Below are 72,089 nucleotides of genomic sequence, written 5' to 3'. Positions count from 1 at the left end.
GCAATCAACCCTCGCTAGCAGGACCCGAGGCTCCTGAATCTGCACACAGGGTGCAGGGAGTAATGTGAGTACGCCAACTCAGTAAGTAATAAAAGTAAAGGTAGCTGAGCGATAAGAAAACACGCAAAACACAACAAAATGCTACAAAGAGGCAGTGTAAAACCAATACAATGGAATAAAACAGTGAAAACTTATAAAAACACCTTAGTTCAGTATAAGATTCTTCGAAACATCTTTTAAAAGTTAAACGAGTGAGTGAAAAGCAGTGAGAAAAGATAAACACATAAAACCAGCCCCTCGGGCTATCTCACAATCACTCATACCAGCCCTTCGGGGAAATAACATGAAACAACATCAGCCCCTCGGGCTATATCACATCACAAACTGGGTACCCGCTCTCACTAGGGGTGTACAGACTTCGGGAGGGGCCCCTTACGGCCCAAGCACAATATCAAGCTATCTCGTAGTATAATCAAATAGGCTCTCGGCGTCATATCAAGCCACCTTGTGGCGTACAACTCAGGCCCTCGGCCTCATAATCATGAATCAGCTCAATACCGATATGGCGAGCAGCCTGATCCCATAATAACCTCACAATACAGGCCCTCGGACCTACTCAGTCAGAAATCTCTAAAAGCCACTCGAGCACAGTAAAATATGATGCTCAGCTCAAAATATCATTTAAGATGTCAAAATAGAGTAAAAATGGCTGAGTTATGAAAACAGTGGAATATAGCATGACTGAGTACAAATATAAAGTCAAAAAAGTGAGGAATAGTAGTAAAAATCACCTAAGGGTCCAAAACAGTTGGCACGAGGGCGGAATATGGCATTCAGCCCAAAACATGATGATAACAAATGGTTGTCAAACAAATACACAGTTAAACAGTCATACGGGATGGACTAAGTCATAATCTCCAACGGTGCACGACCCCACGCTTATCATCTAAGATGTGCATCACCTCAATACAGCATAACGATGTGAAATCCGGGGTTTCATACCCTCAGGACAACATTTACAATCATTACTCACCTCTATCCGGTCCAAACTCTAGCCTGCGATGCCTTTGCCTCTCGAATTGGCCTCGATGCTCCAAATATAACCAAAATCAGTGCACAACCATCAAAATATGCCTAAGGAACAAAGCTCACTCAAAAGTAATCAAATTACAAGACAATTCCCGAAATTGACCAAACCCGACCCCCGGGCCCACGTCTTGAAATCCGATAAAAATTACATCAATAGATTCCTTATTACTCCCCGAGTTCATTCATATCAAAAGCACCAAAATCCAACCACAAATGACACCTCAAATCTCCAATTTTAGGTCTCCAATTACAAGCCCTAGTTCTTCAATATTTAGGCTTAAATTCTACCAATTTCATGATTAATTAGGTAGAAAACACATTAGAATTGAGTATTAAGTCCATAAATCTTACCTCCAAGTGTTCCCCCTTGATTCCCTCTTCAATCATCTTCAAAAAGCTCTAAAATTGCCAAAAATGGAGGAACTTAGACCCAAAATCGCGGAATTGGTCTTTTAAAACATTATGCCCAACATTTAAAAATCCTTCATCGCGAACGCGGTCAACGCCTCGCATTCGTGAAGCACAAATTTGAGTTGACAACTTTTCCTTCATCGCGGACGCGACGCGCTTCACGCGAACGGGAAGACTTAGCCTCACAAACCATCGTGAACGCGTCTGCCCTCTCGCGAATGCGAAGCTCACTGACCCCACCCCTTCGCGAATGCAGGACTCCCATCGCAAATGCGAAGGCCAAACCTCCTGCCTCTCATCCTGACCCTTCGCGAACGCGAGGGCCCACTCGCGAATGCGAAGGCCAAAAGTCTGCAACACTCACAACAGAATTTCTTCAATCTTTTTCAACCTGAAATGATCCGTTCAACCACCCAAAACTCACCCGAGGCCCTTGGGACCTCCACCAAACATGACAACATATCCCATAACATCATTCAAACTTGTTCCAACCTTCAGAACACTCAAAACAACCTCAAAATACCAAATTTGCATCGGATTCAAGCCTAAGAATTTCAAAAACTTTCAAACCATGTTCGAATGACCTGAAATTTTGCACACACATCTCAAATGACACAACGGACCTACTGCAACTCCCAGAATTCTATTCCGACCCCTAAATCAAAATCTCACCTATCAACCGAAAAACGACAAAATTCCAATTTCGCCAATTCAAGCCTAAATCTACTCCGGACTTCCAAAACACATTCCGATCATGCTTCTAAATCCCAAATCACTTCCCGAAGCTATCCGAACCATCAGAACTTACATCCGAGCCCTTTTTCACATAGGGCAACATCCGGTTGACTTTTCCACTTTAAGCTCACTCAAAAGAGATTAAGTGTCTCAAACCTTACCAAAACCTCTCCGAACCCGAGCCAACCAACCCAATAACACATAATACCGCTGAACAAGGCAATAAGAAGCAGAAATGGGGGAAACAGAGCGGTAACTCATGAAACGACCGGCCGAGTCATTCCATCCTCCCCCTCTTAAACAAACGTTCGTCCTCGAACAGGTTAAAAAGCATACCTAAAGCCTCAAACAGGTATCTGCTCTGCATCTCTCGCTTGGTCTCCCAGGTAGCCTCCTCCACGGGCCGACCTGTCCACTGCACTTTCACTGAAGCTATATCCTTTGACCTCAACTTTCAAACCTAACGCTCCAAAATAGCCACTAGCTCCACATCATAAGTCAAATCATCATCTAACTGAACCGTGCTGAATTCCAAAACATGAGACAGATCACCAATATACTTTCGGATAATAGAAACATGAAATACCGGATGCACACTAGACAAGCTGGGTGGCAAAACAAGCTCATAAGCCACCTTCCAATCCTCTAAAGCACCTCAAAAGGCCCAATGAACCGATGACTCAATTTACCTTTCTTCCCAAATCTCATAACACCCTTCATGGGTGAAACCTTCAACAAAACCTTCTCACCAACCATGTAGGACACATCCCGAACCTTCCGGTCCGTATATCTCTTTTGTCTTGACTGCGTTGTACGAAGCCTCTCCTGAATCACCTTTACCTTGTCTAAAGCATCCTGCACCAAGTCTGCACCCAATAGCCTAGCCTCACCCGGCTAACCAACCAACTGGAGATCTACACTGCCTCCCATACAAAGCCTCATATGGAGCCATCTGAATACTCAACTGGTAATTGTTGTTATAAGCAAAATCCGCGAGTGGTAAAAACTGATCCCATGACCCTCCAAAATCAATGACACAAGTGCACAACATGTCCTCCAGTATCTGAATAGTGCGCTCGGACTACCCGTCCATCTTAGGGTGAAAAGTTTTGCTCAACTAAACCTGAGTACCCAACTCTCACTGCATAGACCTCCAAAACTGCAAAGTAAACTGAGTGCCCCTATCTGATATAATAGAAACTGGGACACCGTGCAAACGAACAATCTCCCGAATATAGATCCCTACCAACCGCTCTGAAGAATAGGTAGTACATACAGGAATAAAGTGCGCGGACTTGGTCAGCCGATGCACAATCACCCAAATAACATCAAACTTCTCCAAAGTCCGTGGGAGCCTAAGTACAAAGTCCATGGTGATCCGCTCCCACTTCCACTCTAGAATATCCATCTGCTGAAACAAGCCACCCGGTCTCTGATGCTCATATTTCACCTGCTGACAATTGAGACACCGAGCTACAAATCCTACAATGTCCTTCTTTATTCTTCTCCACCAATAATGTTGTCTCAGATCCTGATACATCTTCGCGGCACCTGGATGAATGGAATACCGTGAGCTATAGGCCTTCTCCAGAATCAACTCCCGAAGCCCATCTATATTGGGCGTACATATCCGGCCCTGCATCCTCAACACCCCATCATCACCCATGGTCATATCTCTGGCATCATCGTGTTAAACTCTATCCTTAAGGACAAGCAAATGAGGATCATCATGCTGGTGCTCCCTGATGCGATCAAACAAAGAAGACCGAGAAATTACACAAGTCAATACCCGAGTAGGCTCCGAAATATCTAACCTCACGAATCGATTGGTCAAGACCTGAACATCAACTGCAAGAGGTCTCTCCCCAACTGGAATATATGCCAAACTCCCCACACTCACCGCATTTTGGCTCAAAGCATCGGCCACCATATTGGCCTTCCCCAGATGGTACAAAATAGTGATATCATAATCCTTTAGCAACTCCAACCATCTCCGCTGCCTCAAATTGAGATCCTTCTGCTTGAACAAGTGCTAGAGGCTATGATGATCAGTAAACACCTCACAAGACACACCATACAAATAATGCCTCCAAATCTTCAACACGTGAACAATGGCAGCCAACTCCAAATCATGAACAGGGTAGTTCTTCTCATGGGGCTTCAACTAACGAGAAGCATAAACAATAACTCTACCCTCCTGCATCAATACACACCCAATACCAACTCTCAAAGCATCACAATACACGGTATATGAACCTGAAGCTGATGGCAAAACTAACATTGGAGCTGTGGTCAAGGCAGTCTTGAGCTTCTAAAAGCTCTCCTCACACTCATCCGACCACCTGAATGGAGCACCCTTTTGAGTTAACTTGGTCAAGGGCGATGCGATAGATGATAATCCCTGGACAAACTGGTGGTAATAACCCATTAAACCAAGAAAGTTGCAAATCTCTGTGGTTGAGGACGGCCTAGGACAACTCTGAATTGCCTTTATCTTCTTCGGATCAACCTGAATACCCTCACTAGACACCACTTGCCCCAAGAAAGCTACTAAATTAAGCCAAAACTCACACTTGGAGAACTTTGCATAAAGCTTCTCCTCCCTCAATCTCTGCAACACAACTCTCAAATGCTCCGAGTGTTCCTCCTGACTATGCAAATACACCAGAATATCATCAATGAAGACCATGACAAACGAGTCGAGATAAGGTCGAAACACGATTTTCATCAAATGCATGAACGTTGCTGGGGCATTGGTCAGGCAAAAAGACATCACCAAGAACTCATAATGACCATATCGGGTCCTGAAAGTCGTCTTAAGAATATCCGAGTCCCTGATCTTCAACTGGTGATAACTTGAATGGAGATCAATCTTGGAGAACACCCTCGCTCCCTGAAGCTGGTCAAATAAATCATCGATACAAGGCAAATGATACTTGTTCTTGATTGTTACCTTGTTCAACTGCCTATAATCAATGCACATCCTCATCAATCCATCCTTCTTTTTCACAAATAGAATAGGCGCACCCCAAGGTGACACACTAGGCCGAATAAACCCCTTATCAAAAAGTTCCTGAAGCTGCTCCTTTAACTCCTTCAACTCCGCTGGTGCCATGCAATACGGTGGAATAGAAATGGGCTGAGTACCCGGCACCAGATCAATACCAAAATCAATATCCTTGTCCGGTGGCATGCCCGGCAGGTTTGCAGGAAACACATCGGGAAAGTCTCTCACAATAGGAACAAAATCAATACTAGGTGCCTCTACACCGACATCCCTCACAAAGGCTAAGTAAGAAAGACAACGCTTCCCAACCATTCGCTGGGCCTTCAAGAATAAAATTACCCTACTGGAAACATAATCAGTCGAATCTCGCCACTCAATCCGTGGCACAGCCAGCATAGCCAATGTCACTATCTTAACATGACAGTCCAAAATAGCGCGATACGGAGATAGCCAGTCCATACCTAATATCACATCAAAGTCCACCATGCATAACAACAATAGGTCCACTCGGGTTTCCAGACCCCCAATAGTCACCACACACGACCGGTACACACGGTCCACAAAAATAATATCGCCCACCGGAGTAGATACATGAACAGATGAAACAAGAGACTCATGGGGCGTATCCAGATAATGAGCAAAGTATGATGACACATAAGAATAAGTGGAATCGGGATCAAATAATACAGAGGCATCTCTGCGACAGACTGAGACAATACCTGTGATCACAACATCGGAAGCAATAACATCGGGTCTAGCTGGGAGTGCATAGAAATGGGTCTGACTGCCACCTGATTGACCTCCCCCTCTAGGGCGACCCCTACCTGACGGACCTCCACCCCTAGATGGGTAGGTAGGTGGTGGTAAAGTAACTGGCGCTGAAGCCGATGGCTGACTCCTCTGCTGAGATGAACCCCCAAGACGATGAGGACACTACCTTCATATGTGACCCAACTCTTCACACCCATAGCAACTCCCAGGTGCTGGAGACGGGGACTGAAGGGAACCCCTAGCACCAGAATAACTAGCAGATGCACCTGGCATAGAAGAGCCCTGAACTGATGGAGCACGAGACGAACTCTGAGCTGGAAGGGCACTGAGTGATAACTGGCCCTGATGAGAACTATGAGAACTATGACCTGATGATGCCCCACGATACCCGAGGCGAGCTGACTGAGCATGCCTGAATGGACGGCCTCTGCCGTGCTGAAACTGACCTCTCGAAGGAGCACCACCATAACTACCAGATCCCCGAGGCCTCTTGACCTCCCTCTCATCTTGCTCCTGGATACGAACTGACTCAATCTCGCGAGCAATGTCTACAACCTCCTCAAAAGTAGCACCAGACACCCTCTCCCTGGTTATAAGAATACAGATCTGATACGTGAGGCCATCAACGAACATCCTAATTCTCTCTCTCTCTCTCTCTCCGTAGTAACCAACCAAACAACATGACGAGCTAACTCCGAGAACCTTATATCATACTGCATCACAGTCATCTCTCCCTGACGCAACCACTTGAACTGCCTGTGCAGCTCCTCTCTATGAGACTGTGGCATATGCTTCTACAAAAAGAGAATGGAGAACTGCTGCCAGGTAAGGGGTGCTGCACCAACATGCCTACGCCTCTCATAAGCCTCCTACCAAGTGAAGGCAGCTCCATAAAACTGAAAAGTAGTGAAAGCGATCCCGCTGGACTCCAGAATTCTCGCTATACGAAGAATCCTTTGACACTTGTCCAAGAAACCCTGGGCATCCTCGCCCTCTACACCACTGAAAGTCGGAGATTGAAGTCTACCAAACCTCTCAAACCTGCATTGCTCATCCTCTCGCATAACAGGGGCTACATAGTTATGAACTACTGCAACCGACTGGGTTGGAGGTGCCCCCGGTGTCTGAAGTCCCTGCACGACCTTCTCAGGTGTGCGAGCAGCGGGAGTCTGAGTGCCTCTTCCAGCCTGAGAAGTAGCTGCGGTTGTAGTAACTGAGACTGCCTGAGCTAGGCCAATGCACACTGATAGAATCTGAGCCAAGGCCTCCTAAAGACCCGGAATCACAATGGGCACAGCTGGTGCCTGAGCTGGTGTTACTGGAGCATCCACAACTGGGACCTGATCCTGAACTTGGGCGGCTGGTAGATCTGCAGGTGCTGCCCTAAATGCTGTGCGGGATACACCCCTGCCCCTATCATGACCTCGACTGCGTCCTCAGCCTCTAGTGGTCACAACTAGTGGTATTGGTGGTCGTCCATCCTGACCGGTTGCTCGTGTCCTCACCATTTGTGAGAGAATAGAATAATATAAGTTTAGTACTCGGATCAACAGATTCGCACGACAAGAATTTCAAGAATATGAAGTTTTTCCTAAAGGTTCTACAGCCTCTCGAGGATAAATACAGACATCTCCGTACCGATCCACGAGACTCTAATAAACCTGCTCATGACTCATGAGACCTATGTAACCTAGGCTCTGATACTAACTTGTCATGACCCTAAACCCGGACACGGTCGTGATGGCGCCTATCGTGAAATAAGGCCAGCCTACATAACTCCCCAATCCATTTAAACAGTTATAATAATTCAATTTAAGTCATTAATAAGTGATAAATCCCAAAATAGAGTGTAACAGAACAAGTGCGGAAATAGATACAGCCCGACATCGGGGTGTCACCAATCATGAGCATCTAAACAATCGTCTAAAAGTAGGAAGAGTTTACATAGTCTACTACAAATCCAGTACAAATGAAAATAAAGATAGGAAGGAGAAGCACTGGGCTGCAAACGCCGAGCAACTACCTAGTGAACTCCGGACAGGCTACTGGAAACAATCAACCCTCGCTAGCAGGACCCGAGGCTCCTGAATCTGCACACAGGGTGCATGGAATAATGTGAGTATGCCAACTCAGTAAGTAATAAAAGTAAAGGCAGTTGAGCCATAAGAAAACACGTAAAATACAGCAAAATGTTACAAGGAGGTAGTGTAAAACCAATACAATGCAATAAAATAGTGAAAACTTATAAAAACACCTTTGTTTAGTATAAGCTTCTTTAAAACATCTTTTAACAGTTAAACGAGTGAATGAAAAGCAGTGAGACCTGCAGAATCAGCCCCTCGGGCTATCTCACAATCACTCGTACCATCCCCTCGGGCAATTACATAAAACAACATCAGCCTCTTGGGCTATATCACATCACAAACTAGGTACCCGCGCTCACTGAGGATGTACAAACTCCGAGAGGGGACCCTTACGGCCCAAGCGCAATATCAAGCCATCTCATGGCATAATCATATATGCTCTCGGCCTCATATCAAGCCACCTTGTGTCGTACAACTCAAGCCCTCGACCTCATAATCATGAATCTGCTCAATACCACTACGGCGCACAGCCCGATCCCATAATAACCTCACAACACAGGCCCTCAGCCCTACTCAGTCAGAAATCTCTAAAATCCACTCGGGCACAGTAAAATTTGATGCTCAGCTCAAAATATCATTAAAGATGTCAAAATAGAATAAACATAGCTGAGTGTTGAAAACAGTGGAATATAGAATGACTGAGTACAAATATAAAGTCAAAACAATGAGGAATAGTAGTAAAAAACACCTAAGGGTCCAAAACAGTTGGCACGAGGCCAAAATATGGTATTCAGCCCAAAACATGATGATAGCAAACAGTTTTCAATCAAATACGCAGTAAAACAGTCATTCGGGATGGACTAAGTCACAATCCCCAATAGTGCACGACCCCATGCTCGTCATCTAGCATGTGCGTCACCTCAATATAGCACAACGATCTGAAATCCAGGGTTACATACCCTTAGGAAAATATTTATAATCATTACTCACCTGTATCCGGTCCAAACTCTAGCTCGCGATGCCTTTGCCTCTCGAATTGGCCTCCGGATGCTCCAAATATAACCAAAATCAGTGCACAACCATCAAAATATGTCAAAGGAACAGAGCCCACTCAAAAGTAATCAAATTACATCAAAATTCCCGAAATTGACCAAACCCGACCTCCGAACCCACATCTTGAAATCCGATAAAAATTACATCAATAGACTCCTTATCACTCCCCGAGTTCATACATATCAAAAGCACCAAAATCCAACCACATATGACCCCTCAAATCTCTAATTTTAGGTCTCCAATTACAAGCCCTAGTTCTTCAATATTTAGGCTTAAATTCTACAAATTTCATGATTAATTAGGTAGAAAACACATTAGAATTGAGTATTAAGTCCATAAATCTTACCTCCAAGTGTTCCCCCTTGATTCCCTCTTCAATAATCTTCAAAAAGCTCTAAAATCACCCAAAAATGGAGGAACTTAGAACCAAAATCGCGGAATTGGTCTTTTAAAACATTCTACCCAGCACTTAAAAATCCTTCATCGCGAACGCAATCAACGCCTCGCGTTCGCGAAGCAGAAATTTGAGTTGACCACTTTTCCTTCATCGCGGACGCGACGCCCTTCATGCGAACGCGAAGACTTAGCCTCACAAACCATTGTGAACGTGTCTGCCCTCTCGCAAACGCGAAGCTCACTGACCCCACCCCTTCGCAAACGCGAAGGCCAAACCTCCTGCCTCTCATCCTGACCCTTCGCGAGTGCAAGGGCCCACTCGCGAATGTGAAGACCAAAAGTCTGCAACACTCACAGCAGAATTTCTTCAATCTTTTTCAACCTGAAATGATCCGTTCAACCACCCGAAACTCATCCGAGGCCCTCGGGACCTCAACCAAACATGCCAACATATCTCATAACATCATTCAAACTTGTTCCAACCTTAGGCACGCTCAAAAAAACATCAAAACACCAAATTTGCATCAGATTCAAGCCTATGAATTTTAAAAACTTCTAAATTCCGCTTTCGATCAAAAAGTCTATCAAACCATATCCGAATGACCTGAAATTTTGCATACACATCCCAAATGACACAACAGACCTACTGCAACTCCCAAAATTCCATTCCGACCCCTAAATCAAAATCTCACCTATCAATCGGAAAATGCCAAAATTCTAATTTTGCCAATTCAAGCCTATATCTACTCTTGACCTCCAAAACACATTTCGATCATGCTCCTAAATCCCAAATCACTTCCCAAAGCTATATGAACCATCAGTACTTTCATCCGAGCCATTTTTCACATAAGTCAACATCCGGTTAACTTTTCCACTTTAAGCTCACTCAAAAGAGACTAAGTGTCTCAAACTTTACCAAAACCTCTCCGAAACCGAGCCAACCAACCCGATAACACATAATACCGCAGAACAAGGCAATAAGAAGCAGAAATAGGGGAAACAGAGTGGTAACTCATGAAACGACTGACGGGCTCGTTACATCCTCCCCCTCTTAAACAAACGTTCGTCCTCGAACGGGTCAAGAAACATACTTGAATCCTCAAACAGGTGAGGATATCTGCTCCACATATCTCACTCGGTCTCCCAGATAGCCTCCTCCACGTGCCGACCTCTCCACTACACTTTCACTGAAGTTATATCCTTTGACCTCAACTTTCGAACCTGACGCTCCAAAATAGCCACTAGCTCCACATCATTAGTCAAATCATCATCTAACTGAACTGTGCTGAAGTCCAAAACATGAGACGGATCACCAATATACTTTCGGAGCATGAAAACATGAAATACCGGATGCACACTCGACAAGCTGTTTGGTAAAACAAGCTCACAAGCCACCTTTCCAATCCTCCGAAGCACCTCAAAAGGCCCAATGAACCGAGGACTCAATTTACCTTTCTTCCCAAATCTCATAACACCCTTCATGGGTGAAACCTTTAACAAAACTTTCTCACCAACCATATAGGACACATCCCCAACCTTCCTATCCGCATAACTCTTTTGTCTTGATTGCGCTGTACGAAGCCTCTCCTGAATCACCTTCACCTTGTCTAAAGCATCCTGCACCAAGTCTGTACCCAATAGCCTAGCTTCACCCGGCTCAAACCAACCAACTGGAGATCTATACTGCCTCCCATACAAAGCCTCATATGGAGCCATCTGAATACTCAACTGGTAACTGTTGTTATAAGAAAACTCCCACTACTAAAAAAACCAGGGTTTAGCAACGGACAAAATCTGTAGCTAAATAGAAAAATCCGTCGCTAATCTCATTTAGCGACGGATTAGCGACGGATTATCAAAAGATTCTTCTAGCAACGAGCATTTTAGCGACAGATTAGCGACGACGTTCGTAGCTAAATCCAGTTTTTTTGTAGTGTCCGCGAATGGCAAAAACTGATCCCATGACCCTCCAAAATCAATGACACAAGTGTGAAACATGTCCTCCAGTATCTGAATAGTGCGCTCGTACTGCCCGCCCGTCTGAGGGTGAAAAGCTGTGCTCAACTCAACCTGAGTATCCAACTCTCGCTGCATAGACCTCCAAAATTGCAAAGTAAACTGAGTTCCCCTATCTGATATAAGTACATAAATCTTACCTCCAAGTGTTCCCCCTTGATTCCCTCTCCAATCATCTTCAAAAAGCTCTAAAATCGCCTAAAAATGGAGGAACTTAGACCCATAATCGCGGAATTGGTCTTTTAAAACATTCTGCCCAGCATTTAAAAATCCTTCATCATGAATGCGGTCAACGTCTCGCATTCGTGAAGCACAAATTTGAGTTGACCACTTTTCCTTCATCGCGGAAGCGACGCCCTTCACACGAATGCGAAAACTTAGCCTCACAAACCATCGCGAACGCATCTGCCCTTTCGCGAATGCGAAGCTCACTGACCCCACCCCTTCACGAACGAGGGACTCCCATCGCGAACGCGAAGGCCAAACCTCCTACCTCTCATCCTGACCCTTCGCGAACGCGAGGGCCCACTCGCGAACGTGAAGGCCAAAAGTCCGTAACATTCACAACAGATTTTCTGCAATCTTTTCAACTTGAAATGATTCGTTCAACCACCCAAAACTCACCCGAGGCCCTCGGGACCTCAACCAAATATGCCAACATATTCCATAACATCATTTAAACTTGTTCCAACCTTCGAAACGCTCAAAACAACATCAAAACACCAAATTTACATCGGATTCAAGCCTAAGAATTTCAAAAACTTCCAAATTCCGCTTTCGATCAAAAAGTCTATCAAACCATGTCCGAATGACCTGAAATTTTGCACACATATCCAAAATGACAAAACGGACCTACTGAAACTCCCGGAATTCTATTCCGACCCCTAAATCAAAATCTCATCTATCAACCGGAAAAATACCAAAATTCTAAATTCGCCAATTCAAGCTTGAATCTACTCCGGGCCTCCAAAACACATTCCGATCACGCTCCTAAGTCCCAAATCACTTTCCGAAGCTATCCAAACCATCAAAACTTACATCCGAGCCCTTTTTCACATAAGTCAACATCCAGTTAACCTTTCCAACTTAAACTCACTCAAAAGAGACTAAGTGTCTCAAACCTTACCAAAACCTCTCCGAACCCGAGCCAACCAACCCGATAACACATAATACCGCTGAACAAGGCAATAAGAAGCAGAAATGGGGGAAACGAAGCGGTAACTCATGAAATGACCGGCCGAGTCGTTACAGAGAAGCAAGAAAAAGCGATTTTCAGTTTTTCTTTTTAGTTTTTACCATTTTTTCTTACTTTTTTTTCACTTTTACTTTTCCTTTTTTTTTGTCTTTTTCTTTTACTTCTTTTTTCGTTTCTTCTCTAATTCCAGCGGATATTCATTCACCGGTAACTTTGTCTAACCATTCTTCTTCCATTTATTCCATTTTTCTTTTTCTTCTTTCTATCCTATTCACACATAAATTAAACTCGTAAAAAGATCTATTCATAAGAAAAACAAAATACACTCAGATTTGGAAGGAAAATTCATCATCGAAAAACCTTCCCACGCCAGAAAAATGGAGGTATTGAAATTTTAGCTGGAAAAAGTGTTCTTCTAACCTAGCAGACATACTCATACTTCACACACATACCTAAAGCAAATAAAAGGAATATATTAACAATATATTACTTTAAAGTGAAAATTATGATTCAATTATTATCAAAGCATTGTTTTGACAGGAATTATTTTGTGCGAATCTACTACTGTCTAGGTTGGAGGAAGTTATCAGAACACTATTATTTCCCCTTACTAACAAAAATGAGTATGAAAATAGAAAACAAAAGAAAAAGAAAAGAAATGAAAGGAATAGTATAAACAAAAGAAAATAAATATAAAGCACTTGCAGAAAAAATTATCAGAGAAAGAAACGAAAAATAGTTGGTGACGGAGGGAAGAGAAATTGTCGAACGAACGACTCCAAGAATAAAATGAAGAAGAAGGGAAGGTGGAAAAGAAAGAAAATGAAAAAGAATAAAAGACAAGAATAAAAAAATTAAAAAAATTGAAATTTACACTTGGCAGGCACGTCTCTTTCATGACTTTAATACAAACCTGGTTATGATCTTTTAAGGAGAAATTTATTCCATTTAAAATAGTTCAGGGGATAATAGGACCCCCGAAAAGAAAAAGTGTATAGTTGAAACTTCGGTCATAAGCTTATAATATTTATTAAGTTAGAAAAAAAAATATAATAATAATAATAATAATAATAATAATAATAATAATAATAATAATAATAATAATAATAATAATAGACCACACAAAATTAAAAGATAACATTCATCACACTCGCAACTACTCCACTCCATCTTTTCAAAGAATTCAGCTTTGAATTGCTTCTTAAAATAAGAGTCAGTTCATCATTCATCTAGGGGGTGAGTGTAGTACCGAGAATCATAGATATAGGTAAAATATTAGAGTAGAGATTGAATTACCAGAAAAGAGATTGGATTACCTTCGTAGAGATTAGATTACCTCAGTAGAGATTGAATGACCTTAGCAGCGGTTGAATTATTTGCACAAAAGTCTTCCTACAAGGGGGTGCTGCAGGCTCACAAAAGGCATCTCTCACCGCAACTAGGCCATCAACAGCGAACTCGGAAAACTTTTGCACTCCTAATGCAATAACTTCTAAAGCAATCTTGCTCAACCACTAAAGCAATCTTCCTTAACTACTAGAGCAATCTTCTTCAACTACAAACCTGGCTCTAATACCACATGGATAGTGCAACTGTTAATGTCTCCTACTCTTTCAAAAACCCTTCCAAAGAAATATGATTACTTGTATAAAGTAGAAGTCTTAGACGAAAATTTTTAAAAATTTATCTATCTATTTGGCACTCAAAAATCCTTATTTCGCTTTTGCAAAAAAGAAATTGTCTCCGTGGTCTCAAATTCGCTCATTGGTCCAACAAAGGCTCAAATATTTTAGAGAATATGTTGTTGATTCTAAACTTTTGCACTCCTAATGCAGCAACTACTAAAACTATCTTTCTCAACTACAAAAGCAATTTTTCTCAGCTACTAGAGTAATTTTCCTCAACTACTAGAGCAATTTTCTTCAACTACTAAAGTATTTTGAGACTCTACACTCAAATATAAACCAATCATATCCCTATATTTTGAGGAAGAAACTATAAGAGACTTAGCTAGAAGAAGACATTTTATTACACAAGAGTTTTTACAAAAGAACTAGGTTAGAAATTAGATGATCTCCAACTATTACAAATGCTCCTATTTATAGCAGATGGAAAGTTAGTACATGTACTACCCTTATTCAATTATATAGTACAAGTGGCATAAAATAAGTACCACAAACATAAAAGTCTCATAATGTAAGACACTTATTTGGCTAATAGACAAAGAATAAAAGCATGATCATGAACTTAAAAATAAATTGCATGGCCTTAGGTTTTGGTATTGGTTTGGACAAGACATGGATGATGAAAAAGGGACCCATGAATGGTATTTGCATAGCATTGGATTTTAGATAAATTTATGGCTTAACATTGAAGCAACAATCAATTGGCAGTCCGAAAATTTTATTTCCCAAAATAAAATCTTGAACAACATTGATAGCACTGTTAAAAATATTGCACACACTCAGAATAAAACGCTTAACAGGGTAGAAAATATTTAGAAAAAGGTAAAACAGGTTGTAGAGAAGTCTTCTCAGCATGCAAGACTCATCAAAGCCTTGGATGCATGGACTTTGATTTCTGCTTGCGGGATCACCGTGATGTTGTGGATCTCCAAGGAAGAAGTTCAAAAGATTCAGGTTGTCAAAATTCTCAGGCGAGAAGTCCAGGTTCATAAGAAAAATAAAATACTTCAAAAGGAGAAGGTCGGGCAATGTAAGGAGAAATAGTGCCTATTTTATTTGTAATAAAATAGGAAATTTTTCGAGGAGCTGCTCGCAGTCCAAGAAGTCTATTAGACTTTTATCTGAAATTGTAGATTACACAAGCATTCATTTCAGTGAGGATGACTACTTTGAATCAGTTTTTTCACTTGAAGATGAACCAACAGAAAAGACTCCTTTTTTCCTTGGATGTTTGTGAGGAATATGGTGATGATCATTACCAAATTTCAGAACCAAAGCCAAAGGTGAAAGAAGAGATCTACAGTATGGCGATGATCCCATAAGTAGAAATCAAAGTCGATGCATCCAAGTGGGACAAACCAACACATGTCATAGCTTTCTTTGACACGAGAGCAACCTTCTCACTCATTAATCCTGCGGTCTTCCCAAATGAGTATTGATTTATTTCAAGAATTTCAGTACATCCTCAAATTGAATTCTGACTACAACTGTCATTACCAAGCACCTTATCACCATTGAATTCTTCCCAGGACTGAAGTACATGACCAAATTGATTGGGTCAGATGTCCCATGTAAGGATTTGATTATTGATTTTGACATATACAGTATTTTGCAAGACAAACTCCAGATCAATGCCAATGAGATAACATTCAAAAAGCAATTCAAGCCATATTATGCAGTCCCAGAATTGTTCCAGCGAGCAGAAGAAGATCAAGTAAGAAAAATTGAAACACAAATCACACAACACTCCTATGCAATATCTCACACTGAATTCTTAACCAAATGTAATAATCCCTTATGGAAAAATGAAGAGGTCTTCATGAAGATGCCTTTCAAGAAAAAATGAGAATATCAATCCTACATAGGCAAGTCACTTAGGTATGAATCTCAACCATTTTCAGCTTGCAAAAAATGAGTGTCACGGGCTAGTGGATTTTGGTCTCTTTGAGCTATAAAATTTACAATGGGCATGCGAAGCATTTTTTGTCAACAAAATAGCAGAGCAAATGATAAGTTGGTATTTTACCAACTTATATCTTCTTGATACTTAGGCTTTTCTATGATTTTATTGAGAAACTACGATATTTATTGAGGTTTATTAGCATATTTTAGGTATCAAGTAATTTGGAGGAGATATGGAAGAAACCAAGTCAAAATGTGCAAAATTGAAGAAAAATGATTGTTGCCAGATAATGCTCTTCGCGATCACAAACATTGACATGCGATCGCAGAAGGATAGAAAATAATACATCGCGAACATAGGGGGAAGTCTACGACTGCAAAGAGAAAGTTGGTCAACTGCCCTCCAGTTCTCTACGCGAACGCCTGGATCTGGTCCGCGATCGTAGTGATTTATAGCATTACTCTTCGCGATTGCGATTCACGTTGTTCTTGATAGAAATGGAATTTCACGTTTTTTATCCTCAAACCATTTAATACACTACTTAGCTCATTTGTAAAATATATTTGGCTTAATTTTTAGTCACAAGACTAGAAAGAACAAGTTTTGGAGCTAGGGTTCTTGCACACACACTTTGGTCTTGAAGATTTGAAGTTTTTGGTTGAGAATTTCTTACTCATTTATGCTCATTTCTTCATTTTCTTACTTTGTATTGTATATCTAAGTATGTAGTATTTATTCCAATACTTGAATCTTGTTTATGGAAATATTCATGTTTAAAGTGTGGATTAAATATCTTGTTGTGCTTATGTATTGAATGATTTTTATATTTTATGAAGTGAGTTATTGTTCTTTAATTATTCTTGTTCTTTAATGTTTCCAAAGGGATTAGCTAACCCTAGGTCGAATTAATTTTGGGAAAGATTAATTAACAAGAACTTAAGGCTTTAACCCTCATTTTATAAATTCTACCTAAGGATAGGATTGAACTACTTGTATCCATAGTCGGGTGTGCTTAATCTCTTAATTATTTTATGTGATGACCCAAAAGGTCATTACTTGTTTTGAAAGAGAATTTTGCATTCCGAGGCCTTAAAAATTCTTTCTGCATCACCTCGATTTGCGTGTGCAGTCCAGGCGCATAGCCGAAAAGTCAATATGTAAAAAATTGTGAAAAATGATGAATTTTGACTTTAAAATAAATTTAAGTTAATTTCGGTCAATTTTGGGTAAACAGATCCGGACCCATGATTTGACAGTCTCGGAAGGTCCGTAGGAAAATATAGGACTTGGGCGTATGCCCGGAATCGAATTCTGAGGTCCCAAGCCCGAGAAATGAATTTTTGAAAGAAATTGTTTTGCTGAATTAATTTTGAAGTAAGAAGAGAATTTATGTACGAAACCATTGGTACCGGGCCCGTATATTGGTTTCGGAGCTCGGTACAGGTCTTATATATGATTTGAGACGAACCTGTGAAATTTGGTAAGAAACGGACTTGAAATGATATGAATCGGACCTTATTTGAGAAAATTGGAAAATTTGATGTTAAGAAAATTTCATGATTTTGATGCTAAATTCATAGTTGTTGATGTTATTTGAGAGATTTGAATGCACGAGCAAGTCCGTATGATGTTTTTAGGTTGGTGTGCATATTTGGTTTGGAGCCCCGAGGGCTCAGGTGAGGTTTGAATAGGCCACGGAGTAGAATTGGACTTGGGAAAATGCAGGTTTCAGCTGTTCTATTGCAGGCCTGCAGGCTTTGCATTTGCGAGGGCTGAGTCGCAAATGCGAACTAGCCCAGGTCAGCCTTCCCTCGCAAATGCGAGTTTTCCATCGCAAATGTGATGTTCCCCATTTTGGCTAGTCGTAGCAAATGCGACAGAATGTTCGCAAAAGCGACTCGCAAATGCGATAACAGCAGAGTCTGGGTTCGGAATTGCGAACCCTTGTCGCAGTTGCGATACCTGCAACCTGTAAATTTACACTTAGATGAATTTTCAACCATTTTTCACATCTTCTCAAAACATAAACTCTCTTGGGCGATTTTTCAAAGAAAACTTCTTCTCCAAATCAATTGTAAGTCGTTTCTAACTAGTTTTCTTCAATCTTTAACATCTTTTCATATGATTTCAACTCAAAATCAATGATTTTCATGGGGGAAATTGGGTGTTTTGAGTAGAACCTAGGTTTTTTTAAAATTGGGGATTTGGACCTCAATTTGAGGTCCGATTTCAAAATAAATTATATATTTGGGTTCGTGGGGGAATGGGTGGTCGAGTTTTGGTTCGAACCTCGGGTTTTGACCATGTGGGCTCGGGGGCGTTTTGACTTTTTGGGTAAAACTTTGGAAAATTTATTTTCATGTATTAGAATTGATTCATTTAGCATTTACTGACGTAATTAAGTAACTTGTGGCTAGAAACGAGCGAATTGGTGGTGGAATCAATAGGTAAAGCGATAATTGAGACTTGAATTGTGTTCGTGGCATTGAGATAAGTGTTTGGTCTAACCTTATCTTGAGGGATTAGGACTCGTGTCTTATTTGCTACGTGTTAACTGTGTAGTACGGTGTATAGGAATGGTGACGAGTATCTATACGTCGATGTCAAGCATGACCGTGAGTTTTGTATTGTAATTGTTATGACTCCGTTGTGATTTATTGTGCTTCATATGAGGATTATCATTATTGTTCCCTTGCCGGGATGTTATTGTCATATTTTGTTCCCTAGCCGGGATGTGTGTTGTGATATTATTGTTCCTTTACCGGGATGTTGTTGTAATATTATTGTTCCCTTGCCGGGATGTTGTTATATTGATATTGTTCCCTTGCCGGGATTTTTTTATGATTGGTGCTGATATATGAAATGGGAGGGGATTGTACGCCTACAACAGTAATATGTGAAATTGGAGCGGGTTGCACGCCTGCAGCGGTGATATGTGAAATGGGAGTGGGTTACACGCCTGCAACGGTGATATGTGAAATGGGATTGGGTTGCACGCCTGCAACGATAATATGTGAAATGGGAGCGTGTTGCACGCCTGCAACGGTGATATGTGAAATGGGAGCGGGTTGCACGCCTGCAACAGTAATATATGAAATGGGAGCGGGATGCACGCCTGCAACGGGATTACATGTGTACCAGTTCTTCTTATTTTCTTATTTTTGCTGGTACTTGATTTATGGCATTCCTCATATTTCCCTACTGATGTACTGTTGTTACCTGCTTCTCCCCGCAGCATGTTTCCCCCGCCCAACTTTAATTGTAATTATCTGTTCCTATTTCAGCTGTATATGATTTAACTGCACAGGTTTATTTGGTAGTCTGGTCCTAGCCTCATCACTACTTCGCCGAGGTTAGGCTAGACACTTACCAGTACATAGGGTCGGTTGTGCTGATACTACACTCTGCACTATGCATATACTGATACCGGAGTGTTTGGACTGTAGTGAGGGTGATGTGTTTAGTCCACATACTGATACCCTGTAGACGTCCGCGGGCTTTGGCGTCTCCTCCTATATTTTCTCTTTCTGTTTTACTTATTCAGAGACAGACTTATGTATTTCATTCAGACCTTGTTCGTAGTATTCTTAGACAGTCCGTGACTTGTGACACCAAATTCTGGGTAGTTTTGTACTTCAAATTATGTAGTAGTGTTTGGTTGGAATATTAAGTTTCGACTTCTGCATTTTCGATTGTTTAATATTGTACCGTTGTTTAATCACTTAGTATCTTACATTGTTTAATAAGCTTAATAAAAAGGGAGATGAATTTGCAATATTCGGCTTGCCTAGCTTCCACGAGTAGGCGCCATCACGATTCTCGAGGGCAGGAAAATCTGGGTCGTGACAAGTTGGTATTAGAGCTCTAGGTTACATAGGTCTCACAAATCACGGACAAGCTTAGTAGAGTCTGATGGATCAGTACAGAGACGTCTGTATTTATCCCCTAGAGGCTACGGAGTTAGGGGAAAAAACTTCACATTTATTCATCCCTTTCGTGCGGTTTGGTTTCTCAATGCTAATTGAATTTCTACTCTGTTCTTTCGTAGATGGCGAGAACACGCGCTTCCTTATCCACTGACCAGCAGCTCGAGCCCCCAGCAACAGCTCCTACGAGGGGCAGAGGGCGAGCCGAGGCCATGCTAGAGGCCGAGGTAGGGGCAGAGCTCAGCCTAGAGCAGCAACACTAGCGGCAGAGCCTCATGTTGACTTTGATGATGAGGTTCCGGCCCATGCAGTTCCGATGGGCCCAGCTCAGGTCCCAGAGGGGTTTATTGCTACTCCAGTACTCCAGGATGCTCTAGTCCATCTAGTGGGCCTTATGGAGAGTGTTATCCGGGCATGCTTGCTTCCTGTAGCACCAACCGTCTCTTAGGCTGGAGGAGGAGCCTAGACTCCTGCTACTCGCACCTCGGAGCAGATGGCTCCCCAGTTTCAGACTCCGGCAGCTCAGCCAATTGGATTAGTTTAGCCGGGTGTGGTAGCTCAGACCGGTAATGGAGCATCTATGTTTGCCGACACTTTGTGGATATTGGACAGGTTCACCAAGTTCTTCACTACTACTTTCAGCGATGCATCTTTTGAGGATCCCCAGGATTATCTAAATAGTTGTCATGAGGCTCTCAAGAATATGGGGATAGTGGAGACCAATGTGGTCGACTTTGCTACTTTCCACTTGTCTGGATCCACTAAGACTTGGTGGACAGATTATTATTTGGCTAGGCCAACCAGATCACCAGCTTTGATTTGGGAGCACTTTAATCAGCTATTTCTGGAAAAGTTTCTCCCTATCACTCAGCAAGAGATTTTCCGGAGGCAGTTTGAGCGTCTCCAGCAGGGTTCTGTGACTGTTACTCAGTATGAGACCAGATTCATCAACTTGGATCGTCATGATCTTATCATACTTCCTACCGAGAGAGACAGGGTAAGGAGGTTCATTGAGGGACTTATTCAGCCGATTCGACTTCAGATGGCTAAGGAGATATGGAGTGAGATTTCTTTCCAGGAGGTGGCCAATGTGGCCAGGAGAGTTGAGATGGTTCTGTCGCAGGGAGGTGGTCAGGGGTCTGACAAGAGGCCTCATCATTCAGGCAGATTCAGTGGTGCCTCGTTTGGAGGCAAGGATTCGTAAGGTAGAGGCCATCCTCCTAGGCCTTTTCAGTCAGCACTTCAGGTTTCTCACGGTGCTTCAGGTGGTCGTGGTTCTCATATGTAGTATTCTGATCAGCAGTCCTACAGTGCACCACCAACTCCTATCAGTGCACCGCCACTTCAGAGTTTTTAGGGTCATCAGCCCCAGCCGCTGAGGGCTTATTTTACTTATGGCGACACGAGGCACATTTCTAGATATTGCCCTCAAGCACCAAGCAATTCTCAGCAGCAGGGTTCCCGTGTTATGGTACATGCAGCAGGTGTTCCACCGCATGCTCTGCCAGCTAGGGGTGGGGGTAGAGGTGCTAGAGGTGGAGGTAGAGGTATTAGAGGTGGAGGTCAGGCAGCTAGAGGTGGAGGCCAGCCAGCAGCAGGCCGTCCTAGAGATGTAGTTCAGGGTTGTGGGGCCCAGCCCCGATGTTATGCTCTTCCAGTTAGGCCTGAGGCTAAGGCTTCTGATGCAGTCATCACAAGTACTGTTCTGGTTTGTAGTAGAGATGCTTCAGTCCTATTTGATCCAGGGTCTACATACTCCTATGTGTCATCTTATTTTGCGCTGTATCTGGTCATGTCTAGTGATCCCTTGAGTGCCCTTGTATATGTGTCTACACTGGTGGGTGATTCTATTATGGTAGATCGAGTCCATCGTTCGTGTATAGTTGTGATTGGGGGTCTCGAGACTTGTGTAGATTTGTTACTTTTGGACATGGTTGATTTTGATGTCATATTGGGGATGGACTGGTTATCACCTTACCACGCTATCTTGGACTGTCATGCCAAGACTATGACCTTAGCCTTGTCGGGTTTACCTCGCTTAGAGTGGAGAGGGACTCCTGGTCATTCTACCCCGTAATGTTATCTCTTATGTGAAGGCTCGGTGTATGGTCGAGAAAGGGTGTTTGGCCTATTTGGCATATGTTCGTGATTCTAGTGCCAAGGTTCCTTCTATTGATTCTTTGCCTGTTGTTCATGAGTTCCCTGAGGCATTTCCTTCAGACCTGCCGGGTATGGAACCCGACAAGGATATTGACTTCTACATTGATTTGGCTTCGGGCACTCAGCCCATTTCTATCCCGCCTGAGTTGAAAGAGTTGAAGGAGCAGTTGCAAGACTTGCTTGAAAAAGGTTTCATTAGATCTGGTATTTCGCCTTGGGGTGCGCCGGTGCTGTTTATTAAGAAGAAGGACGGATTGATGAGAATGTTTATAAATTATCGGCAGTTGAACAGGGTTACAATCAAGAATAAGTACCCATTGCCAAGGATTGATATTGTTTGATTAGCTTTAGGGTGCTAAGGTATTTTTGAAGATTGACTTGAGATCTGGCTACCATCAGTTGAGGATTAGGGCATCTGATGTCCCTAAGATAGCTTTTCACACTCGGTACGGGCATTACGAGTTCTTGGTAATGTCGTTTGGGTTGACAAATGCCCCATCAGCTTTTATGGATTTGATGAACCGAGTGTTCAGGCCTTACTTGGATTCGTTCGTAATAGTCTTCATTGATGATATTTTTATCTATTCCCGCAGCTGGGAGGATCACGAGCAGTATCTTAGAGTGGTTCTTCAGACTTTGAGGGATAGTCAGTTGTATGCCAAGTTTTCGAAGTGTGAGTTCTGGTTGAGTTCAGTTGCATTCTTGGGTCATGTTGTATCAGCGAAGGGTATTTAGGTTGATCCAAAGAAAATTGAGGCAATTAAGAACTGGCCTAGACCAACATCAGCTACAGAGATCCGGAGTTTCTTGGGATTGGCAGGATATTATCATCGGTTTGTGGAGGGGTTTTCGTCTATTGCAACCCCGATGACCAGGTTGACCCAGAAGGGTACCCAGTTCAGATGGTCAGACGAGTGTGAGGCGAGCTTTCAAAAGCTAAGATAGCTTTGACTACGGCACCGGTGTTGGTTTTGCCCACAGGTTCAGGGCATAATACAGTTTATTGTAATGCATCTTGTATTGGACTTGGTGCGGTGTTGATGTAGGATGGCAAGGTCATTTCCTATGCTTCGCGGCAGTTGAAAATTCATGAGAAGAACTATCCGGTTCATGATTTGGAGTTAACAGCCATTGTTCACGCGTTGAAGATTTGGAGGCATTATCTGTATGGTGTGGCATGTGAGGTGTTCACGGATCACAAGAGTCTGCATTATTTGTTCAAGCAGAAGGAGCTAAATTTGAGGCAGAGAAGGTGGTTGGAGCTATTAAAGGACTATGATATCACCATCTTATATCATCCGGGAAAGGCCAATGTGGTGGCCGATGCTTTGAGTAGGAAGTCAGCCAGCATGGGCAGCCTTGCTTATATTCCAGTCGGTGAGAGACCGCTTGCTTTGGATGTTCAGGCTTTGGCCAATCAGTTCGTAAGGTTGGATGTTTCTGAGCCTAGCCGTGTGTTAGCTTGCACAGCCGCTCGTTCTTCATTATTGGAGCGTATCTGTGATCGACAGTATGATGATCCCCATTTGTGTGTCCTTAGAGACATGGTACAACACGGAGGTGCCAAGCAGGTTACCTTAGGAGACGATGGAGTTCTGAGATTGCAGGGTCGAATTTGTGTGCCTAATGTGGATGAACTCTGAGAGTTGATTTTAGAGGAGGCCCATAGTTCCCAGTACTCTATTCATCCGGGCGCCGCTAAGATGTATTAGGATTTGCGACAGCATTATTGGTGGAGCAGAATGAAGAAGGACATTGTTGCTCATGTGGCTCGGTGTTTAAACTGTTAGCAGGTTAAGTACGAGCATCAGAGGCTCGATGGTTTGTTCCAAAAGATTGAGATTCCTGAGTGGAAGTGGGAGCGTATCACTATGGACTTTGTTGTTGGACTCCTATGGACTCAGAGAAAGTTCGATGCAGTGTGGGTTATTGTTGATAGGCTGACCAAGTCAGCACATTTCATTCCGGTGGTAGTCTCCTATTCTTCCGAGAGGTTACCTGAGATCTATATCCGGGAGATTGTTCGTCTTCATGGTATGCCTGTGTCTATCATTTCGGATCGAGGTACGTAGTTTACCTCACATTTCTGGAGAGCAGTTCAGCGAGAGTTGGGCACATGGGTTGAGTTGAGCACAACGTTTCATCCTCAGACGAACGGGCAGTCCTGGCGGACTATTCAGATTTTGGAGGATATGCTCCGAGCTTGTGTCATTGACTTTGGAGGCTCATGGGACTAGTTTTTGCCTTTAGCAGATTTTGCCTACAACAACAACTTCTAGTCGAGTATTTAGATGGCTCCTTATGAGGCTTTGTATGGTAGGCGGTGTCGATAGACGGTTGGATGGTTCGAGCCGGGGGAGGCTCGGTTGTTGGATACGGATCTGGTGCAGGATGCCTTGGACATGGTCAGGATTATTCAGGATAGGCTTCGCACAGCTCAGTCCAGGCAAAAGAGTTATGCCAACCGCAAGGTTCGTGATTTGGCTTTTATGGTCGGTGAACGGGTATTGCTTCGAGGGTCGCCTATGAAGGGCGTGATGAAATTTGGGAAGAAGGGCAAGCTTACCCCTAGGTTCATTGGCCCGTTTGAGATTCTTGATCGAGTGGGAGAGGTGGCTTACAGACTTGCATTGCCACCGAGCTTATCAGCCGTGCATCCAGTGTTTCATGTATCCATGCTTCGGAAGTATCACGGCAATTCATCCCACGTGTTAGATTTCAGCAGTATCCAGTTGGACAAGGACTTGTTCTACGAGGAGGAGCTGGTAGCTATTCTAGACCGGCAGGTTCGTCAGTTGAGATCAATGAGTTTTCCTTCTGTTCGTGTTCAGTGGAGAGATCAGCCTGCTGAGGCATCGTCCTGGGAGTCTGAATCCGATATGCGGAGCTGTTATCCCCATCTTTTCCCCGACTTAGGTACTTCCTTCTTTTGTCCGTTCGAGGATGAACAGTTATTTTAGAGGTGGAGAATGTGATGACCTTGAAAGAAAATTCTACATTCTAAGGAATTAAAAACCTCTTTATGCATCACCTCGATTTGTGTGCACAGTCTGAGCGCGTAGCCGAAAAGCCAATATGTGAAAATCTGTGAAAAATGATGAATTTTGACTTTAAAATGAATTTAAGTTGGCTTTGGTCAATATTTTGGGTAAACGGATTCGGACCCATGATTTGATGGTCCCGGAGGGTCCGTAGGAAAATATAGGACTTGGGCGTATGCCCGAAATCGAATTCCAAGGTCCCAAGCCCGAGAAATGAATTTTTGAAAGAAATTGTTTTGCTGGATTAATTATGAAGTAAAGAAGAGAATTTTTGTATGAAACCATTGGTATCGGGGGGGCCCGTATTTTGGTTTCGGAGCCTGGTACAGGTCTTTATATGATTTGAGCTGAATCTGTGAAATTTGGTAAGAAACGGACTTGAAATGATATGAATCGGACCTTATTTGAGAAAATTGAAAAATTTGATGTTCTTAAGAAAATTTCATTATTTTGATGCTAAATTCATATTTGTTGATGTTATTTGAGAAATGTGAATACACGAGCAAGTCCGTATGATGTTTTTAGGTTGGTGTGCATGTTTGGTTTGGAGCCCAGAGGGCTCGAGTGAGTTCTGGACAGGCCACGGAATAGAAATGGACTTGGGAAAAATGCAGGTTTTAGCTGTTCTATTGCATGCCTGTAGGCTTCGCATTGCGAGTTCGCAAATGCGAGGGCAGAGTCACAAATACGAACTAGCCCAGGCCAGCCTTCCCTTGCAAATGCCAGTTTTCGTCGCAAATGCGATGTTCCCCATTTTGGCTAGTCGTCGCAAATGCGACAGAATGTTCGCAAAAGCAACTTCGCAAATGCGATAACAACAGAATCTGGGTTTGCAGTTGCGAACCTGTAAATTTACACTTAGACGCATTTTCAGCCATTTTTCACATCTTCTCAAAACATAAACTCTCTTGGGCGATTTTTCAAAGAAAACTTCTTCTCCAAATCAATTGTAAGTCGTTTCTAACTAGTTTTCTTCAATCTTTAACATCTTTTCATATGATTTCAACTCAAAATCAATGATTTTCATAGGGGAAATTGGGTGTTTTGGGTAGAACCTAGGTTTTTTAAAAATTGGGGATTTGGACCTCAATTTGAGGTCCGATTTCAAAATAAATTATATATTTGGGTTCGTGGGGGAATAGGTGATCGGGTTTTGGTTCGAACCTCGGGTTTTGATCATGTGGGCCCGGGGGGCGATTTTGACTTTTTGGGTAAAACTTAGGAAAACTTATTTTTATGCATTAGAATTGATTCATTTAGCATTTATTGACGTAATTAAGTAACTTGTGGCTAGATACGAGCGAATTGGTAGCGGAATCACTAGGTAAAGCGATAATTGAGACTTGAATTGTGTTCGTGGCATTGGGGTAAGTGTTTGGTCTAACCTTAGCTTGAGGGATTAGGCGTCGTGTCTTATTTGCTACGTGTTAACTATGGAGTACGACATATAGGAATGGTGACGAGTATCTATACGTCGGTGTCAAGCATGCCCGTGAGTCTTGTATGGTAACTATTATGACTCCATTGTGGTTTATTGTGCTTCACATGAGGATTATTATTATTGTTCTCTTGTCGGGATGTTATTGTCATATTTTATTCCCTTGCTGGGATGTGTGTTGTGATATTATTTTCCCTTGCCGGGATGTTGTTGTAATATTATTGTTCTCTTACCGGGATGTTGTTATATTGCTATTGTTCTCTTGCCGGGATTCTTTTATGATTGGTGCTGATATATGAAATGGGAGCGGGTTACACGCCTGCAATGGTAATATGTGAAATGGAAGCGGGTTGTATGCTTGCAATGGTGATATGTGAAATGGGAGCGGGTTGCACGCCTGCAACGGTAGTATGTGAAATAGGAACGGGTTGCATGCCTGCAACGGTGATATGTGAAATGGGAGCGGGTTGCACGCCTACAACGGTAATATATGAAATGGGAGCGGGTTGCATACCTGCAACGGTATCATATGAAATGGGATCTGGTTGCATGCCTGCAATGGTATTACATGTGTACCTATTCTTCTTATTTCCTTATCTTTGCTGGTACTTGATTTATGGCATTCCTCATATTTCCTTACTGTTTGTCACGACCCCGGTTCGCCCTCCATGAACCATCATGACGACACCTAGTCTCTACGACTAGGTAATCCTAATTTGCGGATGAAAAACAAAAATTTTGCGGAAGTAAACAATTTAAAATAGAAATAAAGCAGTAACAATGTTTAAATGTGACGCTCGGCATACACCATGCTTAATTCTCAATACCAAAACATAAATCCAAGACCCAAAAACCCACGAATCACAAGCTAATATCAATACTACATGGCTCTAACTCTGGAATGTCTAATAAGAACAGAAAAATACAGAAGGGCTAAAATACTAAAAGCAGGAATAGAAAGGGACTTCTCGGTCTACGGACGCGACAGATGTACCTCGAAGTCTCTAGAGCAGTCGCCTCCTCAAGGATGATAAGACTGAGTAGCGGTACCTGGATCTGCACATGAAAAATATGCGCAGAAGGGGCATGAGTACACCACAGCAGTACTCAGTAAGTGCCAAGCCTAACCTCGGTTGGGTAGTGACGAGGAAGGTTAGGGCCCTACTGAGGTCAAGTAAAATATAAAGATCAACAATATAGAACATAATAGTATAAATAAGTACGACAGTAAAATAACATAGGATGTATAGGACATCAATAACAATACAGAAAATAAGGTAAACATGGAAAGGAATTATGACTCAGTACCAATAATCACAATCGGGGATCTCCCAGGATAGCGTCCTGTAGTCCCATATGTACATATCTAGTGAAGCTCCCGGGATCCCGTCCCGTAGTCCAACTCATAGTGCGCGGGGATCTACCGGAATCCCATTCTGTAGTCCCAAATGTAAGTACCCAGTACTGGGGGAATCTACTGGGTGCATTCCCGTAGTTCCATATAACTATGCAGGGGGATCTACCGGGAATCTAACCCGTAGTCCCAAAGTAAATATGCAGGGGGATCTACGGGGATCTAACCCGTAGTCCCAAAGTAAATAGACAAGGGGGAGCTACCGGAATCTCACATCTGTAGTCCCAAATTAAATATGCAGCAGTAGCAGGAAGATATACAGAAATGGCAAAATTTCATATTAAGGCAATAAGTGATTCTAGCCTAGCATGCTGCACCGAATTCAAGTAAGGCAGGTTGAATCAAATAAAACAATTAAGTCACTTAGACATGTTTTCCTAAGCTAACAACAGGCTTAATAGTGCAAGTAAGAAACAGGAAAGGAAACATACTAGTAATTACTTAAAGAAAGCCGGATTTCCAATAATTAGCACAAGTACGCACTCGTCACCTCATGTACAAGGCATTTCAATTACCAAACATACCAATCCTAAGGGGAAGGTCCCCCACACAAGGTTAGACAAGCCAACTAACCTCGAACCGGTTCAAAATCAACCCAACACCATGTCTTTGCCACGAGTACTCGACTCCAAATGACCCAAATCTATTCAATTCAATTGCATAATGTAAATAACACTTCAAGTAACTGATTCTACAATTAAATTCTAAGCTAATATGCGAAATTATGTAAAATGATCAAAACTCCCCTTGGACCCACATCTCGGAATTGGGTGAAATTTATATTTTTAGAAACTTCGTACTCTCACGAGTCTATACATAACAAGAACACTAAAATCGGAGTCCAAATGACCTTTCAAATCCTTATTCAAAGGTCTCTTAAACTCAAGCCCTAAGTACCCATTTTTCTCAAATTTTTCACTAATAGTTAGGTCCTTAATCACATAAATATGAGTTATGAAGTCAAGGATATTACCTTCAAGTGATTCCCCTTTGTTTTCCTCAAAAATCACTCTCAAAAGCTTCAAAACCGGATGAAAATGGTGAAAGAAAAGCTCAAATTCGCGAAGGCAACTATTTATATGTTCTGCCCAGCGATTTCCGCATTTGCGACCCTGGGACTGTATCTGCGGTCCCGCTTCTGCGGAAACTACGTCGCATCTGTGACTTTCATTTAGATGACCAGAAACCGCATCTGCGATTACCCTTTTGCAGATGTGCTACCGCTTCTGTGGTATTCCTTTCGCATCTGCGGAACCTGAAGAAAAGACCTAAATCCACTTCTGCGGTCTCCTTAGCCGCTTCTGCAGCGCCGCATCTACAGTCCCCAAACCGCAGATGCGAAAATACCAGAAGCAGCAAAAATACAGCAGCTGCAACATTTCCTCAACTTATCGTTAACCATCCGAAATCACCCCGAGGCCCTCGGGACCTCAACCAAAGGCATCAACATATCCTAAAACTTTATTCAAACTTGTACCAATGTTCAAAACACTTCAAACAACATCAAAACAACCAAAACACATTGGATTCAAGCCTAAGTTTTCTAAAATCTTCCGAATTCCGCTTTTGATAAAAAAACCCAATCAAACCACGTCCGAATGACCTGAAATTTTGCACACAAATCCCAAATGACACAACAAAACTACTATAACTCTCGGAATTCCATTCCGACCCTCGGATAAAAATCTCACTATCGAACCGAAAACTTCAAAATTCGACCTTTCGGCATTTCAAGCCTAAATTAGCTACAAACCTCTAAATCACCATCCAAACACGCCCCTACGCCCGAAATCACCCAACGGAGCTAACAGAACCATCAGATTTCTATTCCGATCCCATATTCATACTGTTCCCACTACGGTCAACTTTCCAACACTTAAGCTCTCATTTAGGGACTAAGTGTCCCAAAACTCTTCGAAACTCAAAACCGAACATCCCGACAAATAAAAATAGCAGAAATAAAATAGGGGATCGGGGTGTAAATTCTTAGGACAACCAGCCGGGTCGTCACACTGTTGTACTGTTGTTATCTGTTACTCCCCGCAACATGTTTTCCCCGCCCAACTTTAGTTGTAATTATCTGTTCCGATTTCCGCCGTATATGATTTAACTGCACAGGTTTATTTGGTAGTCTGGTCCTAGCCTCGTCACTACTTCGCCGAGGTTAGGCTAGGCACTTACCAGCACATGGGGTCGGTTGTGCTGATACTACACGTTGCACTGTTTACAGATATTGATACCGAAATGTTTGGACCGCAGTGAGGGTGCTGTCTTCAGTCCACACAGGCAATCTGAGGTAGTCATGCAGACGTCCGTGGGCCTTGGCATCTCCTCCTATTTTTTCTCTTTTTGTTTTACTTATTTAGAGACAGAGTTATGTATTTCATCCAGACCTTGTTTGTAGTATTCTTAGACAGTCTGTGACTTGTGACACCAAATTCTGGGTAGTTTTGTACTTCAAATTATGGAGCAGTGTTTGGTTGGAATATTAAGTTTCAGCTTCCGCATTTCTGATTGTTTAATCTTGTTCCGTTGTTTAATCACTTAGTATCTTACATTGTTTAATAAGCTTAATAAAAAGGAAGATGAATTTGCAATATTCGGCTTGCCTAGCTTCTACGAGTAGGCACCATCACGTCTCCCGAGGGCGGGAAAATCCGGGTCGTGACATTTTAAGAATAATTCAATTAGGAAGTCTTATTAGTCTTTGGAAGAAGCCAACATAGAATTATTACCCGAGGCTGATTAGCATAAACTTGCTCATATCTATAAAATCGTGAAATATATTGGATCGTTCCGTGAGTGTAATTTCCCATGTATCCATACTTGTAGCCATTGATCATTTTACTTGCTTTCTAGGTTAGTGTTTACCGTGAAAATGGTAACAACAATTAAATTTATAAATGAGATTCTAAAAATACGTAATCTATTCCCGAGCTAATTGTTAGAGCAGTTTATGCTAATAATATGGAGTTTAATGATGAAATGTAAGCTAAAACGAGATAGTAATCGAACTGAAGGGCCTGCTACCCGGGTGTAGGTCTGATCGATGAGGGACCTCGGGGTCGATGACAGGGACGAGTTTGAGGTATCGGGGTTAATCGGGGATGTGATAACAGTTGAGGATATAATTAAACAAGACTCTTTATGACCACTACTAGGTTATATAACAAAGAGCAAGTAAGAGAACGATAGATATTAAGGTGACTTCGAGCTAATACGAAGTGATAAACAAAGAACAAATAAGAAGGCAATAAAGCTAAATGGCTTCGAACCAGTGAGGGCAAGCGAGTTAGAGAGGAGAAAGAGAGATGAGATATTATTGCTCTTGAGTAGAATGGTTGGAGCTCTGCCTTTACAGGGTGTTAGAGACTCCCCTTTTATAGAAAGGGGGAAGTCCCAACTTCGTACAAGATACGTTGCGTGATAAAAGAAATAGGATGGGACAACCGGCTAACTTTGCGATGTATGTGTGGGCTGATGTCGAGCCGCTTGAATAGACCTGATCGACCTCGGGTGTATTCCTCGAGAGATCCCTACGTTCATCGGGGCTTTAGTTGACATTATCCTTTGCAGGATATTGGCCGAACTTGAGGGGCGTGACAGGCTCGAGATCCCGAGCTTCCGAGATCACCCTTCAAGGTATTCAGTCGAGGAGAAATTGGCATCCCAAATTTCACCGTGCACAGATAGTCTCCGCATTTCTTAGAGGGAAGTGATAAGAAATGATTGTGACACCCTACTTCTCGACCTCCCATAACAACATCGCGCTAATGGTGCAGTCCCCTTTATATAGGTGTTGAGGCGCCCCGCCTTTCCGATTCTCCAGGATTACCTAAAATGTTGCGATTCTTCGATCTTCGTTGCTATCAGTTCAACTTCTATGAATGCATTGATTGCGCCTGTTGTTACGCTTTTTGAGGGCGGTAATGGTGGCGTCGGTTACTTTGCTCTTCCTATAAATGGGACTTTTCGTGGATGGCTTTTTATCCAAATTTCCTGTGATACACATCTTTTCTTCCTTTCCCGCTATCTTGAATTTATGTCATCTTGCCATGCTTGGAGCCTATGGCCTCAAGATATTACGCCATGTGCACTGTGACCCAACCCTCGAACCTCTTTTGATTGGGCGAAGTTGTGCTGCTGTGATGTTGTTGTTGTTGTTGTTGTTTTTGTTATTGTTGTTGTCGTTGGCCTAGGGTGATGAGGTAGAGGACCGATTTCCTACAACCTCGGGGATACTTTGGATTATGCACCACTGCTCAAGAGGGGGCTCGGATTATACACCGTTGCTCACCCTCCTCCCTCGGCTCGGCGTGTTACACCCCTTTTAGATTCTAGGGGGGTGTGTCAGCGGTTCATGTCGGCTGTTGCCTTCCGGACCGAGGTGACGTGTCAAGAAGTGGCTTCAAAATGGCAGTCGTGGCGGAGTTCGTACTAGCCAAATTTTTCACCCAGCCACTTCTCGTGTTCTTCCAGCTTCTCCTTCGTCATTTTGCTCTTCTCCACCACCTTCTTTTTTCGTACACTCCCTTTTGAAGATGCCATTCTAGGAGTATTGGGATGTGGCCCCCGAGGGGGTCGAACTTGGATGATATTGTCTTTGAGGTCATATGCCTGGGAGGATGATGACGGAGACGCAACATGAATAGGCTAGGTCCTTAGGCTCATGCTGTATGCATATCACTTGTACTTCTTCATTTTTTGTAAGGATCCCCTGTGGGCCTTTGTAACCATATGTAATGTAATCATATGTAAGGACCCCTCGAGGGTCGTTGTAAGCGAATACTTGTATAAATACAAAGATATTTTCTTGATTTCTTCCTTCGACACTTGTTGTATCTCTTTATATTTTTGGCAGCTTCGAGTGCATGATCCTGTTTCATCGCCTATGATACTGGCCTTGAGTATTCTTCCTAGCATTTGGTTGATAAAACAGCTTTGTGTGAGGCCATTTGTGACTTCTCAAACTGGACCCGAATTAGGCTAATAACCTCGGGCCGCCGGGACCCTTTCTCTGCGTGAAAGCTTGGATAATATCTTCGGGCTTTGTAATGGCCTTTGAGAAGAGGATTGCCCGAGGACTCGCGGTCTCGGGATGCCGGTGACTTCCTGGAGGAAATCTCTAAATGGAGGCCTGGCCGTGCTCCGGGCCGCCCTGGTCATTACCCGAATCTGTTTTGCACGAGCGTTTGTAAGGGATGCCCATTTCTTCGTAAACTAGACTTCTTTGGCGGAGACTTTTTTGAAGCCGTATGCCAATTTGGTGAAGGTATTGTTGGTCAATTGGGGCGTTGTCTTGCTACGACGGAGGTCTTTAGGGTTGAGCATTACCTCGAAACCGGAGGTGGTGCCGGTGGTCGGTGCCTTTGATTGGTGTTGAATCGTTCCTGCCCTTTTCGTATGTAGCCATGAGGTTACTTCCACTTCCCAGGGGTCTTCGGGGTTCGATGATTTCATGATGCTGGTGGGTCGTGCCCTTAGAGGCTACTTATTCGGGGCGCGGCAAAGGCCGAGCGCGGCGATAGATGAGATGTGTGTTTCACAATCATGAAGGAGCTTTTATCGGGCGAGACGGGCCCGTGCTTTTGAGGAGAGTGCATCATCTGAACTTGGCATTCCTAGAGTCCTTGGTTCCGGAGCAGCGGTTCCTTTGGGACAACAAGGGTTGGGCCATCAGGAAGGTGCTCAGTGTTGAGTAGGTTTGCCAGCTTCACTTCGTGGTAAGTTTCAGCATATTCCGCCGTATCCTAGGTCTTTCCTTTCTTATAGGGTTTTCCTTCCGTAAGACTCCTACAGACTCAGGCTTTGAGATGTTCCGTCAAGGGTCCATACTTCAGGGTATATCGGAGCTCGCATTACAGAAGCCTTTTGGTGAGGTAGCAGTCTTCTTGTGGTAAACGTTTCGCCTTTTTGACCATAGGGGCGAAGCCGATCGAGATAGGAATACCTGAAGTATTAAATGCAGGCTTCGAGCTTCGATATGAGTGGCTATAATTTGTAAAGCTGTAGCTTAGTTTCTCAAGAGTCCGGATTGGGAACAACCGGTGCCTGGACTGGCATAGTACTAAGCCGGACCGAGGATGATAAAGGAGTGGTGACTTGTCGCTGATGATTGAGCCGGGCCAGAGCGGGCCTTCGAGGGATGCATTCGTCGTAGATCTTCGGGATAGACGCTTGAAAAGACCCATGCCAGGGGTTCCGTCCTTCTAGAAGGATTCGCTTGAGCGAAGGTAGTCAGGCGTGATGCCCAGTTTGTTTATTGCCGATGCCATGAAGAACGAGGCTGGGCTGGTAGGCCGTAACCCTTTAGGGGTGGAGCGTAGATTTTGCCACTTTGTATTTTGCTGTTTATAGAGCATGCTTGTAAATGGAAAGCATACATTTCACTCATATATAAGATGAGAGAAATCTTGAAATATTTCCTCCTTTGTATCTCTTCCCGTATCGCCTCTGATCCGGCGGTCTGGTTTCCATGTTTTGATGGGATCCTCATTGGTTCGGAACTGATCGGACAGGCTCGGGAGCTTTCGAGCGTGATCCTTGATGCGAGCAAGTGTTGGGGCCTCTATGTTTCACCCAGTTGTTTTAGGCTCAGTCTCTGAGTCAGGCCTTTATTTGAGCTTGCCTGTCCTTCGGTCTCGTGTGCCCGTGCGGGCGGATGGTGATTGTTCTCTTTTCTCGTCCTTAAGTATTTCGCTGTTTCATCCATTCTGGGTCCAGTCTCCAAGTCATGTTGCGACTCGAGCTTTAATTGACCCATAAGCTCTTTCCCACCTACATGGGCGGTCGACGATGGCCATTTGTGTTCCGGGTCGAACTGACCTCACATGCGCGTGGCTCAGAGGCTCACTTGGCTAGTGATGGTGGCTTTTATGACGTGCCCTTAGGCATATTGTAGTTTACTTGTTTTTGGTCCAATCTCCGAGTCACGTTGCGATTCGAGCTTTAATTGACCCTCAGGTTCTTTCCTGCCTGCATGGGCAAACATCGATGGCCTTTTGTGCTTCGGGTCAAAGAGACCTTATAGGCACATGGCCCGGAGGTTCACTCGACTAGTTGATAGTGGCATTTATGTCGTGCCCTTAGGCATGTTGCAGTTTAATTATTTCGGGTCCAGTCTCTGAGTCGCTACGCGACTCGGAGAACTCGAGCATTAATTGACCCTTAAGTTGTCAATTTTCAAGCTGGCGACAATGGCTCTTACGCTGTTTGGTCGTAGAGACCTTTTAATATGTGGCCCGGAGGCTTGCATAGTTAACTATTTTGGATCCAGTCTCCAAATCGGGTTAAGATTCGAGCTTATTTTAATCCTCAAGTTGTCAATTTTTTAGCTGGCGACAATGGCTCTTACGTTATTTGGTCGTAGAGACCTTTTAATATGTGGCCCGGAGGCTTGCTTAGTTGGCGACAATGGCTCTTATGCTGCTTTTGCCCATGGGCTTTTTTGTAGGCTTTGTTTTCCGCTCGTTAAGGTCTTTTGAAATAGTTTTGCCTGACCCGTCGTCGGTTCTAGAAGAACCTCGATTTCAAGTCGTTATCGACGGTGTTTCGAGCACCTCGGAAGATTCATAGCTCGTAGGCTGAGTAGTTCAAAGCCTTTGTGATATGGAGCCGACATGGTCGAAGCTCGTTTTTGCCTGTTGAGGGAAGCTTGTTTTAACCGGTTCTTTTCGAAGTATATTCGAAGCAGTGGCCATCAATTTTTGTTTAGCGATGGTCGGGCGTCCCCGAGCCGCGTTAGTTTAGCTGTATCAGCCTTTTTGACCGTAGTCATATGTATTTGGCTGGAGCCATTTTTGATCCCGAGTGATAGTTTAGGCATCTACACCGAGGGTATGCCCTTTCGGGACTCTTACAAATGCGACGTATAGCCTAAACTTCGGGATTTTCATGCCTGTTGAGGTCTTACAGTTTGTCATGCCTGTTGAGGTCTTACAGTTTTTGTAATGTAGAATACATCTGGTTACGCTGAGTCTGCCCACTAGGGGTCTTACAGTTTTGGGTTTCCAGTGCATGGTGATTGGAAATGAATGACAGTCTCCGAGTTATCGAATTTGTTTAAGCGTGAAGACCGCTTTTCGTGAGCTTTGGAGTTGCCTTGTAGGGGTTTTATGAGCCCAGAGTTCTGATCCTGAGGTTGTCTGAGTGCCGAATTGCTGATACTAATTCTCCGAGTATCTCGAGACGCGTTTGGTGGAGAAGTTCCTGCTGGGAATACACTGTGATTTCCTCGCCTAGAGAATGGGATGTTGAAAGACATTCTTCGATCCATTGCCGCAATATATATCGTTGTTTTGAGTCGACCTATATTAGGTCGAAATCGCTCGGAGGTTTGTCTTACCTGAAATTTTTTTGTGATTTCAGAGCTTCAACCCAGAGGCCGTCGGGGCGTTTTGAACCGTTGGCGTCTATTCCCGAGTTATCGTGACGTTTCTGGTGAAAGAACTTGTTACCCTACTCTGGGAAGGAGTTCGCTCCCCCTCTTTTTTTTAACAAAAGGTATTTTTTGATTGCTCGATACAATAGTACATGTTTTTACTGACGGGGCCTAATTATATCGGCCGTTTGGTCTGATACATCGTTTTCCTACAGGAGACCTCATTTGGTGTTTTTCAAAACTCCTATGAGCGGGCAGCTTTCCGGGGGGAATAACCCTCGACTATTCAAAAGTCGGTCGCAGGGATAATCTTGAATATTTCTTGCGGAGTTCCCCCTTAAGTGGCTCGCAGACGTTGCCTCATTAAAAACCTTGCCGGTAAAAACCTCTTCTAGGATAAAAACTCGGTTGAAGGAAAAGAGTGCAACGGGTGCGCCTTTGGGGCCTCGAGGTCTTGCAATAGCACTATCGTCTCGGCAACTCCGGTTGGGTGCCTACACGAATATTAATTCCGAATTTTAAATAATAATAAAAAAGAATGGCCGTATCTTGAAACGAGATATGCCGGCGATGCCTTGGGATTGGTCTATTGTCATGCCCGGGGGCGGAGATGCGGCATGGATCTCTACTTTGTTTTGTCAAGTTCGACCGGGGGCGAGACCGGGTTTGCTTGTTGTTTTATTCGGGGGTAGAGGCAGGAGCGTTGGTACTACATCGTGTATAGCTAACATTTCCCTTGCCGCGTGTTGTTCCCCGTAAAAAGTTTTGATCTCGTCCTTTGTCGGGAATTTTATCACCTGGTGGAGGGTGGATGGTATTGCTCTCATGCAGTGTATCCAAGGCCATCCAAATAAGGCGTTATACCTCATATCTCCTTCGATGACATGGAATTTGGTGTCTCGAGTTGTGCCGGCCACGGTAACCGGAAGGATGATTTCTCCTTTCGTTTATCTCGCCATGTTGAATCCATTGAGGACCCGAGTGGCGGGCACGATTTGTTCGAGTAGCCTGCGCTGTTCTATCACCTTCGACCTGATGATATTGGCCGAGCTACATGGATTCACGAATACACATTTTATCTGAAAAGAATTTATAAGAAAGGAGATTACCAGGGCGTTATTGTGGGGTTGAGACAAGGCCTCGGTGTCCTCTTCGCTGAACGTGAGGGCATCTTCGGGGATATATCCCCGAGTCCATTTTTCTCTAGTGATGGATATTTTTGTTCTTCTCATTACGGGTTCCTACAGGGCATCGGCACCCCCATGATCATGTGGATGACGTGTTGTGGCTCGTTTGCCTAGTTTTTCTTGGTTGCCTCCCTCTATCAAAATTGATTTTTGGCCCGATCGTTGAGGAATTCCCGAAGGTGCCCTTTGTTGAGCAGTTGACCCACCTCCTCTCGTAGTTGATGGCAATCCTCGGTCCTGTGACCGTGCGTGATGTGGAACTCGCACACTAAGTTATAATTTCTCTGCGATGGGTCTAACTGTATTGGTTTGGGCCACTTGGCGTCTCTAAACTTGCTGATAGCAAACACGATGTCTGAAACATCGACGTAGAAGTTGTATTCCGATAAGTAGGGCACATTTGTCGGCGCTATGTTTCGATCGGACCTGGTTCTATTGACGAACCCTCGAGGGTCCTGTCCTCGATCTATCCTCCGATCGTTGTGAAGTAGGTTGCGCCTTGGGGCGTTCCTTCTGTCTTCGAGGTAGGGCTGGTACCTTTCTTTATTTGGTTTTGATTCTTTTACCAGAAGTCTATTTGGGTATACTGATCCCGAAAGGGCTCCCAGTTGGTCGTCCTCGGCCCTGATCTTTGACTGGTACCGGTTGTGGACGTCCGACCAGGTCACGGCCGGATATTCGATTAGGTTCTACTTCAATTGTTTCGTGGCCACCGATCTTCGTTCGTTCAGGCCTTGGGTGAAGGCCTGTATTGCCTAGTCATCGAAGACTGGCGGCAACTCCATCCATTCCATCTGGAAGTGGGACACGAATTCCCCCAGCATCTCATTCTCTCTCTGCTTAATTTTGAAAACATCAGACTTCCATGTTGCTACCTTGATGGCTCCAGCATGTGCCTTTACGAAGGAGTCTGCTAACATGGCGAATGAATCTATGGAGTTGGGAGCCAAGTTGTGATACCACATCATGGCCCCCTTCGAAAGTGTTTCTCCGAATTTTTTCAGCAATACGAACTCGATCTCGTCATTCTTTATATCGTTACCTTTTACTGCACAGGTATAGGCAGTAACGTGTTCGTTGGGGTCGATGGTACCGTTGTACTTAAGGAGTTCCGGCATTCTGAACTTTTTAGGAATGGGCTTTGGGGCCACAACGGCCTCTGTATGAACTTCTTCGAATCCAAACCTTTCAGGACCGGGGGTGCTCCCAGGATCTGATCCACCCTAGAGTTGTAAGTCTGGACCTTTTTATCATTTGTTGCAATCATCTTCTCACCTGAATCGATCCTTTTGGTGAGGTCCTCAAGTATCTTTACTATGGCGGGGTCAACCACTGACCCATTGTTGCTTGATATTTCGGGAACTTGCTCGGCAGGGGGAGCTGTCTCTGGTGCCGCTGTGCTGGGAGTTCTCGGATGCAACTGAGCAATGGCCAGCTGTTGTGCCTGAAACATTTCAAAAATAACATGAAGACTAACTTCCTGTTCTTCCCGGGCCGAAGTTTTTTGAGCTTTCTATCAGTCGTTGTGTCGTACGCTCCTGTCAGTGTGAGAAGTTTCATCGACTTGTTGTGCATCCTGTGAGTCCGCGTCCGCTAGAATCGGCCCGGGCGTGTTATCAAGATTTTGTAGTGGTGCTCCGGCGACCGGGACAGCCACACCATTTTCCCCGTGGTTTTCAAGGTTGTCGTTCTCGATTCCGTTTATTGAGCCAGACATTTTGACCTGAAATCAAAGGATCTTGGACAAGAAAAAATGCAAAAGATAATGTGCGTTTGTGCAATGAAACTAGCAAGAAAATAATAACTATTATTTTTAGTCCCATGGTGGGCGCCAAACTGTTAACGATGAAAATGTTAACAACAATTAAATTTGTAAATGGGATTCTAAAAATATGTGATCTACTCCCGAGCTAGTTGTTAGAGCAGTTGATGCTAATAATATGGAGTTTAATGATGAAATGTAAGCTAAAATGAGATAGTAATCGAACCGAAGGGCCTTCTACCCGGGTGTAGGTCTGATCGATGAGGGACCTCGGAGTCGATGACATGGTCGAGTTCGAGGTATCGGGGTTAGTCGGGGATGGGATCAGTTGAGATATAATTAAACAAGGCGCTTTATGGCCACTACTAGGTTATATAATGAAGAGAAAGTAAGAGAACGATAGATATTAAGGTGACTTCGAGCTAATACCAAGTGATAAACAAAGAACAGATAAGAAGGCAATAAAGCTAAATGGCTTCGAGCCAGTAAGGGTAAGCGAGTTGGAAAGGAGAAAGAGAGAGGAGATATTATTGCTCTTGAGTAGAATGGTTGGAGCTCTGCCTTTACAGGGTGTTAGCGACTCCCCTTTTATAGAAAGGGGGAAGTCCCAACTTCGTACAAGATACGTTGCGTGATAAAAGAAATAGGATGGGACAACCGACTAACTTTGCAATGTATGCGTGGGCTGATGTCGAGCCGCTTGAATAGACCTGATCGACCCCGGGTGTATTCCTCGGGAGATCCCTGGGTTCATCGGGGCTTTAGTCAACATTATCCTTGGCAGGATACCGGTCGAATTTGAGGGGCGTGACAGGCTCGAGATCCCGGGCTTCCGGGATCACCCTTCAAGGTATTCAGTCGAGGAGAAATCGGACTCCCAGATTTCACCGTGCACAGTTAGTTTATATTTTTGCATTTAGCTACAATATTTTCACAATCACCCTTATTAGTGTTTGACATTGCATAATAAGTGATAATTCTCTTATATTCCTAATAGCTTACATATTGTTTTCTATAGGATTCGACCCCGACTCATAGTTGGGTAAATTATATTGCATGCGACCATGTCCATTTACTTTTTAGTGGTGATTTGGACGTCATCAAAATTGGGACCATAGTCGGGGAACAATTTGGCGTATTTAGGTTATTTGAGAAATAAGCGTAAGTTCTTTGGTCCAAACTTGTGAATATTTGTGTAATTATTTTTCTTATCTTGGTCTATTTTTCTTGTTTGTTTCTTGTTTATTTTCTTAGTTTTTAAACAATGGAATCATATAATGAAAATTGGTCGGGTGGTAGTTGTTCATACTTTAATGACCCTTGTCCTTATTGTGAAGGACCACACTCGTGGAAAAATTGTTTGAATTTTCCCGGGGGCGGATTGTGCACACAATCTCAAACCCATGAGTGGAGTATTTGTGATAAGTGTAATCGTCAAAATGGTCATTGGGAGTATTGTGCTTATTTGTCCTTCACTTCCCCAAACCCCAACTATGATGATTCTACTTTTTGTGATGACAAGTATAGGGGCATGGAAGTGGAAAAAATTGAGCATGGTCAAAATGGAGAGTTCAAGCTCATGTTAGAATGCTTACTTGAAGGAGGAAACAAAGAGCAAAATGCCTTGAAGGAGCTTTTGGAAAATAGCCTACAAAATGACTTGGCGCTTGAAAGGTTTAACTCACAAATGGAAGAAATGCTTGAAGCTTTAGAGGTCCAAAAATCCTCGAAAGTGAATGATAGCCAAGAATCTTCCTTGGAGGTCGAAGCCGAAAATCATTCCTTGGCACTTGATCCAAATCAAGAAGAACTCCCAAATGCTCAAAATGAGAGGATGATGCTTATGTTGGAGGCCATTAGTGAAAATGAGGAGAAGCACAACTTTGCACTCGAGGACTTGAAGCAATTCTTGACTCAAAATGATGAGGATATCCGTACTTTGGAAGGTCAAACGAAAATTATGGTTGAGGCTCACTATACTCACCAACTTGAGAGTGTGGAAAGAAGTCAAGAAGAGTCCGACTTCGAGGAAGAAAATGAGCTTTATTTTGAGGAATCGAGAATTGAACATCCGCCAACCGACTCCATGCTTGTTAGTGATACCAAGAAAAATATGAAATTAGATTCAACCGGTGTAAATGAAAATTTGGTTGAGATTGACTTTAGTCCGAGGGAAAAAGAGGATGTCAAAATCCGGAAGAATTGCAATTTGGAGGTTTGATGTCACAATCTGAGCATTTTTCAACATTAGAATTGTGTGATGATATGGGAATTGAACTACAAGAGTTAATGAGGGATTACGAGGAGGAAAGGCAAAGGCCATACATCTTACAATTTGAGGGAACAAGAAGGCAAAATGACATTTCTCCCATGAAAGCCAAGAAGTGAAAAATGAAGAAATTAATACTTGACTTGATCATCTACTTAGCACCCCCACTGCTCGTGGTTACAAGTTTGATTCCAAGTTAGGTGCCCAGTTCATATCGTCCAACCGGCGAGAAAAGTGGTAAAGTTGATTCGCGTCATGCCACGACATTAAATGTGGCGCTTGGTGGGAGGCAACCCATCATTTTCAAAAAATTTAGTCGATTTTTGAAATTTCTTTTTAGAGTAGCTTGGAATATTATTTTTGACTAATCTGCCAGGAGTTGATTTGATCAGGTCGGAGTAGTACGAAGAGCCAAAAACAATAGCTGCCAAAACTGCAGAACTGTAGAAAACTGTTTCCCTTCGCGATCACATAAATGGCTTCGCGTTCACGCTAAGCAAAATTTTTCTATCCCTAGCAGAATCTCAAATGCGGTCGCATTTTTTTGGTGAGTCTGTTCTACGCGAACGCAGGAACACTCATGCAATCGTGGTTAATAGGTAAGTTCCTAATCTTGAAACACTGGGAATAAAAAAAATTTGGGATACCCACTTTGCCCCAAGCAAAGAAATGACTTTCTCATACTCCTAACCCCCGGAAACCATCTCAAATCCTCTTCTTGCTTCAATTTCAATGCAAATTGTCACCCATCACTCCCAAGGTATGTGCATTTCTCTCCTATCTCTTGGATTTCTTTTCGTTTCTTCTACTCCTCTACTTGGTGTGAAATGATAAATGGCAGAAACTCTTGAGATTTTAGGGCTTGAATTTAATTTTCCTTGTCAAATAAAATGTTGTGTGCTTTGTGTGCTTGCTTGCTATGAGAGATTGGTTGAGAGTTTGAATGTTGTTCTGTGAAATTTTGGGGTAAAAGTCCATGGGTTGATGGTGTGAACTTGCTGAGAAAATTGGGGCACACAACCTGTTCGATGGAATGCCCAAATGAGCTGGTACTGGGCAAGGAAGAAGACCCTCACGATCGCGATGCCCCATTCCGCGATCGCGTAGGTCTAATTCTGCTGAGAACCAAAATTGCACATCATAATCGCGTTCTTTCTACGATCACGTAGCTTTGTTGCAGTTGGAAACCAAACTGTTCTTCGCGATCGCATGACTAGTTCTACGATCGCGATTCATTAAAGCCCATGCAACAAAAATAGTAGCTTCGCCATTTTTGATCCTAAGGCTTTTTGATCTCTTTCTTTGGCCTACGTACCTTCTAATACAATGTTTTAAGTGTCCATACTGGTATTTAACATGTTTACTCCTTTTATAGGTACTTTGAGCTCTAAAATTGATCCGGCAACAAATGAAAATGTTCAAGAATATGTCGAACAAGTTGCCGAAGAGGAGTACTTTGATCGGGACATATTCTCATCATTAAGATGTTCCCTCCGCTACGACAAACAACTGTGTAGAAGAATGATTAAAGAAAGAGTCATTCTCTTGACCGACCTTGAAGGTCGATGGCCCGAGTTCCATGAAAGATTAATAGTGAGTGGATGGATTTGCTTTGCGAACGAGCCAAGAACAACCAATCATGAAGTGATAAGAGAATTTTATGCAAATGCTGTAGAGACCGATTTCAAGAATGAATTGGTTGTTACTGTCAGGGGCAAACAAGTACGCTTTAATCCCGAGCTGATAAATGCATATAACAATTTTCCCAATGCTGACAACTAGGTGTACAGGGATAGATCTAAAGACTTGGGCACACAGTGGTTTGTAGACCATTTGCACGGTAGAAAGACGCCGAACTAGATAAGAAATCAATCAACGATTGAGTTTTCTGAATTCACTGCCGAGGCCAAAACTTGGCTCTCCATTATATGTGCTTGAGTCATGCCTTCACGTAATGAGACTGAGGTGACACTTGAGAAGGCAAGGGTGATTTGCGCAATCATAGAGGCATACCAATGAATGTGGGACAACTTATTGTTGATGAGATAACATATGTTGTTGCAGAAAGAACTAAGAGTTTATTCTTCCCATTCCTGATCACTCACTTATGTTATGAGGCCGGGGTGGAGAAGAGGCATGTAGAGAAGGAAAAGAACCCAGAGAAGCTCATTCATCCATTGTTGAGAAAGGGAGCAGTGAATGCACAGAAGAAAAGAAAGATTGATGTAGCATCTCCCTCATTTGGCAAGTGTCCTGACACAATCACTGAGATACCCGATTATTCCACAAATGCCACAGGGCCTTGTACTGCCATTGTACAACTTGATCAGGGACCTCTCACACTCAGGTATATCTCTCACCGGGTTTATGGCGTGCAGACACAGGCCTGCCAGCTTGTAGCTGGTCTCCCTTCTAGACCGTTTGGAGAGGGCACATCTGTAGGTCCAGCTAGCCAATGAAAGGTTCCAACTTTGTTAGATCTTGTTAGGGAGCAGCAAGCCATTAAAGCCAAATTGGGTAAGATTGAGCGGAGGCAGCTGAAGCAGAGAGAATATGAAAAGAAGAAAAGCAAGTTCTTAACAAAGATGATGAACACCTTGAGGAAGTTTTGTGGATAAAAGGACGACGACGAGGATGACTTGGAGCTCTCAGTTCCCAGTACCTCCAGCTCGGAGTGATGCCATTTAGGGAGCACCTCTTTCATTTTAGCTTGTTTTGTTTAATTGCATTGGGGACAATGCAACACTTTTAGGTTGGGGGTGGCTCATATATGATGGATATATGTGGAACATGATCATTTTTGTGAAAACTTATGTAGATTGGTTGACATTTGTAGTTTATTAGTAATATTTTGTAGTTTAATTCTAGCATGTTAGCATTAACATTTTCTTGTTTAGTTTTTATTTTTCATAGTAGTATTAATGAAACTCCTTGGTTTTTCTTCATGTCGCGGTTCTTTTCCAAGGAAATAATTTGTGTCGAACCAGGTAATTTTTCTCTATGATGGATGACATGACAACTTTCTTAAGGGATTAGTCTTGTTTAGTTCTTTTTTTAGTTAGTTTAGTAGCTATTAGTGAATAAATTGGTTATTGGGTGTGATCTTTTTTCCATAAACCAACGTGTGGCCTGTTTGGTACCAACATAATTTAAACTTTGGCATATGAAGTTTTGATCTTTAAAATGAAAAATGATTGAAGTGATAATTCTTGTGGTGACTTTTAGGTTCTATTTTTGGCTCTTTGATTCATTAAATAGTAGGCTATATATGAATTTCTTTGGGTTCATTGGTTTTAATTGGATTTTGGATTTATATGTCACTCAAGTTTGCATGTGCCATGTGTGGTGAGATTTGTTATGAGTTCGTTTGTATTATTTGTAGTCTAGAACTTTTCCAGAATGTGCTTCGAGGCGAAATCCTAAAGTGTCAAATCTTTGCACGTTTTCTTCAAGATGGAAAAAAAATATTGCAGACAGATGCCAGTAATGAATATTGGAGCACAATTTTGGTTGCGGAAGAAAATGGCCAGAGAAAAATATGTGGTTACGCCAGTATGTCACGGCCCGAATTTCCTACCGTCGGGATCGTAATGGCGCCTACTCTTGAAAGCTAGGCAAGCCGATAGATATAGTTTTACCACATTAATTATTAACCAGAACAAAAATAAATAATAGCTAAATCCAAATAGAGATAAAGTGTGGAAGTGTTATAACAGTTCAACAACTCAAATAAATGACTACCCCAATGATCTGGAGTTACAATCCACGAACGTCTAATAAGTTCGACAAATATAGTTTTAAAAATACATCTGTTCTCAAAATAGAAAGAGACAGGAAATCCAAAATGGGGAGAAGGGGACTCCAGGGTCTGCGAACGCCAACAGATCTACCTTGGGTCTCTTGTGGACTGAAGGCAGCAACCTAAACTCTACTCACGAGGTCCAACACCGAAGTCTTCATAGAAAGTGTAGAGTGCAGTATCAGTACAACAGACCCCATGTACTGGTAAGTATCGAGCCTAACCTTAGCAAAGTAATGACGAGGCTAGGACACGACAACGATATAAAACTGTGCAGTTAAATCAGATATGAGAAAACAATAATAACATAAATTTAACAAATAAAGTTGGGAAGGGAAAACATGCTGCAAGGAATATCAGATTCTGACAGTAATTCAATGGAGAAGCAAAGTAAACACCATATTTGAACCAACAGAAATAATGATATAGTAACACGTGCACGGCATCACCTTTCGTGCTTTTACTCTTGTCCTCACCATAAGAATGAACAGAAACGGCACGACATCACCCTTCGTGCATTAACTCTCATAATCATATTGGCACGACATCACCCTTCATGCATTAACTCTCAAAATCATGGCACGATATCACCTTTTGTGCATTAACACTCACAGAATATGGCACGACATCATCCTTCGTGCATTAACACTCACTCACAATATTGTGCACGGCATCACCCTTCGTGCTTTATGCTCTTCCTCACCCAAACAGTAGAAACAATAACATCCCGGCAAGGGAATAAACAATAACAAATTTCATTTCAACAATTAACTTCACAAAATAAATCTCAATTTGAGTCAATACTCGACAATGATCCAATACCAAGAAAATATCATAAGACTTGTTCAACATAGAGAATCATCAATTTAAGCATGAACAGTACGTAATAAGAGACACAACGGTCACAGTATAAGACTCACTTGCATGCTCAACATCAACGTGTAGATACTCGTCACCACACCTATACGTCTTACTCAATACTAACACATAGCAAATAGGACAACAACACCTATTCCCTCAAGCTAAGGTTAGACCAAACACTTACATCGATTCCACGACCAAAATCAAGCCTCAATTACTGCTTTATCTCTTGGTTACACCTCCAATCCACTTGTATTTAGTCATAATTAACTTAATAACATCAATAAATGCTAAAGAACTCAATCCCAATGCTTATTTTAGGTTTCCCAACATTTTCCCCAAAAAGTCAAAAATTAACCCTGGGCCCGCTTGGTCAAAACTCGAAGTCCGGACCAAAACCCGATTACCCATTCACCCACGAGCCCAAATATGCAATTGATTTTGAAACCCAACCTCAATTTGAGGTCTAAATCCCCAAATTTTGAAATTCCTAAATTCTACCCAAAAACACCCAATTTCCCATAAAACCCCTAGATTTTGTGATGAAATCTTGTAAAAAGATGAAATAGATTGAAGAAAATGACATAGAAATCGTTTACCTATGAGTTGGGGAAGAACTCTTCTTTGGAAAATTGCCTATGGGAGCTTAGGATTTGAAAATTTGAGAGAATGAGTTGAAATCCCGTCTAAGTCATGTTTTGATCAGTTGCAGATGTCACGTTTGCGACCAGAGCTTCGCAATTGCGAAGCCCACAAATGCGAGACAAATATCGCAATTGCGAACCTGCTGCATTTCTGCTCTTGTCGCAATTGTGAACCTTTGGTCAAAATTGCGAGGATTGCCCCTCCCTGATGACTTCGCAAATGCGAAGGTATGTTTGCAAATGCGAACTATGTTGGCCCAGGTCTTCTTCGCAATTGCAATAAAACCCTCGCAATTGCCAAGCCTGTGAAGCTCGCAAATGCGAAGCCCTGCAACAGATACCAGATGCAACAACAGATTTTCTAAGTCCAAACTCACCCCGTGGCCTACCCAAAACTTACCCGAGCCCTCGGGGCTCCAAACCAAACATGCACACAAGTCTAAGAACATCATACGAACTTACTCGTGTGATCAAATCGCCAAAATAACATCTTAAACTACAAATTTAACACCAAAACTCATGAAATTTTCAAGATAGTTTCAAACTTCGTATTTTCTCAACTCAAGGTCTGAATCACGTAAAATCACTTCTGTTTTTCATCAAATTTCACAGATAAGGTTTAAATATTATAACGGACTTGTATCGGGCTCCGAAACCAAAATACGGGCCCAATACCAACAAGTTTTAACATTATTCAATTTCCATAAACTATTATCTTTTTCATTTAACAATTTTCTTCAAAAATTCATTTCTCGGGCTAGGGATCTCGAAAATCAATTCCGGGCATACGCCCAAGTCCCATATTTTACTACGGACCCTCTGGGACTGTCAAATTACGGGTCCGGGTCTGTTTACTCAAAATATTGACCGAAGTCAACTTAAATTAATTTTAAAGGCAAAACCTCAATATTTTACTCAAATTTTTATATAAGGCTATCCGGAAGCTCATCTGGACTGCGCATGCAAATCGAGGAGAACGAAAATGAGGTTTTCAAGGCCTTGGAACACGGAATTAGATTCTAAAACGAAAGATGACCCTTTGGGTCATCACATAGTGGAAGATTCAAAGACGCTGAACAACACTATCGTTCCATTTTTAAGGAGATTCTTGCTGTGAAAAATGAGATTAAAAAGTTTAATATTTTTCTAAATTCACTCAATGTTCTTTATTGAGATGGATATGAAGGCTTTTTTGAGGATGATCCAGTTGAATCCAAAAATCATTCCAAATTCGCAAAATTCTCATATGGGCTCAGTTGTTCTCCCTACAAGTTTCAAGTCAAGCACCTGAAAAGAAAAGTTAATTTTCTTGCTGATTGTCACGACCCCAAACCGGATCCGGTCGTGATGACACCTCTCGTGAAGACAAGGCCAGCCGACACAATTCCCAAATTCAGTTTTAATAGTTTAATAAGTCAATTTAATTCATTTATAAGGATAAATCCCCAACAAGTATAGATTTAGCGAAATAAACAAGTGCGGAAATAAATACAGCCTGACATCGGAGTGTCACAAGTCACGAGCATCTACTAGGGTCTAAATACAAGGAAAAAGTCTGAAATATACTAAATACAGTCTAATGAAATCAAGAGGGAGAAAATAGTGCTGCGAATGCCGGCAACTATCTTGCTAAACTCCGATGACTCTGCCTCCGATCAACCAATACCCGCTACCGGGTTCAGAAATGTCTGAATCTGCACACAAGGTGCATGGAGTAAAGTGAGTACTCCGACTCAATGAGTAATAATCATAACTAAAGACTGAGTGATAGGAAATCATGAAAAATACATCAACATGCTGTATAGAGTAGTACAAAACTAGTAAGAAAGCAATGAAGCTGTGAAATCTCTTAAAGCACCTTAGCTCAGTTTAAACTTCTTTAGAAATATCTTTTTAACAGTTAAGCAATTGGATGCAAAGCAATTAGAACAAATAAGCACAGAAAATCCGCTTCTCGGGCACAACTACACAATTAAACAGGTAGACGATAGGCAAATAAAAAAGATAAACACATAAAGGTTCGCTCCTCGGGCATAATCTCAACAAATCTGCCCCTCGGGCAATATCTCAGAACAATACCAGCCCCTTGGGCTATATCTCAAATCACAATGGGTACTCGCGCTCACTGGGGGTGTGCAAACTCCTGGAGGGCCCCCTTACACAAGCACAATATCAAGCCATCTCGTGGTATCATCACTAGGCTCTCGGCCTCATATCAACAAGCCACCTCGTGGCGTACAAAACTCAGGCCCTCAGCCTCATAATCAGTGTATCACTATTGCGTTGTGCAGCCCGACCCAAAAGTATCCTCACAACACATGCCCTTGACCTTACTCAGTCAAAATCATATAAGCCACTCGGGCAACAGTAAAATATGATGCTCAGCCCAAAATATTATTTCAAGTGTTAAAGCAGAGTAAACATGGCTCAGTTTTGAAAATAGTAGAATATAGCATGACTGAGTACAAGTTTAAAGTCAAAAGAGTGAGAAAATATCAATAAAAATCCTCGAAGGGTTCAAATAGTTGGCACGAGGCCCAAATATGACATTCAGCTCAAACATGATGATATCAAATAGTTTTCAATCAAATACGCAGTAAAACAGTCATTCGGGATGGATTACGTCACAATCCCCAACAGTGCATGACCCCACGCTCGTCATCTAGCGTATGCGTCACCTCAATATAGCACAACGATGTGCAATCCGGGGTTTCATACCCTCAGAACATCATTTACAATCATTACTCACCTCGATCCGGTCCAAACTCTAGCCCGCGATGCCTTTTCCCTCACGAATCGACCTCTGGATGCTCCAAATCTAGCCACAATCAGTACATAACCATTAAAATATGCTAAGGGAACAAAGCCCACTCGAAAATATCCAATTTACATCAAAAATCCCGAAATTGCTCAAACCCAGCCCCAGGGCCCACATCTCGGAATCCGATAAAAATTACATCAATAAAATCCTTATTCACTCACGAGTCTACCCATATCAAATTCATCAAAATCCGACCTCAATTGCCCATTCAAATCCCTAAAAGAAATCTCAAACTTTTCTTCCATTTTTCTCCAATTTTCACTCTAATTTCTCAAATTAAATGATGAAATTCAAGACCAAATCATGGAATTAAACCAAATATGAGTGAAGAATACTTACCCCAATAGCTCCACTGAAAATTTCCTCAAATTCCACCTTCTCCCGAGCTCTACAATGGTTATTATGAAATTGGACTTAAACCCTCATTTTCAAAATATAATCTGACTGCCCAAGCATTTCTTCATTGCGAATGCGGCATAATCTCGCGTTCGCGAAGCACACTGCTTCACAGAGCAAAATTCCTTCTACGCAAACGCGATAACCTTCTCGCGAACGCGAAGCACAACAAACTCAATAGCTCGCGAACGCGACCTCTACTACGCGAACGCGTAGAACAAAAGCATTGGGGACCCACCTATTCCCCTTCCTCTATGCGAACGCGACAGGAGACTCGCGAACGTGATGACCAGAGACCACACACCTTCGCGATTGCGGAACCATCTTCGCGAACGCGAAGGCCAACTCCACAACCTCACACCTTAACCCTTCGCGAACGCGGGACATGCATCGTGAACGCGAAGGTCAAAAATCTGCAACACCAACAGCAGAGATTCTGCAATTTTTCACAATATGAAATGGTCCGATTGACCACCCGAAACTCACCTGAGGCCCCCCGGACCTCAACCAAACATTCCAACATATCCCATATCAAACTTGTTCCAACCTTCGGAACATTCAAAATAACATCAAAACACCAATTCGTATCGGATTCAAGCCTAAGAATTCCAAAATCTTCTAAATTACGCTTTTGATCAAAAACCCAACCAAACCACGCCCGAATGACCTGAAATTTTGCACACACATCCCAAATGATACAATGGAACTGCTGCAACTCTCGTAATTCCATTCCGACCCCTATGTGAAAATTTTACCTATCAACCGGAAATCGCCAAAAATCCAATTTTGTCAATTCAAGCCTAAATCTACTCCGGACCTCCAAAACTCATTCCGATCACACTCCTACGTCCCAAATCACCTAACGGAGCTAACCAAATCATAAAAATTTCGATCCGAGATCATATACTAACAAGTCAAATCTTTGGTCAAACCTTTCAAATTTTAAACTTCAAACTGAGGACTGTTCTTCCAAATTCATTTCGGTTACCCTGAAAAACCAAAACCAACGATTCACATAAGTCATAATGCATCACACGGGGCTAGTCATGCTCGAGAACTGGCGAGCAAAGTACACAAGCTCAAAATGACCGGTCGGGTCATTACATTAATTTCCTTTTAAGGCCAGATGAATTTTTCAAAAAGTTACACCTCCATGGTATCAGGCACTGGAAGAAGAAGCCAACATACCAAGTGTTCATGTTGTCGGAGGTCCCATGGCCAAGTTCCTCATCAATGTCATCACATCACCCGCCAGATCTATTAGAATTTTCGGATCCTCTTGATCTGTTCATCTTGCTAGGAAGCAAGAATTTTTATGAACTCCAATTTTTTAGGGTAGGCATTATCCATTCAGAGTATCCATATTATCAGATTTTCTCAGCACATGCTAGGAATTTTACACAGGAGCTCTTATGGTTCTTTTGGTTTCTATGTCATCAGTATTGCATTCTTATGGAATTTAAATATGATTATTTTCGGGATTTTAAAAATCTTGAACCACACCTAAAAATATTTTTGTTGTGGTTCAAACCTCAAAAATATTGGGTTCATCATTTTCATTATAGTGGAGTCAAAATATTTATGTTCCATGGGCCATTTGACATTGTCCAGAGCACCATTCATGTGATCCCTAAAGTGTCTCTCTGCTATCATTATCCAGTCACAATTCAAGCTAGGAAAGAAAAGTACGCTGAAGCTCATAAGATGATTTTCCAGCACAACAGAACCATTACAAAGGTGATATGGCCAGGAAAAGAAAAGAATTGTAATTATTCTTCCACCTATCCTCTTTGGAAAGATGTTAAAGCAGAGCTCAAAGAATACATGGCATTGCTTGAGGACTTACACGATCCATATGAAATTAATCCAGCAAAAATTGCTAAGATTATTTTAAATGAGAGAAAATAACACTTCGTCGCAGAAGAGGACATGTAAAAGAGCAAGAATTATGGAAGAAGATCATCCATACATTAAGAGATATTTCACAAGTGCTGGAAACGAAGGTTAGAAGGGTTAAAGACAACCATAATGCATAATCATGAGCTATGAAATAGCTTGCATAAGTCTTCTAAACCTTTTTAGCCAAATTCCTTTTCATAAGTCCCTTTTTTCCTAAACTAAAAAACCGCACAAGTGTCTTAAACCATTTTCACCTCTTAATCCCCTCGGTAAGTACCCATTTGAAGAAATAAAAGTATGAACACCTTCTTTATCCTTTTTACCACTCTACCCCTCAAGAAATTACCATGGAAAACAAAAAAAAATCTGCATAAGTTTTTCACCTTTTAGCCACTTTAACCCACCAAAAATTACCATAAAAATCTAAAAACATATTAATAAAGTTGCATGCCCACGTCTTGCCATAAAGTTCCCGAAGTTCTATGTCACGCAAGTACTATTAAATGTTCCTTCAATCATCAAAGAAAAATCATTCATGCCAAGCCATAAATTTTTCGAAGTTCTATGCCATGTAAATACTATTTAAGGGTCCCTCACGTCGTCAAAGAAAAGTCATCTATGTCAAGCCATAAACTTCCAAACCTAACGCCATGCAAATACTATCCATAGGTCCCTTTGCCATCATCCATGTCTTATACAAACCAATACCAAAATCCAAGGCCATAAAATTTGTTTTCTAGTTCATGATCATGCTTTTATGCTTTATTTATTAGCCAAATAAGTGTCTTACATTTTAAGACTTTTAAGTTTGTTGTACTTGTTTTATGTCACTTGAACTATATAATTAAATAAGGGTAATACATGTACTAACTTTTCATCTCGTATAAATAGGAGTCTTTGTAATAGTTGGAGATCATCTAATTTTTAACTTAGTTCTCTTGGAAAAACTCTCGTGTAATAAAATGTCTTCTTCTAACTTAGTCCCTTATAGTTTCTTCCTAAAAAATATGGGGATATAACTGATTTATATTAAAGTGTAGAGTCTCAAAATACTTTATTAGTTGAAGAAGATTGATCTAGTAGTTGAGGAAGATTACTCTAGTAGTTGAGGAAGATTGCTTTAGTCACTGAGAAAGATTTCTTTAGTAGTTGTTGCATCAGGAGTGCAAAAGTTTTCTAAGTTCGTTGTTGACGACCTAGTTGTGGCAAGGGACGCCTTTTGTGAGCCTCCAGCACTCCATTGTAGGAAGACTTTTGTGCGAATAATTCAGCCGTTGCTAAGGTAATTCAACTGTTGCTAAGGTAATTCAATCTCTACTGAGGTAATTCAATATCTACGAAGGTAATCAAATCTCTACTCTAGTAATTCAATTTTTACTCTAGTAATTTAATCCTTACTATACTATTTTACTGATCTCTCTAACTTCCGGTACTCCACTCACTCCCTGTGGTGTCAGAGTCATGAAGAAGAGCTAGTGTATAAACTATGTTAAAAAAAAATAATACTAATAATAGACTATGCTGCCACTGTAAGGAAAAAAAATATGACTATATAAAAATATGACTATATAAATGAGTGCAATATAGAGTGCTAGGATGTACATATGTTAAAATCTCTCTATTTGAAATTTGAAAAATGTAGCAAAAGATAGTCATTCATTATTCATTCTATCTTTCTTCCTTTTCACCTTTCTACCTTATCAAATGAAATCTTTAGGAATAGAAACTTTGATTTGACCTCTTTCCACTAGTGATCCCTCTATCTTTGTGTGGAAAAGCTTGATGCTGACCTTGGTGCTGCTATATTGTGTTTCATTCATGGTCCCATTTCTCTTATCTACTAGTGGACACGGCATCTCATGTCTCTTCTCCCTCACCCCCAGTAAATAGCCACCATAAATCCAAATTCTACTCAGTAAAATTGCCATAAATCTATAAAAGCAGTGGAAAAGATGTTTCTTCTTTTGAAATGTTTACAACAGAATTTATACCCCCATTTTCGTCTCCCTCTGCACCTTTTGTCACTGTGTCCTTTCCATTATCAATACTTTGGCCCACCTCATAATAATTATAAAAAGGAAATTCCTCTCTTTCTATCTCTAAAAGCTGCTTCAATAAATATTTCCAAAAGTTGCTGAAATGTACACTCTTGGAATTTTTTACTATTTCCTTCAATCTTTGCTTCAAGAAAAAGGAAATATCATTATTTTAACAAACTACTGAATGTTTTTTCAATAGTGTCACGGAGTCGTCATACGTATATATATATATATATATATATATATATATATATATATATATATATATTAATAGGAGTTTGGTAGGCTTACCGGCGATGCCAACGCCGGTGAGCACAGCCAGGCAATGCTTGACGGAGGATGCGGCGCGTGCACTTGACGACGCGGTGGCTGTCGCTCGTCGCCGGAGCCACGCGCAGACTACCTCTCTCCACGCTGTATCCGCTCTCCTTGCACTTCCATCGTCTAGCCTCCGCGACGCGTGTGCACGTGCTCGCAGCTGCGCGTACTCGCCGCGGCTGCAATTCAGGGCCTTGGAACTCAGCGTCAGTGTTTCTCTCGATCGTTTGCCAACGGCCAAAACCCTAGATGAGCCGCCTATCTCGAACTCTCTCATGGCAGCAATCAAGCGCTCACAAGCTAACCAAAGAAGGCACCCTGATACTTTCCACATCTATCAACAACTTCAGCAACAGAATACCTCCAACTTCTCCATTTCCACTCTTAAAGTTGAGCTGAAGCATTTTATACTATCGATTTTGGATGACCCGATTGTGAGTCGGGTTTTCGGGGAAGCGGGTTTTCGGAGTTGTGATATAAAGCTCGCAATTCTGAATCCACCCGCCATTTCTAGGTTTTCCAAGACGACGCGTTGCCCGCCTCTGTTTCTTTGTACTTTAACCGATTCGGAGAACAACCGTGGGTTTAACTTCCCATTTTCTGGCGTTCCCAAAACGGTGAATAATGATGAGAATTCTAGAAGAATCGGGGAGATTCTTGTGAAGAAAGAGTGTAGAAATCCATTGTTAATCGGGATTTGTGCAAGTGATGCACTTTGCAGCTTCACTGATTGTGTACAGAAGGGTAAAAGTGGTGTCTTGCCTGATGAAATTAAAGGGCTGAGTGTAATTTGTGTTGAAAAGGAGATTTCAGAGTTCATAGGCGGAGGTGGGAGTGAAGAAATGATGAGCTTGAAGTTTAAGGAAGTAAGTGATGCTGTGGAGTGTTGTACAGCGGCAGGTGCTGGGATTATAGTGAATTATGGGGATCTGAAGGAGTTTGTTGATGATGATGAAGAGTCACTGGAGTCGGTGAAATACGTGGTTTCCAGGTTCACTAAAATAGTGGAAGATTATAGCGGGAAATTGTGGTTGGTTGGAGCAGCAGCAAGTTATGACATTTATATGAAGTTTTTGGGTCGGTTCCCCACAATTCAAAAGGACTGGAATTTACATCTCCTGCCCATTACTGCATCATCCACTCCAGGACTACCTTCCAAATCCAGGTGGGTTCTTCTATTGTATTCCCCTTTAGGACATATTATTATAATGCTTTAGTACAGCATATGAGAGTTTTTTTTAAATGTCTGACAAAGTCACAAATTCTTTAATACACTTGACTTGAAACAATTTAAATATGGTTGTACCTAAACAGAGTTATGAAATGTCATAAAGTTGAACTAATAATGTTAAGTTTTTGAGATCTATTAAGTCAACCGTGAAATTTTGTCATTTGGGACTCTGGATGTGAGCTGCTTGAGAACCGTGAATGCAAAAGATGAATCCTATGTTATTCTTTGTGTTTTGGTTTTGGAAGCTTGATGCGATATATGGGATTGTAATTTTGACACCATCTTGGGGCGATTTTAATAAAATGATTCTATGACTTATCAAGTACGAGTAGTAATAATGTTTTTCTATTATAATGTTTTATTATGTGCAGAATCTCTACTTGAGGCACGTACAGGTTTTCCACTGTTTCTGCTGGCTGGTAGTTGATAAATTTATTAGAAGTTACCTGAAGTATTTTATTTACTAGCATAATTTATTGAGTGTAGATCCACTTCTAGATGGATTTTCCACTGTGCAATCTCATCTAGTCCAAAAGAAGTTTTCTTTGGACGTACCTCATAACTCCAGAATCTGTTTGAATGTTTATCCTGCATTCATTCGGCCTTACCACAATTTTTGTTATTACTATGTTTGTACCGTCACAAGCGGTTGCAGATTAAACTGTTTTCTGCAGTAGTTGATTGGTTGTAGAGTATCTCTTTGCTTCTTAGCCTTGTACATATCTGATGTAATCACCATTTCTTGAAATGTCAAGAGTAGGTTAACTTGTACAAGTTTTATGCCATTTAGAGGGTTGGGGGTTTTTGGGGGGGTGGGGCTTTTTAGCTTTGGTATTGGCGTCAGCATTAAATATTGGTATCTTAAACTCTCTTTTCGAATTTTGCGTTATGAATATGTAGATGTATGTCTAACTTAACCTTTCACTTCTTTAATGACTCAGTATTAGAAGTAAGGAGTAGGACATAATAAAATGCAAAGCAGGATAAATGTCAAAGCATATCTCTTTTCCTCTAATGAAAGAAAACAATGTGCGTAATCAGGAAAGGGGATGCAACATGTCATAAATGACCAAGCATTTCGCCTTTCTTGATTACAAATCCGTAGGCTCTTTTACATGTTGCTTAATTGCAAGAGCAGCCTGACGAAGAATAAAGGAAACATAGGGAAGGACTATGTAAACTTAAACATCTTATCCCATATTTTCTGTCCTCAATTTTTTTTTCTTTAAGCATAAACATACGAGCTTCTTTTATTACAACTTACTTGGTACGCTAAAAATCATATGTAGTTCTATCTTTTTCCCTTTATTTAATTTATTAATTTTTTCTATAATATAGATTCCCTTTATTAGCTAGACTAAGTTATGTACTGGGTACACTGTGTTTTCCATCACTTCCCTTCTTGAAAAAGTTAAAGCTGAACATTTGTTAAGTATTGCACGAGCCAGATAAAAGAATCAAGCATAGTTTTTTTTTTTTTTTTTAAATACTTATGATGTAGCAGTAGCTGCTCTGGTTTTGGGCCGACAGTAATAGAGAACACATGTGATGACATGGTCTAGCATATGTAAAGACGAGGGTTCAAATCCAGATGATAAGTTTGGTTTGCAGTCTGCAATGTTTAGAACACCATAGACTGTCCTCCCAATGTTTCCATTTTGTAGGTATGTGAACATTGTCTCCTCTCAGTTGATCTGTTGCAGTGTTTACTAGGTGTATGTGAACACCATAGTCCCTGTTTGTTTGGTACATAACAGAAACATCTTAGTTTAAGCTTTGAGCCTTAAAGTCTAGATTTTTGACTGTGCCTCAAGTTTGATCTTTATTGAAACTTTAACCTTTAGCTGTGGATTCTTTTAAGGGTTCTGTCACAGTAATAACATGATCGTATAGTTTTTCGTGCACTCAACAAATTAAACAACCCTATGCTTTATTCTGCGGTGTCTGTCCAAAGAAGTTCCTTTTCTTTTTTTCCTTTTTTCTTTACTGAATCCCCGTTCTTTCTTTAATACACCTAGTAAAAGCGCTCCTGAGATTTCTTAATTTGATTCTGAGTGGTTTGTGCTGATTTAGTGCTGATTTAGTGCATATGCTAAGAGGTTAATTGTATAAGATTGTGTGCATCTTAGCTTCTGACTTTCTGTGTGCATTAATTCTTATGGTCGGGTACTGCTATTTGCAGCTTGATGAGGTCATTTGTTCCGCTTGGCGGGTTCTTTCCCACAGCATCCGAGTTTGAAAACTCGTGCAGAAACAAAAATGAATCTACAGCTCGATGCAACCTTTGCAATGAAAAGTATGAGCAAGAAGTTTCCACTACGCTGAGAGGAACAACTGGTTCAGTCGCTGATGAGCATGCAACACATTTATCTTCTTGGTTACAAAAGGCTGAATGTGGTCCAAGCAGGGGACTAGTTGGGGTAGAGGTGTGTCATTCAGTGTCCAATTCTTTTGCTTTTCATGTGATCATAGTTACATTATGGTTAACTGAGCTAGTAACTCTCAGTAAAGATGTGCTCTGTCAATTCAGTGCAGGCCAATGAAGACAACAGTTTATTAAATGCCAGACTGGTGGGATTGCAAAAGAAGTGGAATGATATATGCCAGCGTCTTCATCACATACATCCATTTCAACCAGATGCTCTTCAAGCCAGGTCACATCTTCCCAGTTTTGGTATCTTTCAGAGTTGTGCTGCTGCGGTTGAAAGCAGCAATAAAGGTTCATTGTTGGATGCAAGATTTACTAATCAAAGTTGTATATTATCAGACTTGCAAAACACCTCCATGACCCAAAAGAACATGTCAAAATCAATCGTTTCTGAAGGTGAATCTGATTCCCAAGCTGAACTACTGGCTCAGAGTTTGGAAACACAGCAGCTGAAGAAGCAAAATATCTGGACCCCTTCCCCTCATGCTCCACATGATCTGAGCCTGCCCCTTGATCATACATCATCAGCTTCAAATGCTTCCGTTAGCACGGACCTGGGGTTGGGAACCATCTATGTATCCACTGAGAGAGAGCTGTGGAAACCCAGCTTTCAGGAGCACCAGGATCGCCTTAATTACTTTTCAGGATCAGTTTCTTCTGCTTCTTCTGTTCCTCTGTTAGACAATAAGTTGGATGCAAAAGACTTTAAGAACCTCTATAAAGCTCTTTCTGAACATGTATGTTGGCAAGAGGAAGCCATTTATGCCATTAGTCAGACTGTCTCCCGTTGCAGAAGTGGAAATGGAAGGCGTCATGGCTCTAGCAAAGGAAATAATATATGGCTCAGCTTCCTTGGTCCTGACAAAGTGGGGAAGCATAAAATTGCCAAAGCTCTTGCTGAGAAAGTCTTTGGTTGCAGCGATAGCTTGCTCTCTGTGGATCTGAGCTCTAGTGATGGGAGTAGCTACTCAAATTCTCTCTTTAACCATCAAGATACAAGAAACGGTTACATGAATCTTAGGGGAAAGACAGTTGTCGACTACATTGTTGAGGAGTTAAGCAAGAAGCGTTGCTCTCTTGTGCTTCTTGAAAACGTAGAAAAGGCTGATTTTCTTGTTCAGAATAGTTTGTCTCACTCTATCAGAACTGGTAAATTTTTGAACTTGCACGGGAAGGAAATCAGCATCAATAACATGATTTTTGTGATTACCTCAAATTCGGCAAAAGTTACTAAAGATTTCTTTTTGAGTCCTGAGTTTTCAGAAGAGAATATATTAGCAGCCAAAAACTTGCAGATGCAGATAGCAATTGGATCTGGCAATGTAAATAGGATTAGAGTGAAGGATACGAATTTGTGGATTACTTCAGGGGACGGAACATCAGAATCTTTCCCTGCATATAAAAGAAAGCAGACTGACTCGAACAATGGCAAGCTGTTTCAAATGCCGAAACGTGTGTGCACCATCCCGAAATCTTCTCTTGATTTGAATTTGCCTGTGGAAGAGATGGAAGAGGAGAATCAACGTGATGAGTGTGACCGTGACTCTGGCTCTGAAGGTTCAAAAGCATGGTTGGAGGAAATCTTGGAGCAAATGGACGATAATGTGGTCTTCAAGCCATTTGATTTTGGTGCTCTGGCTGAGAAAATTTTGAAGGAAGTCAACTTCAACCTCCAGGAGATTGTTGGAGTGGATATCAAGCTGGAGATCGACTCAGAAGTAATGGTGCAGATACTTGCCGCTGCTTGGTTATCTGACAGAAAGGAAGCTGTCAAGGATTGGGTTGACAAGGTTCTATGCAGGAGCTTTATGGAGGTCCGAAGCAGGTTCCAACATATTGCTGATAGTTCCATAAGATTAGTTAACTGTCAAGGCATTGCTGTAGAAGACCAGGCTCCCGGAATTCACCTTCCAGCTAAAATAACTGTAGACTGATTTTTGGTCAGGTATGTGTTCTAATGTACAAATGCCGTCAATAGAATTTTGCGTGTTTAAGTGCTCTTTGTGCATATATTCCTGTAATCTTGTTCATCCGTCTCCAATTGTGTATTGTTGTATCTTCTAGAATTAGATTATTTCTCGTAATCTTTGTACCCGGAAGCATCCGTATTTGTATCCCAGACCCTTAAGTAATTTGGTTTCTCCCAGTTGAAAACTTTGACTTTTTTCGTTTTTGGGAAAAGCTAGGTATATGTATCATCTATGTATGTTTGCTTACTGGAGCATAAACAAAAAATAAAAATAAAAATGAAAGGCATTGCAAAGACTAATGCGGTTATTTTGGGCTTGCTTAATTTTTACTATTACTGCACTGCATCTATGAACCCCTTGTCAGTTTTCCTGTTTGTTTACCCTCCCTTTCCTTTGCTTTGTTTGCATTTGATATTTTTGACATTTATGAATATTATTCTGGCGCTCATAATAAAGAGCAAACGCAATATTCTTCTTAAAAGTTTTAACCAAAGAACTGAAGGCTTGAAGGTTGTGAGACTGCACTCCTCAAGTGTACTAGTCGATTAAGTCTGGAACACCTGCTAGATACGAGTATGGTAGATCAAAATGAACCAGCTCCTCGATGATAAGGGTCCTGTTAAAGCCCAGTGTACTTCACATGGCCCTACTGAAAAGTAACATGAAAATTACGTGACTCCGGAGGGTTGGATCCAAATCCATGCACCAAACTAGTATCAATATCTCAAAAACCAATCATCAATGCGCACGGAATGTACCATTGTGCCAAAATCACAATAACCGCATGAAATATCCTATCATGCCAATCTCAGTTCATATCAGAGAATCATATGCAGAGATGTATGCATATGAACAAGAAATAAGCATGTGTGATACATATGGGCAATGACATAAACATGTAGAATATACTACAATTACAACATGTAATCCATCATGCAAAATAGTCCATCATGTCCAAATAAAGAATCAAAAGCCTAAATATGATTTCTAGAATGAATAAAATCGCTCAAGTAACTATACACGCAAGTAAGGCGTAAACAAGAAGATACATATCTCACACACGACATAAAGAAGCCTAAAATCTACCTCAAACGTGGTATATTCTTGGCATTCACATATACGCTCGTCACCTTGCATATACATCATCCCTAAACACGTAATACTTTGCATATAAGTCCATTTTATAAATAAAAAAAGTCCTCAAATCGAGGTTAGTCAGGATACTTACCTCGTCCAAAATATGCTTCAACCTTCCAAATGCCTTTTCCTCTATCCTTGACCTCTAAATGCTCCAAATCTAGCCAAAGAATACTCAACGAGATCAAATAAATCTTTAGAATCAGCCTCAACCAATAAAGCTTCGATCTTTAATCAAATCTTTAAAGTCAACAAAAAACCAACTCGGATCCACATGGTAAAGGTTCAGAATAAAATTGGATCTCGTTGACCCATAACTGTACGAGTCCAAATATGTGATTCGCTTCCAAATTCGACTTCAAATCGTTGTCAAATCCACAAATTATACTTTCTTAACTTCCATGTAAAAAATCATCGTTTCTTCTTTTAGATTCCTTGATTTGGAGCCAAAATTAATGATATATGCATGCAAAAATTATAGATCTAGGTTAGGATTCCTCATTCCAATAATGTAGATGAAATTTCCCTCAGAAATCTCCTAAATCCGAGTTGTATAACTCCCAAAATAATAAAATGAAGGTATGTATAAATTGGGGTTATAAAAGAAAGCTGAATTTTCAACAATGAAGCTCCGCAAAGTGGTCTGCGCGACACGAGACCATAGGCTAGCCCATCTGAGGCCGCGTCTGGGGTTCATGTGACGCGAGACCATAGATGAGCCTGTATAATATGGTGCAACACCTTTTTCACTCAAAAACTTTTCCGAACACTTCGAAACTCACATGAGGTTCTCGAAACCTCGTCCAAGCATCATAACTAGTCCTTATACCCCATATGAACTTGTCCAAGTATTCAAGACATATTCGGAAACATCACAACTAAGAATCAAGATCCAAACCAAATTATAAACTCTCTTACGTTTTTCAAGTTTCAACGTTCGCAAGATACGTCTCCATCACATCTGAGCTTTTCCGGTGTTAAACCGAACTTCGTATAAGTCCGAAATCATTATACGAACATATTGGATCCTTCCATTCACTAATCCGAGCTCGTAATGGATACTACAATTCACATGTTTTTTTTTGGTGTTTAGCTGGAAAATCAAATGACTTTCCGTTGCTTTTTTCTTGATGTTTTCTTTTTGCCAGAGTTTTCTCCCATTGTTGACCTGTTCTTTCTACGTGTATGTCGTTTGTATATCACGTGTATCTCATGTATATAATATTAATACACATGTCACACGCAAAATATACTCACTTGTATATCATTGTATTTACTTGTAGTTCTTGTGTATTGTCACTATATGTAAAGTAATACATAGGTCATAAAGTAGCAGATGTACACCAAACATACACAAAAATACAATGAGATACACTGCATATACATTCATTTTCACCTTCAAAATCACCACCACAAAAGTACCATAAACCACCATTATCGCCATTCACTCCACCATAAAAATATAAAAATCACTTTCATATTAATAAAAGGGGGAAGAAGAAAAGAGGTTCATTCTAGATCTAGACAGGTTTATTTCCCAACAGAGGAACTGTTGCTGGTAAATCACCGCAAGCCGCGAAGGAGGAGAAGAAATCTGAAGCGAGGAAACCATTGCGTTTAGTCGCCAAGTGCATCACAAAGAAGGTGTAATGCCAATTTTATTAAAGCAAATATAAGGTAAAAAGAGGTCAAGAGATTTATAATGCCAATCCACCCTGCATTGTTGATTGTCCAACTTTTAAGACTAAAAAAAGTGTCATAAGATGATTAAAATTCCTTCATATTTGAAAAGAGTTTTTAGGTTCGAACTTTATAAAAGAAAAACTTTTCGAGAATACTAATACTCCTCCTCAGTGAATTTGTTCGACGCAAATTTAAATTAGTTGGGTAAGTAAATTTTTATCACTAAATGTCTAAAGCAAGTAAAGCTTTTAAATGTGTTGTTGATACTTTATAGTATAATATATTCCAGATACTGTATTTGAGGCAGTTGTCCGAATTCGCTATGATATGCAACTGAATCAAGTTCTTGCTAATAGTAAAAAGAGGGGGTAAAACATGAAGGTTGTTCTTATTTTACTAGAGGGGTTTGAATTAGCTCCTCTGGATCGTATCGCTCAAAAGAACCAAATTCGATTATTATTATGAAAAAAATAAAATTATGAAAACTTCTTTGTCTTATTTAGACCCTTATGAAAATATGCATTACATACCCTTTTTCTACGAGATGTTGGGAATCCCGTTGAGTTCATATATGCTTTTATGTTGACAACTCAATTCATTCAATTACTACATGGGTGATTCTGTCTAATATATTTAAATAAAATGTCATGCAATTTGTATTTCCATTTTTCTTCTGTCATACTGCATTCTATTACGAAACAATTCTTATTTGCAAAACAATTTTAATTAAAAAGTATTACTTAGTTACATTTGTATTTTGATATTTGAAGAGACTTATAAATTAGTTATCACGTTTGTTTTCTAAAAGTCAAATTGGGAATATTTTACTAGAATTTTTCAATGTTTTATTTCTTCATTTTAATAAGAGAAAAATTGTAACTTACAATTAATTTTGTATAACCCGATTATTTACCTCTTGTTTGAAAAAGAAATAAGCTTGTTCCTTATTTAGTTCAAACTGTTAGTCAAATCAATCATCAATAAATCGTAAAGTGGCAAACAATGTGACTCATACAAGAAATTTGTTTAAAGAAGGAATGTAATAAAGTTATACCGAGATTCACGACTGACTTCCTCTACAAAGTAGTAAAATAAGATGCGAGAAAGCCATGCCTTTAGAACAAGAAGGTTTTGATTCTGGGAGATGGAGCTCTAGAAGTGAAGTTCCACAAAGTATTGGTTTTCTGCCACTGAGACTGAACATCCACTTGTTTTTGGTGATTTGCACCTCGAAACACACCTTAGAAAAGAAAATTGAAGTTTCATTGAAAGAATGAAAATAATAGTCTGAGCATCCAATGCAAAAGCAGCCTTTAATTCTCTTGTAGCGTCGTGCCCCCCCCCCCCCCAAGCACCCCTCGGCTCAGGGAAAACCAAAAAATGTCTTTCGTTTTCCACCCTTAGTTGGCCCTTGCCGCCTTCCCGACCTGCCTACTCGGGTCTTGTATGGATATGTAGGAAGGGGTGCTCCTAGGTGTGTGTAGGGGTTGTGTTTATTCGCAAGAAAGGATTCCTCGTCAAGTAAGTTTGGAGGGTATGGACACACTTGCGCGAATTCGGGTAACGACTACAAGGGAGAAAAAAGTTGACGGACTACGAATCGTCATATTTGACCTTTGAAAAGATGTGCCTCGCCTTGGTGTGGGCTAGGTAGAGGCTCCGACTTGCGCTTGCTTTGCATAGGCTCGCGTTGGTGGTAACTAAATGTAGAGAGAAGAAAATCCTTAGGTTGACCAAAGATAGGAAAATCTACTCTATCTATTGATACATGAAAGGTTGTTGAACCCTCGAATATGTTCGAAGATCTCGAAATGATCTTTCAGTTCGGGGAAGAATTCGCACAATTTTGTTTCCATCGAGAATTGAATTGACTTTTTCCTTATGTCGATTGGAGAATCTAACAATGACATTAATATGGATATTCTTACAAAAAAATTAAACATTCCGTGCCCTCGAAGAGTGCTTTGTCGTGCTAGGTCACTAATTTCCAAAAGAAGATGCCATTGTTTGATGAGAAATAAAAAGGAATATCGAAAATTCGAGTGACTGAAGCTAAAGCAACTACTTTCGAAGTAACAGAAAGAAAAGCAACGACTGGAGTGGGAGAGTCAGAGTCGAAAAGAGGATTCCTCACTTCTTTCTCTCATTCAAAACCGTGCATGAGACTTTCATCTCACACGGCTCCTAAGTGATAAAAGAAAGAAGAACCCATTTTCTTTCTTTTTTGATTACCTTCCTCGCGTATGTATAAGACCGAATCCATTCGATTTATAAAAAGGATTACTAATCCTTAACTTTTCGAGGAATCCTTCATCAGTGGTTGTGAATGACTGATTTTTTCAATCTTTTTCGACCTTGGTTTCGTAGGAGCAAGTCAGAAAGATTGGGAAACAAGCCATCTGGTTTAATTCATTCTTAATAGCCACGAGATGATCATCTTAGGGTGATCCTTTTGTTGATGGATGCTCTTAAATCACTCATAGTCTCTAAAGGATGAGAACCAACTATATAGCATATACATCGAGAATTCAAGTATTGTATATGTCATTAGTCCGATATTTTGTAGGAACTAATCGTAATAACGAACTTGCAAAATGGATCTGTTTACCATAAAGAGATTCGTCGTTCCTGACCCTGCTTCACCGTAATTGTTATTTGAACAAGTAAAAGTTCTGTCTTGGTCTGAGTGGGGATAACATTTCTCTTTACATGTCCATGGAGTTTTGAAAAATCCAAACATCTTAGAGATAGATAGAGAGGTAGGAATTTCTCGAACGAACCGCACTCCTTCGTATATGTCAGGAGTCCATTGATGAGAAGGGGCTGATGAAAGCTTGAACTCAATTCATACGGTAATGAATATGAGCGCAACTGAAATTCCTGGGGAGTTATATATTTGTGTATTGATAAGACCGTTAACTATTTCTTGAAGCTCAATCTCCCCCTAGATGAACCATATAGACAAGAGAAACCATGAACCAGAATAGAAGAACTTGCCCCACCCATGAGTAAATATTTCATAATAGCCTTATTGGACCGAACATCTTTCTTGGTATATCCCGATAATAGGTATGAGCATAAACTAAAACATTCTCGGGCTACAAAGATAGTTGTTAAATTGTTAGCACCACATAAAAATATTCCCCCTAAAGTAGTTGTTAATACGAATAAGAGAAACTCAATTATAGACATTTATGTACATTCAATATACTCTACAGATAGAGGAATACATAGAGTTGAACATAGTAAAATAAGAAATTGAAAGATTTTGTTGAAATTGTTCGTTTGGAAATTTTTCGAAAAGCTAATCACAAGTTCTTCTCTCCATCAGAACAATAGGTATGTTATGCTCATTACAAAACTTTTTGAGGAGATGAAATATAACCAAGGTATATCTTTTTGATCAAAGGTTGAATCGCTCATCAGAAGAAAATTTAGGCCAAAAATTAGGATACATTCTGAGAAAATCAAAGTTCCATCTAAGAGAAGCAAATGAAAGGTTTTCCTAAAAATTCTCATAGAATCAAGAATGAAATTTTCATTCTGTACATGCCAGATCATGAACTAGTAACTGTTTCCAATTTCTAAAAAAAATCCTAATTGTATCGAACTTTTCATTTTTGGAATAGTTACGAAATCTCCATGAATATGATCAAACCTTATTCCATGGTATTTACATGAGGTTCCTCTTTAATAAAGTCCCCCTGAGGGCTTAGTTGATCCATAATTTATGTTTCATCTTTCAAGAAGAGTCTTTCCTGCTTTCAATTCATAGACTTCAAAAAAGGGATTTGCCACATCGTTGAGTGATTTTTAAAAAGGAAGTTCTCTAGGGGAGTTTAAGGACTCATTTCCAAGGCTAGAAGCCTAGACTAGAAAGGATATTTCTTTGGTCTTCAGTCAGCTCTACTAGATGTAGTTGCCTAGGAATCCAATGCACTAACTCTCGGAAGCTCCATTCATGCCCACCTACCTACCGAGGAAGACACTACCGATCCCTGAATCGAGGGGCGAGCACGACTAAAGTGGATATACATAAAACTCTATTTACGGATCTATATGCTTCGATTGGGACTGGAAGTTCCAGAACAGGTGGCTGGTATACCACAATAATAAAACTTCCTTTAATTTTTTTATTCGGATCGAATTTATGTTGGCTTCATTGGGAGGCTCGCGTAATTTGTTACGTCATCTCCAAAAGGATAAGTTGCATTGGTATTGATAAAGTTCCGTGGAGTTCATAATTTCATAAAAGGAGTCAAACATTATTCCAGTCCTAGTATACTTATCCATTGGCATTGAAAGAGAAGAATGACAAGGTCTACTTCCACAGTAAGGATTACATCTTAGTCCAATCCAAGTGTAAACAAGGGACGCTTCATTAAGCAAAAACCCGAACTAAGAGCGGGGCAGTTCAATTAAGGTATAAAGAAAGCTCCAAGCAACTACCATTGATCAACCTAATTCAAGCACATCAATCAAAGATCTTTCTTACCAGATAACTTTCTAGTGAAGGAGAGAAAGTTTGATAAGCTAAGAAAGTCGTAAGATTGTAAGACATTATCGCCTTCGCGTCACCGAGACTATATTTCTGTCATTTTTGGAAAGTCACGGACAACCGCCATTTCCCCTTTTCAAATTGTTTTCATGTAGTTGCTCACAAATCAAAGTGTGAATGTCCCTTTGAAGTCTTGCATGCTCTTTTTGATCGGGAGCGGGGTGGGAAATTTATGTCGGTGCTAGCACCTGCGGCAACGCCTCTGGAGCCCGGTGCCTCGAGGGAGGGGGGAAGGGGGCGAATCAGGCTAGGAGATGACTCGTAATCGATCCAGCAAACTTGCTGATCGCATATTAGTTTGTCGGCGATGCCAGCGGCCTCAACTCAAAAGCGCATGCTGATCTATCGAGGCTGCATTCATTTTTTCATATTCAACTTGACACGAGGGAAGGGCTTACTCTACTAGTGTCTCGGCTTGGTGATCACGCCTAACTCTAGTCCTAAAAAGGATAAGCGGTCGCTGCAAATATAATCCGGTCTAAAAGTCCGGAGTCGAATCCCACAGAGAACTAAGGCTTAGCTATATCTGTTTAATATCACTAAAAAGACAAGTTTGAACAATTTTCTAAATTATAAAGATTGATATTTATATTTCTAACTAATTAACTAGCAAATACTAGAAAACGGTAAAATTATCAACTAACGAGACAAAGGGTTGGAGACTAAATTAAGGAGGTCTAGAGTTATGATTTCCCCAATTGTCGGAATCTTTCTAGCTATGTTCCCTACAATTTTTCCAATGTATTCTCTACTGATCGTGAGCACTTTAGGTGCCGTAATTCTCTCTCGAGCAACTACAACAATTTACTAGACATATTCTCTTGAACTACGCTAGTTGACTTTATCTAACCGCTCATTATGACCACGTCAAGGCTTTGTTATTTCTAAACCTACCTTTAAACCCGCTGTATTGATTTTTCACATACGTTAGGAGTGACGTTGTTCAACAATCACCTAAATACGTATCCTTTCTCAAGCAACACATAATAAATAGGCACAGTCAATTGATGGCCATTCAATCAACAACAATAAACACGTAGTTGAACAAGTAGAGAAATCCAACGGCTCAATTATATAAAAATATAACAAGAATTTATCCTACAAAAGGTTCTATCAAAACCCTAGATAACAATTTAGCTATTTATAATAGTATGTAAAACTACAATACTAAAAATCATAACCAACAATGAAAAATAGGAAGAGGAAGGAAAAACTCGTTGAAGCATTCCCCGCCTTGCTCCTATTGTGTTCTTGACTCCTTAGGTCGAATCTCCAGTCTCCTTAGGTCTAATTGTTATGTCAAAAGTGTGTTCAACCCTTAAAAATACCGTTTTTCCATGTATATATACCAAGTAGAGTCGGGCCCAAATAATTATACCTTCTCCTATGCAAAAAAGGACAATATTTCACGTCTGGACTACCGCGGTTAAACGCGGTCAAACGCGGTCAACCGCGGTCAACCGCGGTATATGGCAGGTATCCGTGGTCGCATTTTCGACCGCGCTTTTCACCCTATTCCGTTTGGAAATTGAAAAAACGTAAAACACGAAAGTTGTAGCTCTTTGAGTTAGCTTTCCAACCATATATTGTGGAGCTCAATGGAGTTCTGATAAAAAAGTTATGTGCATTTTACTAGACAGTACGCAATATGCCTACTCGAGTCTTCGTTTTGTTGCTTTATCATCCGTTGATCCCCGAATACGATCCCGGCTTAATTCCTTGGGATTTTACTCAGACTTCAAAGCTCCAAATCACTTTAATTCATTCCATAACATCTATATAGCTTGAAATCACTCCTACAAGGCATAAAACACACCGTTAGTGCAAAACACTAGCGATTAAAGCGCAAACTCAACTAAAGTGCAGTAAATTAGAGTGTAATAATCGACTAAAATACGCAATTATAGCCGATCATCAACACCCCACACTTAAACCATTGCTCGTCCTCGAGCAATCAAACTACACTTTATATAGACACGACCTTTTTAAACAATTTTCCTAACTCATCACACCAAGAATATTTAAAATAGACTAAGCACAAAAGCGTAACATCTTCACCTCAAGGTTTGACTCACAAGTACCACGCATTATTCACAACTCACCTACTTACTCTAACATAGAGGTCACTGACATTACCTTTCCTTCATGAATCAAGTGCCCTCACACAACAAAAGAGAGTAGTTCCACACAATAAAATTTAAGAACACTTAGGAACTCAAGATAGAAAGAATTTACTCACTCTCAGAAATAATATTCATATGCCACAAAAGATGCACCATAAGCTTTCCCGTAGTGTATTACTCCACTAATAAAGCTCATTCAATCTAAGATCAATTAGGACTTTATTTGGTTATAATGTAGGCTACGGGACGGGTAGGATACGTTTATATATAAGAGTGACTACACCTCCCTAAGCACTTTAATACATGTACTTTAACATTCAAACATAATACTTATGTCAAACCAAAACTCCACTTTCACATCAATATATATTACCCCATTCTTTTTTAAGCGCACTTACATCAAGAGCCACCACTTATCAAGGAATTTTTTTTCGCAACAATCCAACTACTTTTTTTTAAAATTCAAGTGGCTCTTACTTTTTCAAAACAATGCACATTTCTCCTTATTTAATTTGTTCCACTCAAAAGCCAAACCAACCACCCCACACTTTAACATTTACAAGGTCCATTAACAATTCAAGTGCTCATGAGAGGTTACAATGGTTCAAATAGATGGTTAATTCGAACAAATGGGTAAGGCTTGTAATGTGGTTGCCAAAGAAACAAGATTACAGGCTCAAAGGGGTTAACTACGATACATAATAATTAGGTGGATAAAATATACATATCTGGGTCAACAAAGAAATGCCTATATCACTTCCAAGACTGAACAAAACTACTATTTCGCTTTGCAAACACACGGGGCAAGTTATAGGCCTCAAATGCAATGCACAGAATGACACAAAACCTTACACACACATGACACATAACTCACTCAGGATTGGATTCATAGACACTCTAGTCAAAGCAGTTAAGCAAAGTTAAGATTATACAATTTAAGGTACTTATACAAGAGACAAAAACTGAGCCTAAGCGTCACAACCAAAGTACTCACTATTTTCAAAGCGTAACAAAGTCAAGAGATATTGCTTCAATTCATAACACAACACAACGGCTCCTACTCCAAAAAAAATAACTACACCCGGTTCAAACAAAACCCTTGGAAAAGAACCGTGGTTTAAAGATAACCAAGGGGTAATTGCTACACTACCTAACAAAAGAAAATCTTTTTTTTAGACTTAAATCCCTCAAGAAAATTGTCTAATAGATCCATCGTCGGGAAAAGTCCAATTTTTTCTATTTAAAAAAAATTATTCAATTAAACTAACACAACTAAAATAGCATAGAAAGTCACCTAGACAATCTCTTCACCCCACACTTAAAATCGTGCATTGTCCCCAATGCACACCATAACTAATAAAAGGATAAAAGAGACTCCCTGGTAGGCCAAAGGCCGAAGCACTAACAGCTCATGGGGTACTCAGACTTCTTCCAAGCTTGGTCCTTCGTGCGGGTACCTTACACTTAGTTCCAACCATTTGGTTTGTTGTTGCATCCTTCCAATACCTTTGCTTTCTATGATCCTAGAAAATAAAAAATTGACACTACAAAAATAATACAATTAAAAAAAATTAAAAGAAAGCAATAAAGTTGGGTTGCCTCCCAACAAGCGCTTGATTTAACGTCGCGGCACGATGCAAATCACTTTTTGCCTCCACCTCGAGCTTATGAATTGAACCCCCAATTTGGCATCAAGTTTTTGACTATGTTCTAGGGGTGGAGGAACAAATCTAATTGGCCCAAGCAACCATTGTACTATTCTACACTTCTTGGCTTTTAGATGAGGTATGTAGTCCTGACTTTCTGGCAAGAAGAATTCCAGACTGTAGTCACCTTGTTCCTCATTCCTTGACTCCTCAATCGGCTCGGATGACTCTATTTCCATATCATCATCCAAGCCCAATGTAGAAAAATGTTTGGAGTGAGGACCAATGCGCTCAAATACATGAACTTTAGGACTTTCAACATCCTCAACATCAATAATACTAGAATCAACAAAATTTGTATCCTTAAAGTCCTTGGCTGACTCTAGTTTCACTTCTTCAACATCGACATCCTCAAATTGTAGTTGGCTAGGTTGTTGATGTTCTACTCTGACCTCCTTAATTAACACCTCAAATTCATGCTCTTCTTGGCTACTATCCCCAATATTGGCTTGTTGAGCATTAACAACTCCAACAACTTGACTCAATTAAGCCTCCAAATTGCGAATAGTTGCCTCCTGCCTCTCTATCTGCAGTTGTTTCTCATTATTTTGTGC

At 41.2% G+C, this 72,089-nt stretch overlaps 1 protein-coding gene across 1 annotated transcript; it reads left to right on the top strand.

Annotated features, from left to right (window-relative positions):
* The first annotated feature begins 54,313 nt into the window (after positions 1–54,313).
* On the top strand, positions 54,314–60,621 carry LOC107772039 (protein SMAX1-LIKE 6). Its single transcript, XM_016591521.2, has 3 exons — positions 54,314–55,864; positions 58,113–58,356; positions 58,466–60,621. The coding sequence occupies exons 1-3, from the start codon at positions 54,678–54,680 to the stop codon at positions 60,290–60,292; spliced, it is 3,258 nt and encodes a 1,085-aa protein (XP_016447007.2). The 5' UTR covers positions 54,314–54,677; the 3' UTR covers positions 60,293–60,621.
* Positions 60,622–72,089: the final 11,468 nt, after the last annotated feature.

This window comes from Nicotiana tabacum, chromosome 10, assembly GCF_000715075.1.
Source record: "Nicotiana tabacum cultivar K326 chromosome 10, ASM71507v2, whole genome shotgun sequence".
In the NCBI taxonomy this organism is placed as follows: domain Eukaryota; kingdom Viridiplantae; phylum Streptophyta; class Magnoliopsida; order Solanales; family Solanaceae; genus Nicotiana; species Nicotiana tabacum.
The sequence above is the reverse complement of the archived record's forward strand: the minus strand, read 5'-3'. Positions and strand labels throughout refer to the sequence as shown.

Coding starts and splice junctions, on each gene's coding strand:
- LOC107772039 (XM_016591521.2), top strand. CDS start 54,678: ATGCCAACGCCGGTGAGCACAGCCAGGCAATGCTTGACGGAGGATGCG. Junction 55,865..58,112: donor GGACTACCTTCCAAATCCAG/GTGGGTTCTTCT, acceptor TGCTATTTGCAG/CTTGATGAGGTCATTTGTTC. Junction 58,357..58,465: donor GGGGACTAGTTGGGGTAGAG/GTGTGTCATTCA, acceptor AATTCAGTGCAG/GCCAATGAAGACAACAGTTT.